The sequence below is a fragment of the Dipteris shenzhenensis genome, chromosome 12 (genome assembly GCF_047967505.1).
Source record: "Dipteris shenzhenensis isolate YYH24624 ecotype China chromosome 12, Dip_SZ_1.0, whole genome shotgun sequence".
NCBI classification, from domain to species: domain Eukaryota; kingdom Viridiplantae; phylum Streptophyta; class Polypodiopsida; order Gleicheniales; family Dipteridaceae; genus Dipteris; species Dipteris shenzhenensis.
This window is the reverse complement of record NC_141607.1, coordinates 7,863,156-7,935,244: the sequence shown is the minus strand read 5'-3', so window position 1 is coordinate 7,935,244 and position 72,089 is coordinate 7,863,156. Positions and strand designations below refer to the sequence as shown.

At 42.4% G+C, this 72,089-nt stretch overlaps 1 protein-coding gene and 1 pseudogene across 3 annotated transcripts; both read right to left on the bottom strand.

The window, feature by feature from the left end:
- Positions 1 to 27,498: 27,498 nt before the first annotated feature.
- LOS4 (P-loop containing nucleoside triphosphate hydrolases superfamily protein) lies at positions 27,499 to 65,090 on the bottom strand. 3 transcript variants are annotated; one of them, XR_015541899.1, is made up of 9 exons: positions 64,499 to 65,090; positions 63,748 to 64,041; positions 63,352 to 63,576; positions 63,152 to 63,217; positions 52,643 to 53,044; positions 52,379 to 52,490; positions 52,153 to 52,248; positions 28,169 to 28,287; positions 27,499 to 28,074 (listed from the first exon to the last, which is right to left on the bottom strand). XR_015541899.1 is itself a non-coding variant. In XM_087382851.1 (9 exons), the coding sequence occupies exons 1-8, from the start codon at positions 64,901 to 64,903 to the stop codon at positions 28,015 to 28,017; spliced, it is 1,650 nt and encodes a 549-aa protein (XP_087238977.1). In that variant the 5' UTR covers positions 64,904 to 65,090; the 3' UTR covers positions 27,501 to 27,921; positions 28,009 to 28,014. The 3 variants fall into 3 exon arrangements, 2 of the variants coding, with proteins under 2 accessions (XP_087238977.1, XP_087238976.1); XM_087382851.1 differs by lacking the exon at positions 28,169 to 28,287 and having other exon boundaries at positions 27,501 to 27,921; positions 28,009 to 28,074; positions 52,163 to 52,248; XM_087382850.1 differs by lacking the exon at positions 28,169 to 28,287 and having other exon boundaries at positions 27,502 to 28,074; positions 52,163 to 52,248.
- Positions 38,335 to 40,176, bottom strand: LOC147895759 (uncharacterized; annotated as a pseudogene).
- Positions 65,091 to 72,089: the final 6,999 nt, after the last annotated feature.

The following is a 72,089-nucleotide window of genomic DNA, read 5'->3' as shown; positions in this document are numbered from 1 at the left end:
CTCTGCCAATGCTTAACAAGTTAAGGCTTGTGGACTTAGATGGCCTTATCATTGAGCGATCCTTAAAAGGATGGTCCACACCACACCTAGTGCATAATGGCGGTGGTGTATTAGATGTTGGTGCACATGTGATTGGCTGCTTAGATTGCCCCTTATATGGACACTCATTGGCAGGGTGTGGCCCTTGACACATATGGCATTAAATGGGTTGTGCCTTGGTCAAGTTGTTCCTATCTCCCATTTTATGAGGAATCGGTGCCATCTGGTAGATTGGAATGTGTTGGTCGCCTTGTATAATGTAGTGACTTATAATGCTAGACCGATTTGCATTGTCACCATTTTGAGGATAGTTGTGTCCATTGAAGGTAGTTCTAGGGTCTCCCCAATCACTAGGTAGTTCTTCCACCAATACTTGATTCAAGGGAGTAATTCATGGAGGTGTTGGTTGAGGTCCCAGTACTGGGGTAATGGGATATTGTGAGCCCTAAATTGCCCTTGATTGGCTGATGTGGCTCCTTGTATTGCTAATTGTGCCTGATTGGATGGATTGGGTGGTGCAGGCAATGGTAGATGCGGCCTTTGTTGATACATGGATTGAGGAATCACCCTAGGGTAATGACATTGGGATGTGTCGTGATTTCCCAAACCACCACAATGGGCATAGTAGAGTGTTGGCCTAGCTCTAAGACGAGGGCAATCCTTAGTGGAATGATTTTCAGTGCATACCCCACACCATATGTTATCTCTTTGTGGGAAGAGATGGGGGTTGCTAGGAGCATCTTTTGGTGCTTCTATATTCCATTGTTGGCTCAACTTGTTTAATAGATCTGTGGTCAACTCTTTCATGTTGAGCACCTCCTGATTCCTCCTAATTTTTTTTCAATTTCTTTCTTAAAGCTCTAAATTTTCTTTCTCACCCCCCTCCCCTGCCTCCCCTCGGCATCTTTAACCAATTTTCTTCCCTGTTTTTTCCTCTTCCTTCTTATAATTGACCCCAATTTCACTTGGTTTCTCGCCAATTATTTGTATTAATTTTTTAAAACTAACTTTTTAAAACCTTTTTCCTTTTTTTTCAAATTCCCTCTAGGCCCCGTTTTTTACACCTTTAAAGTCCACACCGAGCTGTTTTAAGTTTGTGTTTAAGCCACTATTTTATTATGACCTCAATAACAAGGGAGGGGTGTTTATGACACCTGTCTTCCCAATTACAACTAAGCTGGTTCTTACCATGTTTTCTTGTTGGATGGCGGAAGGTATGCAGACTCTCCTCTTCAATAAAGGAGATGCTTATCAGGACTTCACCAAGCTCCAATGTTTTTTGCAAAAACGTTATTGTCATTTCTTATCAAAGCTCTTATGTACTTTTTATGCAATTTTGTAGGTGCTTTACCTACATACTCAAACTTTTCCTTAATTCTATAATGTCTTCTTTCTATCCTTGACCCTGACTCTTTTGTCTTTTCACTTTGCAAAAGAGATTGTTGTCTTGTCTTCCACACACACACACACATGCATGCATGCATGCTCTTTGTGCCTCCATGTACATTTGGCATAATGGGGTCACATCCATGGGATCCTAGATGGCTAGATTCATGAGCTTCACCATGGTCTAAGCTGGAGGCATAGTTCAATAAACTAATGTTATGATGGCAAGAAGATTATTATTTGTGCTCAAATGACGAATCTCCATGCACCAATTTACATGATGGGATGACCCCACTATCTTTTAAGCAATGAGGGCTTCTGGCTCTGGGTGACGACAAAGCATATGGTCCCTATATAGAATGTGAATCTTAACATTTCAATGTTTACCTTACCCCTAAAATTTGTGCCATCCTAGTTAGATTTCACAAACAACTTATAGAATTTTTTTAAAAGGCCTTAGATTTGTGACTTGTAGGTTTTACATTTCTTAAGACATTAATGTCTTGGTACAAGGCATAAAGAAGGAGGTAGGGAAAAAAGCCAAGCATAAAGGATCTTGGCTCCATGAATGTCATTATAGGCTTGGAGGTGGCATCATTGTGGTTGGCATCGTTGTGATTTTTAATTTCTTGAGGTCCTAGATTTGAGTGAGCATTTGGAGCACTTCGTCTAATTTTTTTTGGCGTTCAACCTTTGCCTTTGGATTTCCTCAAAGATAGCACATGCTTGGCTCATTAGCTTCTGTTGCACCACTATAGAGTAAATTCATCTTTGAACTGTATAGGGTCTCAAGATTAGGGAAATTCAACTTTCCTCCTATGTAGTGATTATAGTCTCTGCTATGTAGAGATCATATGGATTTGTGTTAATCTTTGTGGAGAATGCCACCAGTGGAGAATGGTAGTGATGCCAGTCTTATACCAAGACCTAAAAAATGGCACAAGGAATCCTAAACTCACATGTGCATTGGCACTTGTGCCATTATCCTACTACCAATAAAATCAGTGGAATGCCAATCTACATGTTGAGTTTGTGTAGGTTGCCACCAATGGAAGATGGGAAGAACTCTGGAAGGATGCCAATCTCATGCAAAGACCTACATAATGGCACTGAGTTCCCCAAACTCACATGTGGATTGGAGCCTAGCACTATTGTCCTATGATCATTGGAATACCCCTTCTAGAATATTAGGGTAAATTTTTCTACTGGTAGAGAATGGCAGTGGTGCCAATCTCTTAGTGGGCCCTAGAAAATGGCACTGAGAAGCCTAAACTCACATGTGAATTCTTCTATGCTCCATCGTTGGAGAATGGCAGTGGTGCCATTCTCGAAAACACCATTATTCTAGTCTCATCTTATCAATGTATAGGGTAGATCATGTGAAGAAGTGCAAGTTTGAGTATGCCATTCTCCAACAGTGTGTCAACCCAGTGAGAGAAAGAGGTTCTATGTCAATAGAGATGTAAAATTCAACAAATTTGAGTCATGGTATCGACCACACCATGTGGAAATCAAAGATGCATATAAAGAAAATCAGCCTGACATGCATATGTATAGACATGGAGAGCATGCACATATGTTAAATAGCATGTTGAGGATGTTACAAGACCACATGAGCATTCAAAAAGTACAAGGAGTATAAATCCATGGAGTGGAAGATTGCATGGAACCAAAAAGTGAGATGAAATAAAGCAAGGAAGGAAGCCAGTTGGAGAGAGTTCATGCGAAGAGAGGATGAATGAGGAATATGGCATTCCTATTGTCGAGCACCAGGAGTAAAGAATGTGCCTCCATATGCAAGGAAGGAGAATGTGACAAGTGGTGAAATACAATTGAGAAGATAATCAAGGAGAAACACCCAGTGGAGAGGTTGACATACAATGGATATATGGACCACATATCACATACACTAAGCGCACAAAAGTACATTACAAATATTTGTGTATCAATAACACATTTATAGCTCACAATTTGTTGTTTTTCCTTGTGTAGTTTTGATCTCAACTCTCAAACCCCATTTTACAATGGAAATATCCTCATATTACTCAAATATGGGTAACTCGAAGAATAGAAAAATGTATTCTTGTTCTACTACATAAATAAATGATAGCACTTGTACTAAAGACTGCAATCCCTAAATAGTGTTTAGGGATCGGAGTCATACAGTGAATCATTAATTTTGAGTTCAGGAAAGGTATCCTTGGTAGATCTAGCCAGGGTGGTTAGTGGTTAGAAAATTTGACCTCTTAGTGGATGGATGTATTTAAGAGGTTGCCTCTTTCTGATTTGAGTACATGTGTCCAAGTGTTTCTTTAGGCCACATGAGCATAGGCCTTGAGATTATGTTTCCCCTTGTTGGCCAAGTTTTGTATTGGATTTTTGTTGGGGATCTAACCCTCCCCCTTTCTTAATAAAATTTGGCACTTTATTTACTCTTTAAAAAAAGGAACATGAATGAAGGTGTTATGAAGGTATAGAATATAGGTAAGTAGAACCTATCTGATATAGGTAAGAAGAATATAGATAAAGAACGACCAAGAACAACTCATCAAAATGATATATTCCATCAACACAAGCCAAGTTCAAGTTTCAATAGTATTGTTCTTCCTTATTGTTGTCACTATATTAGCTTAACTGTTTAGAAACTTCAAGCCCAAAAGTCCACATTGAATTTAGGAGAAGCATGTTAGTTGAATCTAAGGATGAAAAGTAGAGGATAAGTAATTGGCTAGGGTGCATTATGAGATGAATCTATCAAATACTTAAGCTATTATGAGATGCCTTACATCTAAAAAGTGTAATAGGATAAAATCTTTCAAAAAATTGTTCTTACTACTTGCAAGGATCATGGGAAAGAATGTTATTTGGAAATTGTATGTTTTTTGTTGGTCAAGCCTATCTACTTTATAGAAATTTCTATTAGTTGTTTTACAACCTTACATTTATATGCTCTTTTTACCCAATTGTATCTTTTAACTTTAGTTTTTGCATAATACACTAAGTAAAATCCCATATAGCATGTGCATTCAAGCTAGGTAAATAAGAATCTCCCTACTTACATTTTTGAATAGCCTATGTATACCCCTTCTGTGAATTTTGGGCCGATAAGTCTATCCCTTATGAATGGTTTTTTTAATTTTTGAATTTAAAAACCCCTTATGTATGTATATTTTATGAAAGTTTATATTAAATTAAATATGTTTTTTATGCCTTTTAGCATGTAGGGAATAGCACATGTAAGCACAACAAACCCATATTTAGTTTTTTAAATTTGAGTGTGGTGGTCCTTGGGACATTCCATCCTGATTATCTTGCATGCAACTTGTAACTTACCACTTCTTTTATCAATCATTAGGAAGACGATCTAGCATGATTACTTTACATGCAACTTACCACTCCTTCCATCGTGTTGTCTTCTAGACCATCTTTACATTCAAGCTCTTGACAGACATCTCTTTGTGATTTTCTCTAGAACCTCATAGCTTTCCCTTTCTCAACTCTCCTCTTTCATGACTCACTTCTAATCTCTCCCCTTCTGCTAGTAATTGAATCTTGAAGGTTGAAATTCATCCCCTTCTCTCACTTTCTAGCCTTCCTCCATGCTCTATTGTTGTGGCGCGTGATAATTTTTACCCCACAATAGCTCAATTCATCTTCTAAAACCAAGAATCGCCATCAATAGATGCACGCATCTAGTGAAGATTTTGAGCTATCAATGCTCTCATATGAAGCACTGCATGAATCAGAGCTGTCCCCTAATCACTCAATGTTTTTTGCCCATCACCCACATCTTCCTTGGCTGCTCCCTTCTACTTTTGCGACAATCATGTCACCAAGGTGAAGAAATGTCTCTTGATATTGGAAGTGAGAGAGGGAGCAAGAGGAGAAGTGCACACAAGAATAGACTAATTGTACACTAACTTGTGTTCCACGAAAAATATAAGTATATATAATTAACCTTGTCACACGGGAAAATATGAATTTGTTGTTAGAGAGTCCATGTTTCAACTTTTAGTTTCTTTCTTGACTTATTATTCTCATTTCTCTGTGGCAAAGGAACCTCATGCCCCTTGGATTACATCTATTTGAAATTTTCTTTCATATCAATAAATAAATTTGCCAAAACAAAGTAGAAATCTATCCTAGCCTATAGGGAGATTTAATGGAGGAGGACTAAAGTAAATGAAAGGGGAGAAGGATGAGAGATTTAACAGAGGAGACTAAATTAATTGAAAAGGGAGATGGATGAGAGAGTAGTTAATGAATGTTGACCTCTTTTTGCCCACCATCTACATTGGAAGTCAACTTGAACCTACACATAAATAGGGACCAAAAGACTAACACTAAAACCATACTCAGACCCAGTTACTGAACTAACCCACTGTAAGCCTACCACAATATATAGTACACACAAAGAGAGGAAATGAGCAGCATGAGAAACATATTCAATTCAAACAAGGGCCTCACATGAACACTTTAACAGCATAACAACTCTGAAATGAAATGATGAAGTCATATACAACAAGATAACTGCAAACCAAACACATGCACAAGCAAGAAAAATAATTACCTCCTATAGATTCTGCCATGTCCATCTCCTAAACACTAGCCATGACTAATGAACAATTTGCATTATAGCTAAAGATACTTTGACCTTGCACTCACAATGTCAGAACAATCTAACTCAGACCCACATTTATGATTCCACTGTGCACATCTGTCCTTTTATAGGCAAATGGAGATGAAGGAAAAACACGCTAATAGTACATATTTTAACTGGCCACCCCTCCATATAATTCTCGAAACAACTCCACCGCCTCCCCTCCATGCAAAAAAGCAAACACCACATCATGTCGGCACATGATACAGAAACACACGACACACTACTCTGGAAGGCCCTTTGCCTACTCCCCTTGACACCGACATGCTATTAACAATAGCAAGTTGCTTGTCAAAAAATCTTGGGGATAGAAATGAGCTACAATAGTAAGGCCAAAAAAGCAAATGACTGACACAACCATAGAAAAGCAATTATCACATCAATAGAACTGGACAATAGAATTTGATGGTGTACAACATCAAAATCCGCAGGCAACATAGACCATCTTCCTTCCATCCTTCTTTAGAATTGAACTATTCTAAAGCTTTCATCACCCCCTCTCCTCTCCATTAGGCGAAGAGGGATAACAAGCAATAGAGGACATATAGAGCCAATGGAGAGGAGGTAGGGAGATGGAGAGGAGGGGAAGGAGGCAGAGAGGGGTTAGGAAGATGGAGAGAAAGGAGGGCAAGGAGGGTTCAAAAACCCTAATATTATAAGCCCTAACCTTCCACCTAACAATCCAAGACCACCTAGGAATAGAACACTACATTGAACTAACCACACGCATGTTTTTCTCTAAGCTCTTCTAACTAAAAGGTGACAACAAGTTGGATAAAATGCTTTGTCTTTAAAGGACTAGGAGAGAGGAAATTGTTGCAAACAACATTATATCAACTACTTTGTGGTCACAATCAACCTTATCACACAAGAAAATATGAATTTGCTATCAGAAAGCCCACGTTTGAACTTTCAGTTTCTTTCTTAACATATTATTCTCATTTTTCTGTGAGAAAGGAACCTCATGCCCCTTGTATTATATCTATTTGAAATTTTCTTTCATATCAATCAATCAATTTGCCAAAACGAAGTAGAAACCTATCCTAGGCTTTAAACACATTCCTTTGGTTGAAAGTACAAACATAATAGAGCTCGAAGATCTCTTAAGACAACAAACCATATTCTAGCCTTCATGACTAAGGTCAGGCCTAATTTCATCATATGGAAACAAGGAAGGGATGAAAATTAAAGAATCACATAATAGAGTTGTGCAGATAGTACTCAGCATTGAACAGTCAAGTATATCTATCTCAATTATCGAATTACTTAGAATATCAAAGACGATCCTTGTGTCAGGGAGTGGTTCAAAGGGTTCAGTCAGCTCGATAGCTTACTCCGTTGGAATTGCACAAGTTTAATGGAGGAAGCTAGAATGGATTAGCCATGGCTTGAAATACTTTAAGGTATTCCAAAGAGAACGAGAAGGGAGATTTAATGGAGGGGGCTATGTAACTCAAAGGGGAGAAGGATGAGAAATTTAATGGAGGGGGCTAAAGTAACCAAAAAGGGAGATGGATGAGAGAGAAGTTAACGAATGCCAACCTCTTTTTTCCCACCATCTACATTGGAAGTCAAGTGACACTATGAACCTATGCATAAAGAGGGACGAGAAGACTAACACTGAAACCAAATATAGGAATAGTTACTAAACTAACCCACTATAAGATTGCCATATATATAGTACACACAAAGAGAGGAATGGGCAACACAAGAAACATATTCAATTCAAACGAGGGCCTCACATGTACACTTTGATAGCATAACAATGAAACGATGAAGTCCATATAAAACAAAATGACCACGAACCAAACATATGCACAAGCAAGAAAAAGAATCACCTCTTATATATTCCGCCACATCCATCTGGCAAGCACTGTCCGTGACAAACAAATGATTTGCATTATAGCTATAGATACTTTGACCTCACACTCACAATGTCAAAACACGCTAACTCAAACCCACATTTATAATTCCACTGTGTGCATATGACCTTTTATAGGCAAATAGAGATGAAGGAGAAAACACTAATAGTACATACTTTAATCAGCCACCCTTCCATATAATTTTGGAAACAACTCCACTGCCTTCCCTCCATGTAGAAAAGCAAAGACCACATCATGTCAGCAGACATATAGAGACACAACATAGGTGCTCTAGAAGACCTTTTACCCCTCGATACACATGCAACAATATCAAGTTGTATGTCAAAAAATCTTGGGGATAGAAATGGACTACAATAGCTAGGCCAAAAAAGAAATGACTAACACAATCGTTAAAAAGTGACTACCATGCCGGTAGAACCGAAAAGCTGAAGCAATAGTAAGGCCAAAAAAGCAGACAACGCCACAATTGTAGAAAAGCAACTACCACACCAACAGAATCGAATAGCACAAGGCGATGGCGTGCAACATCGAAATTAGTAGGCAACAACGGCTATCTTTCTTGTGTCCTTGTTTAGAATCAAACTATTTTGAATCTTGGACTTGCCCAAGTGCGTCGCACATTATCACACAATAGCTGTCTCCCAATAGATAGCCATTTGAGGTGCTAGAGACATAGACAGGGTAAGGAATTGGAGAGGAGCTAGCAAGGCAAAGGGGGACTAGAAAGGCAAAGAGGGGGTAACAAGGAGCAGAGGACATAGAGAGCCAGAGGGGAGCTGGAGAGGGGGTAGGGAGATGGAGAGGAGGGTAAGGAGGCACAAAGGGGGTAGGGAGATAGAGAGAAAGGAGGGTTCAAAAACCTGAGTATTCAAAACCCTAACCTTCATCTAACCATCCAGGGCCAACTAGGGGTAGAAAAACACCTTAGAATAACCACACACAAGTTTTTCTCTAAGCTCTTTTGACTGAAAGGTGGTGATGAAGGATGGATACAATGCTTTGTCTTTAAAATGAAGAACTAGGAGAGAGGAAATTGTTGCAACAACATTATCCCAACTCCTTCGTGGTTACAATAAACCTTGTCACATGAAAATATGCATTTGTTGTCAGAGAGCCCATGTTTTAGTTTATTTCTACTAAGTGTATATATAAACGTTTGTTCGAAGGGTCTATTGTCACTTGTGATCTGAATAAGCACTTGCGGTTACACAAATCTTTGGGCTAGTGGAGGAGGAGGTTTACAAATATCTGGAAAGCTTGCAGGGTTGGGAAGATTGATTTTATTCTATGGAAAATAATGCTGGATGGCTGCTTGTGAGATCTAAGCTGGCTAAGAGAGTACAAGTTTCACCATTATGCCCCCTCTGTTGAAGTTCTATGGAAACCTTTTTGCATCTATTTTTGAGATGCCCTATGGCAAGGGGTATATGGAGTTGTGCACTGATGGCAATTCATGTGTTTGGTCTGATCTCAAGATTCTCAATGGGTTCTAATTGGAGACTAGCACTGTTGGGAGACTCTATAGATTGGCCTTCCACTTTGAAAGCTTGTTGGCCTTACTTTTGAGGTGCCATTTGTTATGGTATATGGACGATCAAAAATCAAAGAGTCTACAGAGATGACTTGGCTGTTCGACTAATTAACAAATGGATAGCTAATTGTGTGAAAATGTGTTTATCTAACCTTGTTCAATTGGTCAGCAAGTCAGACAATGTGGTTGGAAGTGCTCTCCATGACCTCTGTGGTCACATGCTTTAAACCTCCTCTCAGGTGTTTATGATTTTGCTATTTAGCGTAGGCCTAAAGCCACTGGCTCATTGTTGGCCACCTTTTGTATTGGGTCTTTTTAGGTTTGACCCGCCCTATCTAATAAAATCCAGCTTGTTATTGAAGATTTTTTTTTTTTTTTAAGCACTAACATATCAATACTAAATTATTACTAAACCAACATATCAACATTATTGCTAATCAGCATCTCACCATTGGTACTAATCAGCATATTAGTGTTGATTTAGCACTTCATTAGTTTTACAATTACTACTAAATTAGAACTAAAATAACACTAATATATCAGTCCTAAATTAGTACTAAATCAACATATCAACATTAGTATTAATCAGCATCTCAACATTAGTACTAATCAGTGTATTGATGTTGATTTAGCACTTCGTTAGTTCTACAATAGTACTAAATTAGCATATTAACATTAGTACGAATCAACATATCAACAATCATTACTATGTCAATATCAATACTATATCAACATACTGTGTTTGTCAATCTAGCCCTTGAGGGGTCCCCTTTAGGGGTGAGGGCAATATTGACAAACACATTATAAATGTTTGTCAACATGGCCCTTGAGTGGTCCCCTTTAGGGGGAAGGGCCATATTGACAAACACATTGACAAACATTGATACTGCAACACTATTAGATAAACAAGAAGAGTTGTACTTGATACTACAACATTATAAAAGGATTGCAAGGGGGAAAGAGAGAGAGAGGGGGCCCGGCGAGTCTCACAAGAAACAACATGACTAAATGAAATTGATTCTTTATATATATAATTGGTGCTCCAAGGTCATTACAAGATGTAGTGATAGATCCATGTACAAGATGTATCAACTCCCATAGAATGGGGGATAGTGTTTGAAAAATGGGTTTAATGCAAGGATTTTTGTCAAAAATTCCATTGGCAGCCCCGCAATTCTTTGCATCACATCCCGTTAGTTTGTAGGCACTGGATCAACCATCATAAATCTAATAACTTTTTCAGCATCATCCATATCACCATAGCTTCTAGGGAATTCTACAATGAACAACCAAAATGGGTGTCATCCATAATCATATGCTAGGGTATCGAATACATGGGTCTCATATGGTAACCTTGACATAACTTCGCGGATGTTGGCTTCCTCAAGTATGGCAACAAGAACTTACATAACTCCTCCTCATGAGGATCTCCATAATATTTGGATCGAGTGATGCAAGTTCCAGGTCGGCTTAGCAATGCCTTTAGATGAGTGTCACCTACAAGCACTATGTGCTCTGGATCAAAATCAATGCCATGATTACATATTGAGGTAAAGGGCTTCAGGTAGCGCAAGTCATCTGGCCATGTTGAATGGCAGTAGTCTTCAAGAGTGCTACATTATTCTTGTAAAAAACTGAGCTTAAACTTGAAAGAACTCAATCCACCATCCCACACTATGTTTCCCTCTATCAAAGCCACCAAGGGCTCTATATTCCTCCTGGTCATGCTACCCCACGGCGGCTCCACAAACATGCCAAAAACTTCATCAAGTCAGGCTGCCAAGACACAATGTGTGATCCAACTTGGTGAATTTCACCCCCTTCATCCATTGGAGGAGCATTCTTCCACCACTTCTGTAGCAAGATCCCATTCATATAAAAAATAATCAGCTTCTTTGGAGGGGTGACCTTTACAGTAGCACCTATAAGGAAGGACAGTGATACAAAGCTAATTACATGGCAAACTAACAAAAATGGCAACATTGTGAGATTGTAGATAAATTCATGATAATTAAAAGTTCAAATACATGAAAGATAAAAAGTTTAAATACATGAGAAGTTTAAATACAAGTTTAAACAATAAGAAGGGATGTCCTCTACCAAAACATCCTTGCCCAAAAGCTTCACAACTTGGTCTGCAATGGCATCCAACATCTGTACTTCCTCTTCAAAACTGCCTGAGTCAAATTGGTTTCCCATGTCTACACTATCAATAAAAATCCAGTTAGCATACATCAAATACAATTGAAATTCAGCACACACAAAATATATCCACATACCCTCACCCACTGCACGTGCAACCAATCTCATTGATGCCCTAAAATACCTGCTCGAGCGTACTTGGCCAAACACCAACACGTACATAGTAGGTGACTTCAACATTTGCTTCGCTAAGGCTTGCCACGCACTCCAAATAGTAAAGCAATTCATGGCAACCAAGGACATGGAACAACTAATGACACAACCGACAACAGTGCATGGTTCCAACTTGGACCACATTTGGGTGAGAAAAAACCTGGTCAATGCTACGCACGGCTGCAATTACATCTACTAGTCTGACCACTCACTCGTCTACAGCATCATCACATGAAATGCTTGAGTACACAAGCAACAACAAACCCATCCCCTGAAGGGCAGGCCTCTTGAATGTAATTCACCTTATTCCCTCCATTGAGAAACCAATGTTAGGAGTGCTAGTTAGAACAACACTTGTATCATATAGGAGCATACTGTGGGAACCCCGTTGGAAGGACTTACAAAGGAACATCCTGCGAAGACAAACTTGAGTGCTACGTTGTGCAAGACATGGACTAATGATCAATAATTGGTCTTATCTGATTGGAAGAGAATAGTGGGGAGCAAAAGCAAAAATGGGAGTCAGACTTAGAAATGGCTATTGCACGTGAGTCAAAAGCCACAAAACTAAAGCACATAACCGATTGGGTTTGTACCAAACTAAAACAAAAGGATAATAAACTTATGTATACTAAAATCTCTCCATAGTGCACACATACATATATGCCATAATTTTGTGAGTGGCTTCGAGCCGACATTTGCAAGCTCCACAACAATTGGCTAGACTTCGAGCGAGATGCAAATAGGTGGCATCAGTAAGCCCGCAACTGGCCTAAAGTCAAATATTTACTCATCATTCTTGAACCCTAGTTTATAGAGTTTTACTAGTATATAGTATATATTTTTAACCACATGCGAGATGTTCCAGATTGGCCTAAGCAAACCCCCAACAAGCACGTGGTATAATATTATTCACATGGTTATCCAAAATAGGTACTAAAGGCTAATGTATGATGTCTCAATCAAAGTGTGAAAGTAAGAGCTATGGTTATCCCTTCATATTCTCTCACAAGTAATCATCAAACTCCCTAGACAATTATTCCCCACCATTCTCTGACCTTAAGAATTTTACATATGCAATAAACTCCTCAGCTATACTCCTAAACTTAATAAATTTCTCCAATGCTTCACCTTAATGCTTTGTAAAATAAACCCATGTCATGCGAGTATGGTCATCAATATAAGTGACATAAAAAACAAGCAACAATGGACCCTCGATATCCTATGCATGATTTCCAAAGAATAGCTACTCACTCTCTCCCACTTTGGAAATGGGAGATGGTGTTGCTCGCCATTATCCAGGGATCCAAGCAAAATGTATGTGTGAGAATGAGATCATGAACTAAATCAGGAGTGGTGTTTGGTTGCAAGGGAATAAGGTAAGTTGTTTTTGTTTGCCTATTCTTAATTTTTAGATGATATGCTTGTTCATATTTTTGTACAATATTCGTATAGATGCCCTTTCTCTTTCTATATACAAGATCTTCCCACTTAGAGATACAAACTTTGTCGTAATAACAAGCTATCTGGTGCCTTTTCTAGGAGCTACAATTGCCTACCTAGGGTATGACATAGGCCAATGAGCCTTGAGAAAAGGCATTTTGAGACTTCATGTCGATGAAAGGTAGAGCAACAACTGTCACAATATTTGATGTGGAATGTGAGGCTGGTGGTGCTATTGCTACTAGTAGAAAAAGGAGGGAAAAAAGAAGCAAGACCCAACTGGCTTCTCACATCTCCGCAACATGGGAAGGGAGGAGGAAGGTTAGTTAGCGAGGTGGGGAGGTTGCAGGGACAAGGATACTGCAAGAAAGAGGTTGTAGGGACAAGGATACTACAAGAAGGAGAAGTTTTGTGAGAAGGACTTAAACAATTTCGGGAACTGAAGTAAGGCAGAACTGTGAGAAATGGAGGTTGCATACACAAGAATACATTTAGAATAAATCCATGGAGGTCTGAAGGTGCGCTCATATGCAGCTGTGCAAGAGCTTGGATGATTCCATTGCTAGTTATTCCAAGCCTCGTTTGAGTTTCATGGTGAGAGCTACCATTGTTTTGCTCATGACTGCTACCGCCACATTTTGCTTCTCCTTTTGTTATCATTGGAGGAGGATGGCATTACAATGTAGTAGCTCCAATACTACTCAACCTTTCCATTGTCGTGAGCGGCTCAGCTCTTAGCACCCTTGAACTTGAGATCACACCCACTTCACCCACTTTCCCAATCAGTAAGCTTCCTGGTAGCTTTTGTAGCAAGGTAATACCCCGATCCTTGTCTCAATTCAAATTTTGGTTTGTTTGGTCACTCTTTGCATTATGCCTTGCAATCCTTTGCCAAATCTTATAGTGACAACAATTCTTAATGTCTATTTGAATAGTTCATTGCATGGTGCCTAGACATTATCTGCCCAAGCTTTGCTTCTACCCCCCCTATTTATTTCACTTCAACAATCTTTTGGCCACCATTTCCTACAGATGACAACATGTTTCTGGCACTAATGCCTGGAGACAACATGATGATGTTTGTGAGTTGTATTGTGCCCGCATATGGCCGAGGTTCCTAAAGCTGCATGTGACAACAAATCTATGATGCAATCTTCAATGGCACTCAATGAATGTGAATGTTGATGAGATTGTAGGTCGTTGGGGGAACTAAAATGTTTGGCAACCATGCTATATATACTCTTTTTTAATACAATCTACATTTATCAAATCCAATCACAAATTGCATAAGAGCACACAAAACTATTTTGGCAATGAAAAAACACAAAACAAATAAGCGTACTAGTTTCTTTCTCCTTTCCATGAGGCTAGTTTTGCTTTTTTCATCCCACATCTCTGTAATATGCTTATACCTCTTGGTATTTGTGGAGCTAGGTACCAAACATTGTATTTTTGTTTTTGGCCCTACTAGATGAGTTTTTTTGCTAATCAAGTTTATTGTCTAGAAGTTAGTTCATTTGGTCAAGTTCACCATGTTAATCGGGTGCTAATGTTAGGATTAGTGGCAGTTTAGCTATTGTAATGAGTTTTAGGTTTAGGCTTTTGTCTTTTTGTGAGGGTCCTACATGATCTTGTCAGTTTGTGTGGATTAAGATTTTTCAAAGCCTTACATGAGAGGTAGTGAACTATTTTGTCATTTAGCTTCTATGAGATCACCTTTATTAAAAGCATGTGAAATGAGGGTCTCTTGCTAAATGGCCATGTCTCCACTCATATTTAATGGCCTATCCCCTCTTTTATCTCTTTTGTTTCCTCTCTTTTCAGTCTCATCTACCTTTCACCTTTACTTGCATTTTTCTCTTTCCCTTTTGTACAACCTTTTATTTCCCTTTTATAAGTTATTGGAAAATTTGATTGTAATATTTATTTGAGCTACTTTACATTTTCTCTAAATGAGGACTTAATGACCCCTTAGTGATTGTGCCACCTTGTTGAAAGCAAGGCCGTAGTGGTGACCTCGGCATAGAATCTACAAATCATGATGGACTACTTTTGCGTCAACTTAGAATTAAAAGAACCAACAACTTACTCATTCACATACTGGATAGATCATTGCATTGCATACATTTGCACATGATGCACACTAACACTTACACCTACAATAAAAGGCAGGACCTTAGTGGGATTCCCACCTTGTTTGTTTTACCATACACATAGAGCAAAAATATAAGGAACAATTTTCCATAACTAAAGGGAATACATTATATATATAACTATGAAAACAAGAAAAGTAGCTCTTCTATAGTGTATTAAGACCCAAAATGATAGAGCTAGGTGGTACAACCATGAGGACCATTGGCACACAAGCATGAGGATTCCTCATGCCTCAATTTGAGGAAACAAGGAATGGGGAAGGTCGGGAAGTTATACATACCCCTATCGAGGATTTTGAGTGAGAGGGGGCATGTTTGGATCAAAGGATAGATCCTACAATTAGGTAGAAAGAGGTTGGTCATGAAACAATCCACGAACCATGTTTCACAACTATGTTTACCATGTTCACCTTCTCAAAGATAAAGGTCAAGAAACCATTTCTCAAAAAGTGAATTTTGTCACCACTGAACCTTTCGTTGTACCATGTTTCACAACTATGTTTACCATGTTCACCTTCTCAAAGATAAAGGTCAAGAAACCATTTCTCAGAAAGTGAATTTTGTCACCAACAAACCTTTCTTTGTCCACACGTTCCTAACCCATCCTTCCAAAAAAAATAGCTTGGATGAGGACCATGAATGAAGTCAATGGTGTGTTTGAGCTTAGCCATCTGGTCATTTCATTGAGTAAGCCCAAATGCAACTTTTATGCAATGGATCTTACCTGAAAGATGTCCCCCATCCATTCAAAGAGTTTCTTGGATTGTTCTAGCAAATCGACGTCATCATCGTGTTTTTGGGTAGCTACTTTATCAATGTTTTTTCTAGCACTAGGGATGAGTAGCTTCAATGATGAAAGATTTGGGCTAGATGGTGCCTTGAAAAAACTCCATGACCCTACTTGGATAGCTCTTGCATAGGAGGACTTGCCTTCCAACTCATGCATGGGCTTGGGCCTAGTCCACATCTTTTTTTTTTGGGCTTTAGAGCTCATTTAAATGAGATGTTAGCCGACTTTAGCATCAAGATGGGCAAAGCAAATGTACAAACCATAGCAATAGAATACTCTCCCTCTTCCATTGGCCTCTGAACTACTACCTACTACCCATCTTCATAACATAGACCATGTCAAGGTGAGCAGCCCAGAACCTAGATCGTCTTGATTTATGGGTCTAAGAAAGTCTCGTAAACCCATCCACATCAACCAAATCAGTGACATTTACGCACCCACACATTTTATCCATTTGATGACTTTAAATGGCTATTAGAAAAGTGATATTTTGTGAAGAAAAAGCCATATTATTATTCCGATGCAAAAAGACTAGGATTCTCTGATTTCATTGCTTGCAATATGCACTTATATGGTTGAGACTTATAGCCATTTGTAAGAGAGAAGACACTATCTAATCATAAAGGTAAGACCTTCTCATCGCTACCTTTAAAATAAACAATTTCAATGGCCAAGGCTTCCATACTTGACAAATGAAAATTATATTTGTGCTTATGAAGGAGAATTTGTGAAATTAAGTCAAGCGAGGGAATCATTCATTGCATCACAACCAAAGGAAAGAGGAAGGCAAGCTATACTTCAACAACACTAGCAAATGCTAAAAGGCTAGAGAAAGCCTATGCAATTATCGCATGAGGTTTGGGAGATGATTATGCATTATTTCAGCTTTGTAATCTCCTTATGAGGCTTGGCATAAGTTAGATGTGCTATTTGGTGCTAGCTCTCATAACTCTAAATTGACTTTGAATATTAAGTTCTTTGAACTTAAGATGGATGGAGACTCTGTTGCACAGCTGATGTTAACACTATGAGGAGTTTTATGACACAATTGGCCTTAGTCAACTCTCGAGTCACTGAAGATGATGCAATTGTTGTGTTCTTGAAGAGTATGCCTCGGGAATTTGACTATGTTGTAACTACTTTGAAGAATCTTCCCCAACCAACACTAGACAGCATCATCCGTGCTCTACAAGAAGCAGAGAGAAAGAATAATTCAAGGAAGGTAGAAGATCAAACTCAAGTACTTACATTGAAGCTCCTATCAAAGGGCAAGTACGAAGTGTGCAAGCATTGTGAAAAGACCAACCATCTATGTTGGGATATTTGTGATCAAGGGCTTTCTCTAAGGTGCATGTGTGCATCTAGTAGCAGCCATGCATGTGTGTGTGTGTGTATGTGTGTGTGTGTATGTGTAGTGAAGCACACTTAGTGCTATGAGGTGTCTAGACCATGACACAAGTGATGATGTAATGCAAGGCCCCCTCTTAAGGAGGTGCCTATGATATAGGAGTGACCTCCATTGATGTAGGAGAGGTGCCTTTGATTTAGTCCATCCTCCCACACACTCTTAAAAAGAGATTTACCTCTCTTACAACAAATAGAACACCATTTTGGCTTCATCGTAAGTTCTCATTTCTTGAGTCATCATGCATCTATTCTCTTCCACCAATTCCCAATAGATCGGGACCCATCTATGCATGCTGCACTATAGACTCACGTCTGGAGAGTTATAGTGGTCAAACTCCATTTCTGCACCCATTGGAGGAGCTAGAACATTGAAAGCCAAGGGCAGTGAGCAACATTCTGAGGAAGAGGGCTCCGAGGAGCACATTGACCATAGTGGTCAAAAGAATTCAAAGGGGAATAGCCGCGAGGGGACCTCCCAGGAACATTCAAAGTCAGGGACAGACGCAGATAAGACAACCATAGATGAAGTAGGCATCGAGAAACATGGGCAAGAGGTACCTACCTACAGATGACAAGGCCAACACCGAGCAACCATAGGAGACACCGGCTGAGCAATAGAAGAAGCCCGCAGCAGGAGAAAAAATTTAGCGAAGTAATGACAGAAGCTCTGACTAGCACAATCACATTCCCTGCACCTCCTAGAACTCTTCAAACTTTATCTCCTCTCGAGCCATTTCCGCTTACCCCTCTATTGATGCAAGATGATCACCATGATAGGAGTGCCACCATTTTGCAGTAGCAGATTCTCAGAGAGAACATTGTTCATGCCACCCAGGCTCTAGATTACATATCCAACCACTTGCTTCCTCCCCAAGTATTGGATCATAACTTGTTTATTTAAATAGAGGTAGTCAATAGAGCAAGCGAGAAAAAGCGAGCGAACCCAAAAAAGTGAGCGACAATTAATTGAAGTGGTTGGAAAATCAAGCAAGCAAAGAAAGAATCTAAGTTTTTTATAAAATAATTGCTTGAAGTACAAAGTATTCAAAAAGGTGGTTATGTGTCACAAAATGTATATTCTGATGCACACAAGTTTTTTAGATGGTGCAAAAAGGCATGATATTCATCTAAATCATGTCTTGTCATTTGATTTGATATGTAACATTATGCCATTTATATTTGATAATCAAAAGATGCAGGGATGTTAAAAACTCATCTTTTGGGCCAAAACAATCAAATGTTGACATCTTGCCAAAATATAGGGATGTGAAAATGTCCTCTTTTGGGCCAAAACAGAGAGCACGTTAATGCGCTCCCTGTTTTGGCCCAAAAGAGGACATTTTCACATCCATTAACGCGCTCCCTGTTTTGGCCCAAAAGAGGACATTTTCACATCCCTGTATCTTTTGATTTACAAGTCCAAACGTGGTCATGTTACATATCAAATCAAATGGCAAGGCGTATTTTAGACGATTATCACATCTTTGTGCACCATCTAGTAAAATTTAATGCACCAAAAAATGAATTTGTGGCCAATTCGCTGCATCGGTAAGATAAGTGGGAGGTAAGAATAAATCATTAGGGAAGGATATTTTTGCAGTAACAAAGAAGATGGGTTTTGTTCCAAGAGTGAACAGAGTTAAAAAACCTAAGCATTTACATATGCATGGAATCTAGACAAATCCATGCAAGGAGTCCTTGGAAAGATGATCTCAATTACTCTAGTGGAAAGAGAGAACTTGATTGCAGTAGGGTTTGTCTTTGATACAAACAATGACTTGGAAGTTTAACATACAAACTCTCATGGATAATGTGAAATATGTGTTAATGGCTTTAAAGTTATATGCATGTTTAACCTTCTGGCATTGAGGGAACATATGCACTTTTGAATAAGTTATTATTTTTTGCTACTAAAATGGGAGATTTATAAATCTTTTATTGTTTTTTATCGCTCGCTTTTTTTGGCAAACTGAAGCCGCGATGGCTACAAAGGCCCTTCTATTGCTAGATCCACTGGGCCGAGCAATGTCTAAGTCATGCAAAGAAGTGGGAACCTAGACCCACACTAGTTTTGCAGAGGTGGGAGTGCAAGTATCTTTTTTGGCAAAGCATAGTTTCATGGGGACCCAAACGTCGCCTGTGTAGGTTCTCAAAGCTGAGCCCATTTTGTCAGGATAGGATCTCCTAGACAATGTGCTAATACCCCAAATACTACACCAAGTACCCAATTGTGATCTCTTACTTGTCCACTATAGGGCTTGGTGATAGATTGAAGAAATTGAGATCAATCCCCCTGCTCTACAATAGCCTCTCCACTAGGGCATATAAGGGTCAATACAACCCAAAATCTCAATATACGATTGTGCCATACGTACCTTTCATCTTTTTGTTTAGGACCGAGCAATGCACTAGTTTAATGATTTTAAGGCTGAGCGACACCTTATTGCTACCCGGATCCGCGAGCTCCCTAAGATCTCTATGCCTAAGTTACCCCCTATTATGCAATAGATACTCCAAAAATTAGAAAAACTCATTTAGTAGTCACACTAACAAGGCGATAGCTATGTAGAACAACATATGCAACCTATGTAAAGATCCTCTTACAAAGTGGCAGGAGAGAGTCACAACCGTTCAAAAGTATGTGACTCATCTAGATAAGACATTGGGTATCACTAACCCTATCGAGGACCCCATCACTGCGAGTTGTGGTTAGTAGATTGGCTGACTCATCTAGATAGGCCATTGGCTCACTCTATCGGTGGCCTCCCCTTGAGCAACTGTGAAGTTTCAATCCCTTTGACCCTCCATCTCGAGGCTCATCCTCCTCCCAAGCTCTTGCCCTTGATGAGGCTAGACCCTCATCTGTACAAGTCTATCTACTGCCCTTTGTCGATGATGCCACAATCTCACATGATGACCCGCTACTTCAACCCCCATGCCTTATCTTTTTAGTAGCGGACTGGTACCTGATAGTCCTGAACCATGAGGACCTAGTTGAAGGAAGTCGAGGCAGCCAACGAAGGAATTTACCAATACATGAGCGAGCACGGTACCTGTAGGTGTGGTGTTGAAGCGTCTCATTAACTCACCCAAATAGCAAGCGGTCATGCATGGTGTGACCATAGTTAACTTCTAAATGGCAAGTATGGGTAGCAGAAGGCAGTGAAGCAGATGACTAAGGGTGATCGACCAATGACAAGTAATGGTGCAATGGGCCGAGCATGCCAACTTTAGAAGGAGGTTTTACAGTAGTTTAGAAAAGCGTTATAATAGGGAGAAGGGAAGAGAGAGTTACATTTTGTGTTTCATGCTCTCCCTCTCACTAGCTTGCTAAGTTAGGAAGCTTGTTACTAAGTGTGCATTGCAAGCCAAGGTGGCTTTGGTTGTATACTTCCTATTTGTCGATGATGTGTATACTTCGTGAGATGTTAAGTTCCTAATTGTTAGTAACTCGGTTCTCCCATTATATTATTTCTCGTTCAACAACCACCCCGACCTCTAAGCTTTCTTGTTGACACTGTTTCGTCACCCCTGTTTTTAACTGATTGCGAGAGTGAGCATCCTCACCTAAGCACTACATAAGGTTGGGCATTTATGATCTCCGAGTGTCTGTGAGTAAACCTAGTGGGAGTGAGAAAACTAGAGCATCAATAATTGTTGGGGGGCAAATTTTAACTCTTGCATTTGTACATGGTCTTCTGCCTCTCCATCGTCTCGTCCATTAGCTCCCTAAAACTTCATATGTAGCAAGCTAGGCTAGCATCTGTGAATACAATAATGTGTAGTGCTCCATCAACAAGACTCGATGACGCTCTCGGCAATACTAAGTTGTACAAATATCCTCTTTGCAACTTTTGCTCGACAACGCTCATAACCACTCAGTAATGGCTAAGTGGTTATCCTCACCAGATGTGATCTTTTAGGCTCCAAGGCTCTCAGCAATTACTCAGTTTGTTATAAATATAATCTCTTTTATTCAATTTTTTCTCCATGAGACTCTCAGCAATTGCTAAGTTGTTATAAATTGTCTTTGAATGTAATCTCTTTGTTCAAGTTTTTCTCTAAGTAACGGCTGAGTTGTTATACTCATCGGGCGTAATATCTTTTGAGTCTCAACTTTAATATAAATAATACTATTATCCTACGTAGTCATTGCTGATAGCATCCATTGTTGGTAGTGATTGTTGCTGGTTGCAATTGTTGCACAAACGATAAGTGATTGGTACACAAGGGAATAACTTTTTCCTGGTTTCAGGATTAACTGCAAGCAGCACTAAATAGTTTCAAGAGTCTACATGGTGGTTGTACAGAAATACATGTTCCTTAGTTTAGGATTAACTGCAACCCACACTAAATAAAACCAGTGTGGTGGTTGCACAAGAAAGTATATTTACCTTAGTTTTAGAATCAATTGCAAGCAACATTGAAATAGTTCCAAGAACAAGCATGGTGGTTGTAAGGAAATACATTTTCCTTGGTTTAGATACTACAATCCACACTAAAAATGAACCAGTGCAGTGGTTGCACAAGGAAATACATTTTCCTTCATTAAGAATTAACTTTTAAATGAAGGAAAACATATTTCCTTCGTTTAGGATTAACTTTTAAATGAAGGAAAATTGTTAACTTTGTGCAACCACCACACTAAAATAGAACCAACGTGGTGGTTGCAAGGAAATACATTTTCCTTAGTTTAGGATTAATAGCAACCCGCACTAAAATATAACCAGCGCGGTGGTTGCACAAGGAAATACATTTTCGTTTGTTTAGGGTTAACTTTTAGCCAATTGTTTTAAACTATGAATTGCGCTCTCGTTACACTATAACATGTTGCTCCAACCCCTGGGCTGCTTTTTAACATGCCCGATGGCATGCTAAAAGAACATAAACTAAGAAAGGGGACCCCTCGATGCGAAATATATAAATAATTGTGGGACTAATTAACATCAATACATTTTATTTAGTTTAATTAGAAGTAGCTACAGCCACCACTAAAATACCATCATGAATCTAGATTAGTGCAGAAAAGCTACGCATAAATGACTAGTGGCAAGCTACAGGTAGATGACAAGTGGCGAGCTACAGGAAGATGACAAACGGCAAGCTACAGGTAGATGATTTGTGGATGGTTTAATGCACAAAGATGTAGCATAGAGACAATGCAAAAGGAGGGTGGAACTACTCATGTAGTGACATGTGTTGAGCTCTGCGGAGTTCATAACATCAAGTTTTAATAGATTGTATCTCATTGTTACAATAGTAAGGCAATCATTATGCCAAGAAGCATTCCCGCAAGAGCACTAGTCCGCCTGAAATTCAAAATATCGCGATACATCGTAGCCCCAAAACTGCCCTCAAAATCGTTCTGTGATTGGCTACACCTAATCGTGCATTGACCTATAGTAATCATGATTCTCGTGAAGCTATTGAGTGTCACTAAGCATATCACTATCATATTCTACCTTCCTTAATTAAAAAGAGACCCAAGAAAGCCATTCTTACATTCATCACGCCCACATGCTAGTTTTGAGCTTTTGTTGAGTGCATCATGACACAAGGCAAAGCCTAGAAGTAGAATCACCATATATATCGATGGTGATTTATTGTTCTGGTTAAACAAAGGCTTTCTTTCTTTTGAGCTCTCTATGCACTAGCTTAACTATATCCATGCAGCATCACCTCTATGACAAACATAGGAGGATTTTACAAGCCACGATACGCAGAGTAACACGCCAATATCATCAAGAGCGAAGTGCGATGAAAGTTACATATACCAATGCTAGCTGTACCCACCTTGCTAAAGCTAAGCAAATCCTCACCACCTTGATCTCTAATGAGAGCATTCATATGTACATTCCAACCCTATACAATGGCAGAAGTGAGTGTGTATACAAAATATATCAAATAAGCAAGAGATAGTTGTAGTGATAGTGTTGATGGTGGTGGTCATTGTCCTTTGAGATGATGAGAATTTTTACAAAGTAAAGACCTTAAAAGATCCAGAGGGGGGAGAGAGAGCATCTTTTCAATATGATGAAACTATTGGTCTTGGCTTGAGGTCAATTGCATAAGAGGCATGCAAAAGATTCATAGATGTCAATCATGCATGAATTCAATTATACCATGGTCTTCATTAAAACAAAGAAGGCTTACAAAAAATAATCCAAAAAACTTTAGCTTTGATAATATTACATGCATATGGCCATCTCGTAAAAGAATTCATTGGTTTTTAATATTTAATGAAAGCACACGCCTTCTTAATATAAATTTTTTTAATTACCACACAATGAAAAGAGATCCCAAAGTATCTGAAATTATCTTTGAATGAGTAGCATTTTTACTGAGTTACAATTTACATAAGTTACAACATAAAATTATTAAAAATATGTCCCAATCCATTTCATATCATGTTTCATGTCCCGTTTCTGGCCCACGGATTAATAATCTTGTACATATGTGAATTTTTATATGAAAGTGGTCGTGTCTACTCTCCATTGTAAACTAAGATACTTGTATTCCAGGACAATGTAGTAAATCAATAGACTATGGACATGATCAACTGTGTCTTGAAATAGTAGTCACGTAGCATATAGTTCTAGTGTGCATCTGAATGTTTTTCAATTTATAAGATTTGGGAATAATATACTTCTATATTTCTTTTAAGCAGTTTTTTGTGCATGTGTGCGTGCACGTGTATGCGCGCGCGCGCGCGTGTGTGTGTGTGTGCACGCGCGCGTGTGTCTCCTATCAAAAAATCTAAACTACTACACTAATGGACCAGTTTCAAATGTTCAAGTACACCAAATGCAATCATATGTCATTGCCCTTTTCAAAACCACAAAAGGGAGTAGTCCATTCTTATTCAACCCCTTCAAATAGAGCATCAAAGTGATAATTAACATGTATAGCCACAATCATATTATTAAAGTGTCCAAATTACACGAAGATAGTTAAGATTATTCTCCAACAATTACGAAAAAGTATTTGTCGTAATTGCCAACGCCATATATTAAGTCCTTTAAAACATGCCAAAGATTTTCAAATGCAAATCCGATGGAGAGGTATGCCAACTCACCTGGCGCCATCACAACACAATGAAAGTTAGAATGTTTCATTTATGCTGTGGAAGCCAAGCTTCAATGCTGGCACACAATTGTTATCCATGTCACTCTATCTAGATTAGCATTAAACAAATTTTGGCATTCTCGAATTTCAACAACGATTAAAGGTTGGCATCCAGAAATAATCAATGTTAACCTCAACTTCAAAAAAAGACGAAATGAGTCTCAAGTCTAAGGAAAGTAATGAAGTAGTACTTGCATACAAGTACCTATTACCATACCGCCAAAATAATAAGAAGGGTACTTGGGAAGAATTCAAATTGAAACACATTTTTTCCTTTTAATAAATACATTTACCTCCATAAATTCCCACATTATCAAGGACCATGGTCAAAGACAATCATCGGAAGTAATGTACGAAACTCACCAAATACCAATTATAGTGAAATCCAAACCGTACACAATATCTCAACTTTGCTACATCACTACTTTAATGCAAGTAAAATGTTAACAAAGGGGAGAGAGTTTCCTTTCAAAATGGATTAAAATGCGAGTTCCATGCTCGTTGAGACAAGACTTGGTAAGGGGAGAGATTATATCCCCCTCCTTTAACCTTTTTCTCCAATAATAAAGCCGAGGAAAGGAAATTATAATTATTAAAAGGAAACGCCTTTATGAAATAAAAGGAACCTCCGAGCAAATGTAAATTACCACCTAAAGAGTCCAAAACATCTCAAAGTGCCAAGCTTAATGTATGACCTATGGAATCTCCAATCTATCGCATAATGTTGAGGTCCATAGTTCTCAACTAATAAAATTCCATCATAAAAAGTACTAGTTAAAGGATGAACCATTAGTTATCTGTCCTTTCTCTCTTTAACACCATTTGGTGAAAATATATACTAAAGTGAAAGAATCGACAACTATTAGGGAGTTCTCTATTTATCTGTATAACCCTAATTATTATCTTACTTTAGGACAACTAGTCGAACTATTAGTCATGGGCTATACGTTTTCATTCGTTGCTCATAGTCTCTTGTAGTTTCCAAGGGTCTAGAGGAAAAGAAAATGAAAATAGGTGGCTAAGCATGTAATCCCACGATTATAAATTGACTTGGATGCATGCCTAAATAAAAAATCCTCTATCAAGTCCATGTAATCAATAAAAAGTGGGACGATGTGTCTTCACTTATCAGTGCAATCATAATGAATCAAGTACCATAAAGTCCAGAGAATTAAAGGAAAATCTTTCTCTAAATTACCTCCTCTTAAAACTCTCGTCCTATGTTGAGTTGTTGTTCCAATTCCAAGTATCATAGCAATGCGCGCTTATCTCAAACAAGACTGTCTAAGCGTGCTATCCCAAAGGGAAGATAGTCGCAACAAAGCATAATAATCCTGCTAATCGAAACATAAGCTTCTAACAAAATGTACAGCTATTCCCCATCTAATAATCGTGCTAACGAGACAACTTGCCAATGAGCATAAATTTTGCCATGAACCCAGACCAATAAACGTCAACCTTAGTGCATGGCAATTTAAAGTAAATCATCCCTCGGCTAAAAGACACAGATCATCCCTTGGCTAGAGAACACAGGTTATCCCTCGGCTAAGTAGTTATCCAACCAGAAAGTGCTACAGTGACTCCCAACCTGGGGGAAAAGGTCAATGGAGACTTTAGAGCTCAAAACATCCTCCATACCAAACAATAAAACGCATACAATGCTAATCAAGGAGCTTTCTAATATAACCTTCCACCGCCCTTCAACCGTACCTGTAGTTCTTTATAGTGTGTTTCTCTATTATGGAGCAGACGGGTCCCCAAGTATGATTCCTACTCAGAGCATTGTGCTCATAGTTCCCAGGAGGAAATAAAGCATGGCTCCAAAAAAAGAATGCGAAGGAAATAATCAGTAAAACTGGATGCCAGTTAACACGTGAGCCGTCCCCCACCTAGAATACTCAGGAAAAGAGGTCGAGAAGGTGGAGATTGTTCTAGGGCAACTTCATAGTAGATGGACATGGCTGAGGGACCAACACGAAGCAATTATTGGCTGAGGAATCGCATTGAGAAGCAATGCATCCTAACCACCCATTGCCAAGCAAGTCCTCACGGACTACAAAACAAAGAAGGTCGTGGTGGCTCTTATCGGATGTGGCTACTCAGGAAGAAGCTGTAAGAATAAAAAAGGAACTCAAGAAGTAGGAACCGATCATATTGGAGGAACTAATCGTATTCGAGGAACTAATCACATTGGAGGAAGCCAAGATTTACTTTAGACAATGGTGGATAGGGAAACTTGACAAACCTTACAAGGAGATGTTTAAACTCATCAAGAAAAAATGACAAAGTAAGAAGTACCCTTCCTTTTAAAAGGAGACAACACTTATGTAGGCTCCACTGAAGAAAATATACAAATAGTACACTCCCATTTTCAGAGACTATTGTCTACCTTCTCTTGAACCCGATGGGGAGTTATTAAATGCTAGAAGAAAATGCTAACAAATCCAAAAGAGGACTGTGCAAAAATTTGTCCAGGCCTTATTAGACAAACCCCTCACAATGGAGGAGCTAAAAGTAGCAGTAAATGCATTGGCTTATAACTGGACACAAGCTCAAAAATGACACACCCAAAGATTGCAAGGGTCCGTGCGTGCATGCGTGTATGTGTGTGTGTGTGTGTGTGTGTGTGTGTGAGAGAGAGAGAGAGAGAGAGATAGAGATTTTCCAATCTTTCAGATAGGTGTTACAACCATGCTATACTTTGTAACACCAAATCTGATAAGATAGCAGTCTGAACATTTTATATATTTCATGTTGTATCTCATAGGAAAGCAATCTGAACATTTTCTGTATTTCATATTGTACTTGACAATTAACAATCCCCAATCTCACAAACCAGCAGTTCACCTTGAGAAAAGTGCAGAACTACTTCATAGCAGAATGTGACATGCCCATTAAAAATTTATGAAACTCCAGCCAGGCTCCGGAAAATCCTCCAAGTTGATTTGTTCTTTGAATGAGCCACTATGTTGACAACTCAATTACTCTCATCAAACGCACAGCTTGCTTTGAAGTAACAATACTCCGAGTGGTCACTTGAGAAGCACGCTAGTGTCGCAACAACATATCTAATGCACAGCTTGTAAATGAAGCTTCAACCCTGATGCTGTTTTCAGTCGGTTTGGAATGATTCCAAGTGCGAATTGCCACTATATAGAAAGATCTTTCAGCAATTCCAGATATTTTAGCACCCAATAACTCCATAAAAAAGGAAATGACAGTACTGAACAAAGCACCTCTGCCTAGGCGAGTCCAGCCTCTCTGAGCACCGCCTCAAAAGCATCATCATTATCCCAAGGAACCTGTGATACAAAAGACAACAACAAATCAATCACCCTGTAGAATCAAAAACCTCACAAATAAGACCAAGAGCCGCTGACAGCAAGAGGTACAGACTGCAAAACAAAGACTTGACCGAAACTGTGAGATGTATCTTTGTTTGATATGCTGCTTTCGGTCTCTCTACTTTTTTCACGTGTGGGGTGGGGGCACTCTCTCTCTCTCTCTCTCTCTCTCTCTCTCTCTCCCCCCCCTGCACTAGGACTTGTAAAGGAAAACAGCTAGAAGTCAATCCAAGATTCAAGAAATGGGAAAGGCAGAACGAGATAAAGAGACAGACAAAACCAAGAAAGACGACAAAAAAAACAGCAAACACATTCAGCCCCCGCTACATCCTCATCTTCAGCTTCAGCTTCGGCCTCAGTTTCAGCTGCAGCCTCTACATCCCCAGCTACAGTTAACTGCCAACAACATACCCATGACATCGGCCTCTTCCCTCTCCCCTGGGATAGGGGGGTTGTCACAGATTTCATCCCTCCCTTCCTCGCCCGTTACAGCTCTCTCAGCGCTTATGACACCTACTTCGAAGGTGTCGTACACTGCTCTGCATTACGCCTCGACCTTGCTCTCCCCTCTCCCTCTCAGTCAGCCTGCGCTCCCACACCCAGTTGGGATCGCCTCATCCATGCCACTGTCCTCTCCATATCTTACCCAGTCACCACCCACTCTTCAGTCTCATCCTCACACTTTTGTGCCACAGCCCTTCCAATTTCGGCTAGGATTGACCCACCAGAGACTTGGGAGACCTTGCTTATGGAGGTACACAGTATCCATTTGCGTGAGGTGGACCTGACACGCTTCACCCATCAGCAGGAGCGCCACATACAAGAGCAGGCTTATCTCATTCAGGGACTCACACAGGATATCTCGCAGCTCCGGCAGGAGGTCACAGCCATTCACACAATCCCAAGAAGCACTCCAGTTGTTGAGGCAAACATTGCAAGCATGCAATCTGTAAGAGGAGACCTCCAGATGGGTCGACGTGGCCAAACGGGAACCTGCAAAGGCAACCGTTTCGGCTACCCTCATGGTGCAGCAACAAGGAGCCAATAAGGCTCTCAACATCAGAGTCTGTGGGATCCCGCACACTAAGGCTACACCGATGATAGATGCGACAGCTTTCATGGCCACTACTCTGGGTGTAGCTGAGCACAGGATCAAGAGCGCGTGGTAGGTGGGGAGAGACCCCAACTGAGAGCATCCCCTGATCATACGGTTCCATGACACTCAGGCACGACTTTCGGCTTTACCGTACAGGTCAATCCTATGAGATTAGCCAACGATCTCCATAAATGAAAACCTCACCCCCTTATAGGTTAAAGAGAGGCGCTCCCTTTTGCAGCAGCCGGATCAAGCCCACAAGGATGGAAAGTGGGCGGTGGTGCAAGATGGACGACTTCTTACAGGCTCCCGTCGGGCATCAGCCCTACCCCCCCCCCCGCATAGGGAGGCGGGGTCTATGAGACTCAGATCTCCAAGACCCTATCCAGGACCATTTGGACATCTAATAGTACATTATGGTTAGAACCAGGGAACTTCTAGGAATCTTATACAATTCGCAACATAGTCTTTTACACAGAGACACATCAGAGTCCAGAGCGTCCACTACCAGTAGTCAATAGGTACACATGCAAGTCCAGGTTTTTTTGGATCCGGATCCAACACATGGACAACCGGGATCTGTTTGTTGTAGTATGCTACTTCCCTCCCGAGACCTCCCACTTCACTAGAGATATTCGAGATGAGGGTGAGACATCCCCATTTTAGCATTGTCCTCATCTATGGCACTATCAGTAGGGGTGACCAGAGATGCCGGTATGCATGCACAAAGAGATGGTTTGAGCGACTAGGGCTCCACATGGATAGACTCCCTCCCTTCCAGTACAGTATGAACGCTCCGTTTTCTCCCCTCATGTCACACAAGGTCAACAAGGTCATCCGTGAGGATCTCTTACAGCTACACACATTCCGGACCTTGCTGGGACTAAGTGAGCTTCCAATGAGGCTCAACTTCTACAGGGATCACTGCTTGCATATCACAGAGGGTGGTTTCATTGACCCACCAGGATACATGCAGATCCACCTACCCCACTCACTAAGGATCTCTATTGGGCAATTTCAAGTCTCTTCACATAGACTTCATATCGAGAGCGGCAGAGTAGAGCGCCTACCCAGGGAGAGGCGCATATGCACATTATGTGACATACAAGAGGTTGAGACAGAGAAGCACTTCATCTTCAGGTGTCCTGTTTACTATGAGATCCGAGGGCGTTTCTTCTGCCTCTTAAGAGATAGCTCCGAGGTTTTGTCTCGATTCCTCTCCTATCCATACCAAAGATGCTTGGCGGCTTTCATTCATGAGGTAGTCAAGCACCACGAGAGGCTACTTCGATTGCAGAGACAGAAGTAGACTTCTTCCGTGGCAGATCCCTCTCAGAGCTCTATCACGGAGTTCTTCCAGCCACATCACACAGACTCCCACGATACGAGGCCTCGACATGATTGTGACCCAGAGCCAATGACTCGACAGCTCAGACAGAGAGTTGACACGCAGATTACATTGAGGGTATCCCCTCTCTGTTCAGAGTTGGAGCTCGACCGATAGCGGTTACTGTAGCCCTTGTTAGGCGTAGAGCTATGACCAGGAGATGTCATAGGGCCACACCGTGAGCAACCGACAACACGCTATCGCCGATTTCATGCCTCCATTGCCTCATCCACCATGACGTCCTCATAATGATGATGATGATGATGATGATGAGGTTGATATACAGTCGACCACTGACATGACTATGTTATACTTAGTACTATCATTTTGCATTTTTTGCATTCTGCATTGGTGTGGATGCTCGTTTAGTAGCTCCACCCTCACAGCTCGTTTGTACCAGGATTTTCACAATCTCATAGACCCATCTCTCTCTCTCTCTCTCTCTCTCTCTCTCTCACAGAGATGACTATCAGCAGATACTAGCAGACACCACTCAAATCTCGTCAGTTCTCTCCACTACCTCTCCGGCAGTGTTGGGATCTTTTGTCACTCATCTTTTTTTGTACCGTCAAGAACTTGAAAATTCTTGACCCCTCCACAGCGGAGGAGATTTTTGTACTGAGGATTAGGTCCCATGGGTCATTTTTGGCCCTCCGAGGACGATAATAAACTTCTACTTCTACTTCTACCTCTACCTCTACCTCTACCTCTACCTCTACCTCTACCTCTACCTCTACCTCTACCTCTACCTCTACCTCTACCTCTACCTCTACCTCTACCTCTACCTCTACCTCTACCTCTACCTCTACCTCTACCTCTACCTCTACCTCTACCTCTACCTCTACCTCTACCTCTACCTCTACCTCTACCTCTACCTCTACCTCTACCTCTACCTCTACTTCTACTTCTACTCTCTCTCTCTCTCTCTCTCTCTCTCTCTCTCTCACACACACACACACGCACTCCAAGTAGAGACCAATAGGTGGACAAACGTGCCATAAGAGAATCGAGTTTGCAGCTTCTACCCATCACAGGAACATACAAGGTGAATGCCACACACTCCTCACTTATTGAACCTATCAGCACATCAGAGAGAAATATTAAATAAAGATGTCTACACACATGAACTTGCACATCCTGTTCGACCAACAGCCGAAGAGCTTGCATCAAGGAGGCATTAGCAATTTGCAGTGAAGTCTTGGACCAAGCACACACGCTTGCAAGCATGCTCAGGGATGCAAACACACTAGCTATTGTTGTTGATAGCTAATTTTAGAGCTACAATGTGTCATTTTTTCAAGGATTCACCTTCGTCCTATAGATCTTGTTGGGTCTCCAACGAACATTAATCATCTCTCTCTGTCTCTCTCTCTCTCTCTCTCTCTCTCTCTCTCTCTCTCTCCCCCCCCCCCAAAATAAGTGCACATCCTCTTCGACCAGCCACCGAAGAGGATAGGAGCCTTGCATCAAGGAGGCATTAGCAAATTGTAGTGAAGACTTGGACCAAGCACACACGCTTGCAAGCATGCTCAGGGATGCTGTCACGAGGACGTGAAATTATGGGAGTTTTGATTTGTGACTTCCGTAATTTGCGCGTGACTGCCTTGAGCCTCTAGGGTGCGAGGGTCCGACCATGGGGCGAGACTTGGGAAATTAAAATTCCTAGTGGGCCCTTGGAAATAGTGAACGTGCGCTCAGTTACTAGGCAATTAATTCCTAGGGTCAAAGTGTGCAACGGGGGGGCCAAAAGAGTGGTGCAACTACAAAAGGGGCCCAGTGCTCTTATTTTGAGTTCAGTTGGCCAAATCAATTTCAGAAGGAGCCAGATCATCAGTTGTGACCTGCCAGACCTTGCCAAGAGCTGCTAGAGCAAAAATCACAGATTCCCAGGAGCTTCAGAGCCTGCCAAAGGAAAACGTCACCAATCAGGGTCTATACCAGCACATCTAGGACCTGCCAAAGGAAAACGCACCAGATCCAGGGCCTGTAGCAGATTGCGATTTCTGCCAGGGGTGTCTGCTGCAAATTGCGATCCAGTTTCCAGGTCTTCCGGGCTGTGCTAGGTGATTGGATCCTGTTTTGGTATTGTTTCCAACTGTTTCCGGGCTTCTACAGGGATTGTGATTTCTTTTCACAAGTTTCCAGGCTGTGCAAGGAAATTGTGATTTCTTTTCTTGGTTGTCCCGGCTGTGCAGGAAAATTGTGATTCATTTTCCAGGCTGTCCAGGCTGTCCAAGAGGATTGCGATTTGATTCTAGTGGCTTTCGAGCTGTGCTAGCTAACTTTGGCAATTTTCCAGGTGTGGGTGTTCGCTTCTAGGCTGTTGTTGGGACTGTGCCAAGGCAAAATCAGCTTATCTCCGCAGGATCTTGGTTTTCTAGCCAGGGTGACCTTTCTTCTATGGATTCCAGGTAGAAGAAGGCTTGTCTTTGCCTGCTTTTGCCGTTCCCAGGTTGGTCGCTCGCTAGTTATTGCGTTTGGGTTTCTTTCCTCGTGAAGAAGGGTTTTGGGCAATGGCCAGGGAGGTTATAGACTGTGGCAACCCGTTGGGAAGTGTTTGGTTGTCTGATTGCACCAGAGTTCAGCTGTTGAGGACTCTGTCTTGCAGTTGTTCAGCCGTGTTTGGCTGGTTGGGCACTTGCATGTGCGATTGCAGGAGTGGTTCAGATAGTGGATGCTATTGGGGTCTCTGTTGCATGCTTTGGTTGGAGGAGGATACAGGATTGCCTAGGGATTGGATGCCGTTCACTGTTTGAAGTTGAGCAAGGAATTACAGGGTGGGCTGGACGAGAAATCTGAGGACGTTGGTTTGCCTGTGGAGCAGCTTTCCAGAGACCTTTGTAATCAGCCTCTTGGCTTCAAATGAATGTTAAATAAATACCGCAAGGGGTGCCAGCGTTTGGGGCCAATCAGTGTCTTTGTTTCTAAGTAGGAGCGCTCTAGATCCCTTGTGATTTGTGGTGTGTTGCAAATTTGCTTGTCTATTTACTGTATATGCTGTATTTGTGTGGATCCTACCACCCTTTACGTTGTTGAGGCTGGTTTCAGATGCAAACACACTAGCTATTGTTGTTGATAGCTAATTTAAGAGCTACAATGTGCTATTTTTTATTGGATTCACCTTCGTCCTATAGATCTTGTTGGGTCTCCAACGGACATTAATCATCTCTCTCTCTCTCTCTCTCCAAAATAAGAGCAGAAAGTCACACCTATGGAATTGGGAAATGAGAAAGTTTCTTTACACTATGCCTGTACAAACAATGATCCTGTGCATCCTAATGGGCTCCCGGGCTCTCTAGGACCTACTGGAAAACAATAGAAACTTTACATAAAAGATTTCGCATAGGGGAATTGGGGGTAACTCAGACACTCTCCCTCTCTAGGACATACTGGAAAAGAATAGAAACTTTACATAAAAGATTTCGCATAGGGGAATTGGGAGTTAAAACTCAGACACTCTCCCCCATCCTACAAGCTGAGGCGGGTATGATACCTCTCTAAGGGGAAGCATAATGCCAATTTATGACTTACCTCAACAAAGTTGAGACGATGGATGCCAGCAAGATACCTGGAGAGGCCTTGGAAGATACACACAAACCACTAGATGGCATCGAGCTAGGATGAAATGGATGGAACTATGGGGTATAATAGTTGCTGATATACCAAAGGATGCATGTGAAATCCGGAAGATAGTGGCACAAAAGATGCTACAAAAATTATGGCAAGACCCAAGGCCAAAAATGCAGTTCTACAAATAGGGAATTAATCCAATGGATAGCCATCGGATGCAAAAATACCTTGTGGAAGACATATCAATGTTTAAAAAGGCATCTAATATGCAAATGAGAACCGATCTAGAGGGTCCCAAGATAACAAAGATATGTAAAATCTGCCCCACAGGGGAGCTGGAAAACAATGTTGGGCCTATGCACACGTCAAAGAAAGATACAATGGCACGAGAGAACCTAAAAAACCTATTACAAAGCTAGGAAGTTACAGAAAAGAAGTTTTGGAACACCACAACAAGGTACTTGGATTAGCACACTAGCTACTAGCTACATATCAAGTCTATAGTATTTTCTGTCACCGGATGTAAAAGATCATTATGTGTTCATAGTGGTCTCTCTCTCTCTCTCTCTCTCTCTCTCTCTCTCTCTCTCATCAGAGATTTCAAATCTAAATCTAAAGACTCTCGGTCTTAAACTAACGTTATGAAGGCCACTTCTATTAGTTTTATAGTCCTAGTATGTATCGGTGTGATATAATAATCGAGCTGAGATGCCATGTGCACTCCTCAACCCTCTGGCTTATCCAGATGTCGCAAGTCTTTTTGACATTTTGTACTTTGTCCCATAGACCCGTGAGGTCTCCTGCAGACGTTAATATGACTCTCTCTTTTGTACTTTGTCCCATAGACCCGTGAGGTCTCCTGCAGACGTTAATATGATCTCTCTCTCTCTCTCTCTCTCTCTCTCTCTCTCTCTCTCTCTCTCTCTCTCTCTAGCTGAAACAGGTATGTTACCTCTAGAGGGGGAATCATTATGCCAATTCATGGCTTACCTCAACAAAGTTGAGAAGATGGACGCCAATAGAGTACCACACAATGGAAGCTACACAAATCTGCTTGTTGGCTTGATGTAGATACTTGGTTTGTGTTTTCTCCAAAGTATTGTGAACCAATTGATAAATATCTGACAAATGCTTGGAAGAGAGTGGACGGAATCATGGCTTATAACAACCGCTGAAATGCCAAAAGATGCGTATAAAATAAGGGAGAGTGTGACGTAGAAAATGATAGAAAATGAAACCGGCCTCTAATCACTCACAAGGAAGTGAAACTAAACCTTTAATTACTTCAACACTTATCTACAGCTCACAAAGCATATATCACAACCATTAACCATTGCATGATCACCATTTGGCATTTACCCATTTGTTCACAAACAAAACCACTGAAAGAGGAATGGAGGCTAGAATGCCCCTACTCAACAAACATAGACAAGTGCACCCGATTGGCCCCAAACACCGTGGCGCCCCTTTCGGTATTTCTTTATATTTCACAATGAAATGATTACAAGTTGCATCTGGGAGACCTTCCCTGCAACTGAGCACGCAGCCCCAATTCACTGAGCCTTCGAAAGGCTTTCAAGCATAGAACACCATCACATAAGTGCACTTAACCCATAGGCTCAATCCAAAGGCATTCTCTTTTCCAAGTGCAATTCCATTGGCTGTCCAGATGCAGTCACACTGCACCCCAGCTGCACTCTCTTTGAGTGGTTTCCAGATGGCATTCACAAAGCTTTTCAAAGCTCCAAAATAAAATCAGCAAAGTACCCAACCAAAGAATGACTCATGTAGCACTGCCTGGGCACCTGTGAACCAAGAAAGAGGCGGCACACGAGGCCAACCAATAGCTTATGGCAAAAAGAAATTGCAGCAACAAAATCACAACTCACCAAGCCCTGAAAACTCGAACCAAGTCCTCAATCGCCAAGAGGACATAGCAGCCAATGCCCAATTGCATTCTCAGCCAAAGAGGAGTGCAAAGGCATGAAGAAAGAGCATTTACAAGAGCCAATCAGCAAGAATTCCACTGAAAAATGCGAAAAGAAGCACTTTTGTCGCAAAGAAGTGAGGAGTTCTTGGGCTCAAAAGAAGCGTGCTTCAAAGAGAAATGCATTGAGAAGGTTTTGGAGAAGTTTCGTCGCCAGAAAGTCCTCCAAAACTGAGAAAAACCAATCAACCAGCGCGTGGGACCACTCAAAATTCAACAGAAAGCTGTAGCTTTGCAAGAGGAGAGGTCCAGAAGGCTGTAGAAGCAAAAAGGTCCAGAAAAAGCCACTTTTGCAAATTCGACCAGCAAAATAAGTGCTCAGCTCTGCCCGTTCTACCAAACGCACGGAGGGAAAAGCATATCACTGTGAAGGGGAGGCAGAGGGGAAGCCATCGGGCCAAACAGAAGTCGAGGAATCCAAACAGGTGAGGAGTTATGAAGAAAAGCCACTTTTGCAAATTCGACCAGCAAAAGAAGTGCTCAACTCTGCCCGTTCTACCAAACGCACGGAGGGAAAAGCATATCACTGTGAAGGGGAGGCAGAGGGGAAGCCATCGGGCCAAACGGAAGTCGAGGAATCCAAACGGGTGAGAAGTTATGAAGAAAAACGGAATTCAGCTGAAGGAGGCTGAAAAACCACTCCAAAATCTCAACAAAGAGAGAAGATGAGAGAGAAAACCACACATGTGAAGTTTAGAAAGCCCAAGAAGGTCCAAGAATGGCAAAGGAGCATGTAGAAGGCACTAGAGCCACCTGGAACTCTAGGGGAGCCACTGAAGGTACATGGCCCTCTAGGGAGCCCATTAAAAATGCCACGCCATCATTTTCCAACAACCACTCTTTTAATTCCTTGGAATGGCTTTGGACCTAGGGATTAATTACGCAATTGTACGGACATCCGTACGACCGTACAAACAGGTGCGCGATGCTGCAAGAATCCATCCGACTTGTCAGCAATTGATCTGCATTTTTGAACAGTTTTTTGCGCGGATCTAGACTCTTTTCAATCATTCAGGCCTTCCTCCACGTGCTCCAACCTACTCTAGCACCATTTGGCTGGGATTCTCTCCCTCCCGATTCAGATCTGCTGGTATAATTGGATTTGAAGCTTTTCACCCTCTTTTATGTCACCTTTGCACACATTGGAATGACATTATTTGCTCTAAAGATTGGGGCTTTTGTGTCACATTTGCAGATTTTGCAGTGATATTTGCTCCCTTAAGTCACATTTTGGGCCTTTTGCAATATTTGCCCTATTTTGACTTCATTTCCACTCCTGTACTGGGGATTTTCGATCTATTGTTGACAGATTGCGGGATATTTTTAGATTTGTAGGTTATTTTGCCACATTTGCTTTGTTTCAGCAAAATGTGGGACTTTTGATTATTTGCCCCAAATTTGACAGTTTTGCTCTTCCAAAAATTGGGGGTTTTGTCAATTTTGATGAAATTTGCAGCGACATTGTATATATATATATCTTTGTAAGACTAGAATAAGTCCAAACATACAAATTTAGATTGGCAGTGACATTGGCTTGGTACAGCCAATTATGGGCATTTGGTAGACATTTACATGCAGGAACATTGGCATTGGCTTGGAATTGCAGAACATTGAATCACATTTGCAACATGCAGTACAATTTGGGGCTTTTTCCCATTTGCCCTCTTTTTGGCATATTTGCCCTCTCAGATTTTGGGTCTTTTGCCAGATTTGTTGTCCATTGCAGTGACATTTGCTTTATTTACCTCAATTTGGGTATATTATGCATTTGCCCCTTGATTTGGGCTTGTTGTCTTATGAGATTTGAGGCACGCAGCCTCCATCTGGGACATTTACAGCTCAATCGATCATTGAATACATTTGCAGACATTTGCCCCTTGTTTTGGGCTGATATTTTTACAGGACAGCTGGGAAAGGGTCCTTTGACCGGACAGATATTGTTTTGCAGGTCATATTTTTTGGGACAGCACGTGCATTTAGCTCATTGTTTCAGCAGTCAATTTTTGGTTGGTCAATGCCTGACATTTGCTGTCATTTTTGGACAGTCAGCTCATTTTGCAGTGAAAGCCTTGAGGCTACTCTTGAGCGCACATTTTTCCTTTAGAGATTTATTTTTGCCATGGGAAGCAACGATTGGATGGGTATGTTCTCAGCTGACGACAAGCTCAATGGACCCAATTATCCCATGTGGTCATACATGGTGAAACATTTGCTGGCTGCCAAAAAAAATTCGATCTTAGGATCGGATCTTCGACCTTCCTCTGTGGCATCCACTTCTGCTACTGCTACAGCTGGTGCAGCTGCTACAGCCACTTCTGGATCTACTGCCACCGTTGGTGCAGCTCTCACAGCCACCTCTGGATCTACTACTACTACTCCAGCCACACCTCCTACACCTGAACAGGCCAGATGGGATGGTGGAGATGCCCAAGCACATTCTATCATTGCTTTTTCAAATTTCAGTCACGAGACATATCATTCCTCACATTCGGTCTTGCAAAACATGAAAGCCTGCGTGGGACACCTTGGCTCATCTTTACCATGTTCGCAATGAGGCACGTGTTGCTTTCTTACGCATGCAATTGGAAAATGTCAAAATGGAAGAGGGGGACAGCATGTATGCATACATCACAAAAATCAAGGATTTTCAAGAGTAGCTCATTATTGTGGATGAAATTATTTCAGATGCTCAAGTAATGTCCACAACACTCAATGGACTTCCTGATTCCTATCAGGGGTTTGCTACTACATTGAGGTTGGTTACCATGGGCAATCCCAACACTTATACTTTCGACCAACTTGTTTCCCTTCTCCTGCAGGAAGAGCAAAGTCGCACAAATCGTGCTGTGGCTTTTGTCGCTAATCACAAAAATAAGGGAAAGAACGGGTAAAATTACAGCAAACCCAAGCCTTCTGGAGGCTTATCTACTGCTGGACACTCATCTATTTCTTCCTCGTCTGATGCAAAGAATAAAAACAGCAAACGTTGTAATTATTGCCGGAAGCCAGGACATGACATTTCTGAATGTCGTTAGCGCATCGCTTCAGAAAATAAAAAACAGCAAAAGGGACTTGCTGTCACTACTACTGCTGCTGCCCCAAATCATGGTCATGAGCATAGTTTCCAGGGGTTTCGAAAACGGGGAAAAACGGTGGAAACGGAGTTTCTGTTTTAAGGTTAATTTATATATACATATGTCATACATTACAAAGTTGAAAGATAGTACATACATCTTAAAATTTCACAATAACTTATAACTTCAAAGTTCGGCAAAGCCGCAGTGATAGTACTTGTTGCATCTATCTTTGTATCCGTCGGGAGTAAACAGCTCCTTGGATGGTGATATCACCAACATCCATGCTATCATCTATCGCCTCTGACTCCTGAGTGTCAGCCTCAGATGAAGATAAGAGAGGATCCTGCTCCTCTGGCTCTGCTGAAGTGGAAGCGATGGATACGGCCCTTATTCTCTGCCTCTGAGAGCGGGTGGAAGAGCGAGTGGTACGGGTCGATGATGTCAACTCCTCATAAAGTAAGGAGTACATATCGCGCTCAACCTCTGGGATCTCTGAAATGAACTTCACCTTCTCAATGTCGATCTTGTCCACATTCACCTAAGAAGCTCTAGATCAACCTATTTCTCTTCTTTGTATGGAAGAGTGCCCAAGTGCTCCAATTCTTCTCACATGGACCGGAACTACAATCCTAAGAGAGCACTCCAATGACAATGTGTTTCTGCACACATAATAAGTAGAATGTAAGTTGTAACTCACACTAGACTATGTTGCATGATGCATCATGCATGTAGCTGAAACTTGATTGTATGGGTAGTAAATTACCAGTGTGGGAGCACAATTCCCATACTTCTCCCACCATGAGACAAGCTTTAGCCGAGTCTCTCAAAGCTTTGTCGTCTCTCGACCAAAGCTCCCCGTATGGTTGCAGAAGGCCAAAAGATCATCCTCCATACGGCCCTACATGTATACATCACCATGGGTCACCGCCCTCATGAATGTCATGAACCCATCATCAAGCTTAGTGTTCTCACATTGCTCCTCATTTTGCCATAGAGGATGCAATACATGTGCTACTGCATGAATTGGTCTGTGAAACCAATCCCATCGCTTATTCCATATAGCCTTGATCTGCTCTCCTTTAGAGAACAAACCATGGGCAAAAAACAAGAGCCAAGAGTCAAGAGTCAAGAGTCAAGACCAATGTAAAGCATGAAGACTCAAGAGTCAAGACTCGAGTGAAATAAAAATTTACAATAAGGAAAAAGTTAAAACATACGGAGACTTACTGCTCTCCTCTCAACTATTGTTGCTTGTTGAGAGACTCTCCAATCTTGTCCATATACTCATATAAAAGACCAAGAATGCTCCCCTCCATGTTTGTAATGCACAAGACTGTGTAGATCGGATTGAGAGTTTTGATCTACTTAGTACTTAGTACTACCATTTTGAATTTTTTGCATTCGGCATTGTTGTGGATGCTCGTTTTAGTAGCTCCACCCTCACAGTTTGTTTGTAGCAGAGACCCATCAATCACTTTAATAAACTCTCTCTCTCTCTCTCTCTCTCTCTCTCTCTCTCTCTTCTTCTTCTTCTTCTTCTTCGCTTCCAACAATATTAGAGCGCTTTGATTTTTTCTTCCCATCAAACGGGATAGAGGTAGATGAAGTGCCAAAAGATTTGGGCTTGCTGAAATTCTTGCCCGCTTTACCTTTGCCTTTGTGATCTGTAGCAAAAGCTTGATTTGCATGAATGGAGGCATCCTGATTGGAGCCGCTCTGCTACTCCTGCAATAGTAGGGCAACAAGCTGATTGAAGCTATAATAATTGGGGTTACCCATGGCCACTAGCCTCGATGTCGTAGCGAATCCCTGATACGAGTCGGGGAACCCATCAAGTGTCGTAGACTACCTATGAATCTAGCACAATCTCATCAACATTGATGAGCTGCTCTCTAAAATCCTTAATCTAGATAGGCATCCATGCTGTCCCCTTCATTCATCTTAACAATATCCAGCTGCCTGCATAAATAGGCAACCCGGGCCTCCTTGCAAATATGATAAAGACTAGCCAAAGTATCCCATTCATCCTTGGCGGTCTTGCAAGACCGAATGTGAGGTATAACCTCCCTCTTGCTATTCATAGAATCATTGCATGTGCCTATGCATCTCTCTGATTCCCAACGAACCTATTCGGATGTTGAAGGGATATCTATGGAAGATTGATCTTTCAAAGTGCAAGCATGGATATTATAATAGATACCATTAAGAAATCCAATACAAACAAGGGAATAACTGCTCTTAGAAAGAAAAGGGCATTGAATCATCCAAAATGAGGAGGAAGGGGAGAATAATGAACAGAACAAAAACTTCGATAAGGCTTGTCTAAGGTACATGAGGAGGAAGGGATGCCACGTCTACGCTAGTATTTATCTGATGGAGATGTGATGACATAGAGAGATCCTATTCAGCCAGATCATAGAGTAGGAGGAGGCAGTGACACAAGACTGTGCTAGATCGAGCTCAACGACATGTCACATATTTTTACACTTTTGAGTATGCCCTCGGACATGACGGAGTGCAAGAGGAGGAAATAGAAGATATGAGGGCCACATAGGTCAATGGGATGAGACGACGGCGAGCAAAGACACAGCCAGAGATGCAGAGACAGACCAAGACATACACGATAGAGGTTCAGCCCATCACAGCTCTACTTAGAGGGGACTGCTCAACCAACGGCGTCAGCCTCGACATGGACCACCGGATGCAGAGATCACGGAGACCCGAGTTGGGCTAAACCCCCAACCCAACTCGGGGGTTAGGTTTAGCTAGGGGGTTCTCTAGACAGCCAATTATGGACTCGCCTATCCTCCCCTCCAAGTCCCTCTCAACTCCTTCAACCTCCATCAGGACTCGGTACTCTACAGTTGCAGCAATGACACCCTCTCCATATGCACGCAATTATCAACAAGAAGGCTCCAAGCGACCCATCCTTGGGCAACAGGATCAGATTTTTTATCTACAGCTCGACTTCACATACTGGAAGGGCCTGGTAAGCAGGCAATAATTGATGAGGCTATAAAATCTTGTAAGGACTCCTCCCCTACCCCACAACTAGTCTCTACAGTCAAAAATCTTGTTCACATTGAAGTACAAACGGCTAAGAAGGAAGTGATTGTGGAAGTGGATACCAAAGCAAGTAAGTCTGATATTCAAGCACAGATTAAAGAACACGAAGCTAGATGTGATAATGCGCTGAAGATTAGAATAGGCGGACTTCCAAAAGATTGGTACAAAGAAGAGGACACTTACAGTGAAATATTAACAAAGATCAAAGCAGGCTTACCCAACATTGAATGGACGGACAATGATGAGCAGGATGATGACGACTCCAGGCCCACTTCTATTATGCACTACAAAGGTCAGGCAATCCTTACACTGAAGTCAAAAGATATGCGAATCAAGCTTCTTCGACAATCTTACAAGCTGAAGGGTACCAAAGTATAGATAGCTGAGGAGCTTACACAAGCTCAACTCAAAAATAAGGCAACTGAATTAGCTAAAGTCAGGGCTGTCAAAAAGGATGGAAAAAGGGCAGTTTATCGTAAAGGCGTAGCCCTAATCAAAACCAAAAGACTCTCAGTCTTAAACTGATGTATGGCTGATTCCTCTTTCAGACTATTATGTAGGTACTCTAAATAAATGGGGGTTGCTTTTGCACTCCTTGGGAGCTGCCATGCGCCCTCCCTAAAGCAATTGTACTAGAGGATTTCTTCCTGTCCCATAGACCTTTTGGTCTCCAGTGGACGTTAATAGACTCTCTCTCTCTCTCTCTCTCTCTCTCTCTCTCTCGTGGACCCCAGTACCTAGAGGACAGAGGAGTCTCACATGCCCTAAGGATTGCCATCGGACAAATGCAGGTCTCATCCCATCAGTTGAGGATTGCATCCCAAAGAGCAGAAGATCTATCGACTATGCACATTGGAGGGGATGGAGACAGCGGAGCACTTCCTGTGTACTTGCCTTGTATATTATGAGATCGGAGGACGATATTCCAAGAGGGACACGCGTTCGGGCCTCTCTACTAAATGATTCACTTCCAAGACTAGGTTTGTGTTGGTCTCTAACCGATGGAGACGCAACGTGGCATAGAGAGACCTTGTCGAGCTGTATCAAAGAGCAAGAGGAGACAGTGACAATGACATGTCACACATTTTTACACATTTGAGTCTGCCCTTGGACATAGCAGAGTGGGTCAACGCGATGGGACGACGACGAGAAGGAGCGATACAGCCAAAGATGCAGGAGCTACACACGATGCAGATAAGGTCCAGGGCACGCACAATGGAGGTTCAGCTAATCACAGCTATATTCGGGGGGTGTTGGGAGGGGGGGGTATCACTATCGACATGGCCCACCGGATACAAAGATCACAGAGACCACGCCCCCCACCATATAGAGAGACGACCCGACAGACACAAATACAAGACATTCTCGCAGCTCCCAAGAGAGCCACCCTCGGACCACGTTATGTATTGAGTACTAGTTTTGACTCTTGTAGTTTGAGTTTGGTTTAGCATATTACTCAGCAAAGGGCTTCAGCTCTAGTACATGTAAAATGTAGTATGGGTGTAAACTACTCGGTGCCTTCTATCAATTCAGACAACGGATTTTGCAGAGGCGTTTGAATGAAATGATTGCGAGTTGCCAAACACATATACTTGAACTTAAGAGATTGCAATTAAGCTGGAATTAAGACTTATACAGCTTAAACACAAAGTGACATCATTGGAAATTGCAATATGATTGAGGGGCCAAGACACCCCCCCCCCTTATCCAGGCTTACTTTATTCTTGAAAATGGAGATACAAGACCAAGGTGCAATGCACCTTCCAAACTGATGAGCTCAGTGAAAGCCTAGGACCTAGATACAAGACTCAAGAGCATATGTACAAGGTAGAAAACAAAAAGGAGGACTCCAAGCTCAGGTTTCAACTCTTGGCTTGCCCAATCCACAAAGAAGAAGCCTGCAACAATCGCCACTTACATCCAACATTAGAGGCAAGCACTAGTTTCTAGAAAGATAGTAGAAACAACATGAAATAGTGCTGTAAATGAGATAAACTTGACAATACAGACTCCCTTCGTGACTTGACCCTTTTGTAGATGAAGTCCTTGATGCCTCTGAAGCTACCTTGGGTGAGGAGAGTGTGGAAAATGGGGCTGGAATGAAACCAGCTTAGAAAAAACAGCCTGTAGGCTAGAGAGAGAAAGCCTTTATGGAGTGATAGCTGTAGAGAGAGAGTGCCAATGCTGATCCCAAGGGAGGGGATGTAAGAGACGAGCTGCAACTGTTCCAGAGGTGCAGAGAAAGGCAGATTTCTGCAAGGGTAAGGGGCTGGAACAGTAGAGAGAGAAATTCTGCAGTAGAGAGGGAGACTGCAGCAGGAGAGAGAAAGGGGATATGGCTGCTCCAGGCTAGGAGAAGGAGAGAGGATGATGCTGCTGTTCCAGAAGAGCTGAGAGGGGGCAGTTTTCTGGAGAGGTGGGGCTACAACTGTAGAGAGAGAGAAAGTGCTGCTGAGGTGAGAGAATGGCTTGGGGAGAAGCTGGCTGCACCCAAGGAGCTAGAGAGGTTCTGCTACATCAACCAAAAGGAGGGAGAAGAAAAGTGACGAATTTTTCATGTAGGGAATGAAGGGGAGAGGCCTTCTTTTATAGGCTCAGCCCCCCCCCCAGGCTTAGAGTGGAAGGTGGACACTTGTCCCAGATTTTTGGTGGGCTGCAGTCCCAAAGAGGACAGCCCACAACCTACCCCAAATCTACCAGATTTGGGGCCAGACACTTAGCCTGCATGCCCTGCCACATGTGTGGGACAGGTGGACTGACCTGCCAGCTCAGATTCCATGTGGCAGTCTACCACGTGTCACTCCCAAAAACCCTAAAATTTCAAAGTTGTCAAAATTCAATTCTGATCGCACCCACGGGTTCCTAACAGCTTGGACTATCTATTGACGTACTCTAAGGTCATAATTGAGCCATACTGAGCTCATTTGTTTGTTGTCTTATCTTATATCTCCATTACTCTTGGCATGCTGCCAGACCCACACCCAAAGCTCAAGGAACATTCTCTTGAATGGTTCCTAGGTCAGTATGCAATCTGTGCATTTGATTGGTCCCATGTTTGGGTACTCAGGTGGGGTGTGGTTTCCAGATGTCCCTCTCAAAGAGAAGCCATCACTCTTGTGGGTCACTAATGCCCATAACCCCAAGCAAGGGGGTCCATAGTCCCCATTGTCCGTAACTGAACAGTAGGAAAACATTTCATTTCTTGATAAGCATACTATTGAAAAACAAAAAGAAATAGTACCAAGCAATTGGATACATGTTGTGAGAGGGGGAAGAGAGGTGGAAAGGGAGCAAGAGAGTGAGAGTGAGAGAGAGACACAATAGTGCGGGTGTGAAGTGTTGAGTGAGCCACACCACAAACTCACTTAAGTTTTATTAGGATTAGGTTTACCCTATGACTGTCTTAAGACAGTCATAGGTGTCCTAACTTTAATTCTTTAATATAAGGGTAGGCAATGTGCCTTTACCCCAACAACCTCCCACCTAAAGGCCAATGTGCCTAAAGGGGAGAAAAGAATAAAAATACAGCAATATACAGTTACTGTATACAAGACCATAAAGTAAGAATGGTCTCATCCTAATCCCATGATGTGGCGGCAATGTGCAAACCGCTCTGTAGGCAAGCTCTTAGTGAGCAAATCTGCAGGATTATCATCAGTATGTACTTTCACAAGCTCAAGACGCTTGTCTTCCAGTACCTCCCTGATGAAATGATATTTCACTTCTATGTGCTTGGTCTTCTGATGAAAGACCGGATTCTTTGCCAACATGATAGCACTCTGACTATCACAATGCAAAACTGGCATATCTCCTGTAATGCCCAAATCTTCCACCAGCCGAGTAAGCCATATTGCTTCCTTGCAAGCCTCAGTGGCTGCAACATATTCAGCTTCTGTGGTTGATAGTGCAACGCATTTCTGCAACCGTGACACCCATGATATAGCACCTCCTGCAAATGTAAAAATATAACCGGTAGTAGACTTCCGGTTATCTGCATGGCCTGCATAGTCTGAATCTGTAAAACCATGCACCAAAGCATCCTGCCTACCATAGCATATGCACAAGTCTTTGGTACCTTTGAGATACCTCAAGACACCTTTCACTGCTTCCCAATGCCGCTTGCCTGGATTTGCCATATACCTGCTGATAACTCCCACCGCAAAAGCAATATCCGGACGAGTGGCAACCATGGCATACATCAAAGATCCAACTGCAGATGCATACGGAACCTTGGCCATTTCAGCCTTATCATCATCTGATCTGGGGCTGTCCTTACTGCTGAGTTTTAAATGTGGAGGCAACGGGGTACTAATGGACTTCCCCCCCTCCATTTTAAACCTCTGCAGTACTTTGTCAATGTACTCTTTCTGTGACAGAAACAAAAGTCCCTTGGACCTGTCACGAGTAATACGCATGCCAAGAATATGATTTGCATCACCCAAGTCTTTCATGTCAAAAGACTGATGCAGTTGTTTCTTCAAAGCACTAATCTCATGCTGAGATTTACTGGCAATAAGCATGTCATCCACATATAGAATGAGTAGCATCAAACTGCCATCCTTTGCCCGTTTGGTGTACAAGCAATGATCGGTCTCACACCTATGATACCCTTGGGACTGCATGAATGCATCAAACTTCTTGTACCATTCTCTTGGCGCCTGCTTGAGTCCATACAAGCTCCTTTTGAGCTTACACACAAGCTGCTCTTTCCCTTTAACAGCATATCCCTCTGGCTGACTCATATAGATCTCATCATGGAGATCTCCGTGAAGAAAAGCTGTCTTCACATCCATCTGACATAAATCCATGTCAGCATGAGCAACAAGAGCCAACACTGCTCTCAAAGTAGTCATCTTAACTACAGGGGAAAAGATCTCATCAAAGTCAATGCCCTTCTCCTGCTTAAATCCCTTGGCAACCAATCTGGCCTTATACCTCGGTAAAGCATTTGAATCCACTTTGACTTTGTAAACCCACTTGCATAGCAAAACTTTTCTGCCTGCAGGTAACTGCACCAAGTCCCATGTATCATTCTGAAGTAGAGAGTCCATTTCTGACTGCATGGCTTTCTCCCACTTCTTTTTTTCTGTTCTTCCCATAGCTTCCTTGAAGCTGGAAGGCTCACCACAATCTGTTAGCATGATAAAATCAGCCACATTATTGGCTCCTGGAACAAACCTGGCAGAAGGCCGTTGTGCACGGGTGCTCCTCCTAACAAACTGTTCCGGATTAGGCTGCTGTCCAGCCTGTTCTTCATGCATAACAGGTGGCTGTACCACCGTATCTGGCTGTTCTACAGCCCCATCTGTTGGCACATCCAGTGGTGCATTATTGGCAAAATTTTCTGGCTGATTTTCAGCCTGTATACCCTCTTGAACAGGGTGATCTGCAGCAGCCTGCTGCTGCATATAAATGGGCAATCTGTGTTGTCCAACATCATCATAGATAACCCTCCTGTATTCCACAGGTTGCACGGGTTCCTTGTGTACACAATCTTCTTTAAAGATGACATCATTGCTGCGTATAATCTTCCGTTTAACGGGATCCCATAATCTGTACCCCATTTCACCTTCATCACCATATCCCATAAAGATGCATCTGATAGACTTTGGATCCAGTTTGGTGCGGAGATCGTTGCGTACATGAGCAAAGCACTCGCAGCCAAATACCCGTAAGTGCTTATATGAGGGTGGCTTGCCAGACCACACCTCCTCTGGCACTTTCAATTCCAAAGCCTTATTTGGTGACCTGTTAATAATGTGAACTGCTGTTTGCACGGCTTCTGCCCAAAAGCCATGGGGTAATGCAGCATAAGACAACATACATCGAACCTTCTCCTGAATAGTTCGATTCATCCGCTCACTTGCACCATTTTGAGATGCATTATGAGGGGCTGTGAGTTCCTGTTTGATGCCCTTAGCTTGGCAAAACTGCACAAAAGCATGTGACACATACTCACCCCCATTATCGGATCTGAGGCATTTCAGCCTACGACCTGTCCGATTTTCAACCTGAGCAACAAACCTCTTGAAAGCATCTAGGGCATCTCCCTTATGCTTCAAGAAATAGACCCACACCTTACGTGTGGCATCATCAATGAAAGTAATAAAATATTTGGCACCCCCTAGTGATAACTGTGGCATCTCACACAAATCAGTGTGCACTAGATCAAGTGGTGCTCTATTCTGGGGAGTTCTCCTCTTATGAGGAGTCACAGAATGCTTGCCAAAAATACAATGATCACAAGTAGGCAAATCTGAAAATGAAAGAGACGGCAGATAACCCAAACGGGACAGTTCTTGCATTCCTTTAACAGACATGTGTCCCAACCGGCTATGCCACAATGAAACCTTTGGCAGCTCGGTTATGGCAACAACATGATTACCCACACTGGAAACATAAAGAGGGTACAAGGTATCACTCTTAAAACCCTCAGCCACTACTGTCTGGCCATCAGTAATCACCCATTTGGAATCCCCAAATGTGGTGTGGTAACCACTGTCATCTAATAAGCCAGTGCTAATCAGATTTTTCTTGATTTCCGGCACATGGCGAACACCATCAAGCATAAATGACTGTCCATCAGGAAATACTATCTTTATACTGCCAATCCCTGCAATCTGACATGCATAGTTGTTCCCAAGATGAACAACTCCATGAGTACCTGTGTAGGAGGTAAACCACTCCCTATGAGGTGTAACATGAAAAGAGGCACCTGAATCCAAGAGCCAGGTGTGCATGTCATGGCCATCAATAACCAAAGCATGTGCTATTACAGCAGAAGAGCATAAAACATCATGTATGTCACTGTCACTGTCCTCTGCTGCAACATTCACTGCATCCAATTCAACTATCTTGGCCTTGCCTTTGCCTTTGCTTGCATTTCCTGCATCTTGTGTTTCAGCCTTCTTGGCTTTCTGATCCCGTATGAACTTGAAGCACTTCGACTTCACATGTCCCTTCTTGCCACAATAAAAGCATTCAATGTCCTTTTTGCCACGGGACTGACTGCGGGATTTGGACTTATTAGCAGATCTCCCCTTCTGCTGAGTCCTGCCTCTATCCTGTACCTGCAAAGCATTTGAAGACTTGCTGCCCGCATTATTCTTCCTGCTCATCTCCTCCATAAGGAGAGAGCTCTCTACATCAGCATAAATAAGAGTGGCATTTGAGTTTGACAGGGTGGTCTTGAAAGTGTCCCAACTCTCAGGAAGAGTACACAACAAGAAAGTGGCCTTGAACTCCTCATCAAGATTCAACCCCTGTGCAATCAGCTGTGTAAAGATAGCATTGAACTCACTCAAGTGTGAGGTCATAGCTGTACCTTCCTTCATGCGAAGATCGACCAGCTTCTTCAGCCAATAAACCTTACTGGCTGAGCTCTTTTGGGCATACAATTCCTCTAGTCTCTGCCATAGACCATAAGAGGTCTTTTCAGCCTGTACATTGAACACAAGAGTGTCTGAAATAGTAAGCATAATAGCTGCCCTCGCAGACAAATCAAGCTCTTCCCAATCATCAGCTGCCATATCAGATGGCTTGACACCCTTTACCCTTATGGGCTTAGCAATCTTCTTTAACAGAAGAACATTCAAGCACTGTTCTGCCCATAATGCATAGTTATGTGCTCCTTCCAGTTTCTTTATGTTCAGAATTGAAGAATCACCTCCTCCTGATGCCATATCAGATGAGGAAAATACCTGACTCCCTGGAAGTAAAAAAGACTGAATAATAAAGTTCTGATTTCTCAGAAAAGCCTGCTCTATTCAAGAGCCAGTAGCACTCTCAAAAGTGCTGTTTTTACTGTCAGTAAAATCTGCAGCAAAACAGTAAATGTCCCTGCAAGTACTGTACCTTCTGACAAACTGTTCTGTGCTCAAAGAGGCATAAAAAACAGTAATTACAGACTGCTGCTGCTGCTCAACAAGAGCTTAACAATGCATAATTATCTGACAAAACCACTCAGACTGCTGTAAACACTGCTGTACTGACTGTACTGATCACTTCTCCCACCTCAGATGAGGTATGTCACTGTCTCAAATTGCAGAAAATACTTGACTGACACCCCAAAAACAGTAAATGACTCTTCAGCCTGTCACACAAAACCTGCAACAGGAAATGGGATAAATCCCAAGCAATCACCCTTATACCAAGGGGAGAAAATGCATCTGAAGATCTCTGTTGGTAACCCAAGTGCAATCAAACAAAGTCTGGGCAAAAGCCCCTTGATCTGACACCTGAATCAAGTGGAGGACACCTCAACAATGAGGTAGCATGCAATATGAAAATCTCTCTGACTCTTGTACCTGACAATGTGCAAAGCATAGACTGCCTCTGTGTACTCAGTAACAACACAAACCACAAAGTACAAACACCCAGAAGAAAATCTTTTGAGCACTGTCAACGATGGGCAGTTAGGGACCGAGTAAACTCGATGCGCCCTGACCAAGCGTGGCTCAACTGAGATTTTCAGAGTGTGTACAAAGAATGTGACCTGCAACAAATGTCACCAAATGCACTGCGGAAATAAAGCAAATGTGTGCTCCCTGGCTACACACTGCCTCAAGGCATAGACTGCAAACACATCTAGGCAAAAGCCCTTTGATAATTTCACTCAAAACTGAGATTTTTCTTCAGTAAATGCATAGAAGCTCCGGCTGTCCTGCTGTACTTCTGTCCTTGCAGCAGGTACACCTTCCCCCAAAAAAAAGAATTTCGACTTGCTGTAGGCACACTTCCCAAGAAAAAAAAAACGAGTCTCTGCCTGGCTCCCTACGCGCACACACGCACGTCGAAGGAGATCCAGCTTCCTGGGTGAAGAACTGTCGTCCGTACAGTTGTACGGCAGTCCGTACGACTGTACGGACAGCCCGTACGGTTGTAGTAGGACTAGCTGCACACAGTAGCTAGACAGCTGCAGATGCAGCGTCGCGGTGTACAGCAGCTGCTGTACAGCTGTAGCAGTTCGCCCTAGCTGCGAAATGCGCCGCCGCCACCCGTGAAGCCCTAGCTGCGAAGTGCGCCGCCGCCACCTGTGAAGCCCTCGAAAACGCGCCGCTCTGATGCCCTGGCTGCTCGCCGCCGCCTTGGACTGCTCCCGCGCCATCGACTGTTGCGCCGCCCTGATGCTCTGACAATGCCCGCGCAGATCTGGCCGCCCTGGAGTTCGCGACCGCCGTACGGCTCTGCGCCCTGGTCCGCCTGGTCCGTACGGTCGTACGGACGAAGTACGGCAGTACGGAACTGTCCGTACGTCCGTACGGTACGGGTTAGGTCGAGGTAGAGGGGGCTGGGTAGGGAAGAGGGGAGCTAAGTAGGCTCTGATACCAGTTGAGAGGGGGAAGAGAGGTGGAAAGGGAGCAAGAGAGTGAGAGTGAGAGAGAGACACAATAGTGCGGGTGTGAAGTGTTGAGTGAGCCACACCACAAACTCACTTAAGTTTTATTAGGATTAGGTTTACCCTATGACTGTCTTAAGACAGTCATAGGTGTCCTAACTTTAATTCTTTAATATAAGGGTAGGCAATGTGCCTTTACCCCAACATGTTGAAGCAGGATGACAATTTTATGTCTTTATTTATATTTATACATACATTTATTTTTATGTTTTTTTAATTCTTACACACACACATCCTTCCTTCCTTGCTTGTGTGCCTTGTTTGCCTGCATGCATGAGCACATGCATACATATGTACAAATCTAGGAACACACCCAATTTCATCCTCTATATACAAAATACATTGTGCAGTCGAAATCTGAATGTGCACTATCTTACTCCTAACCAAAATTAATGAAAAAGAGATCTTGTTCCGTCTGCTAGTAGTTACATACACACAAGAATGCAAAGTTAAAACAGGATGCCACCTCAGGAATGTGGCGATTGAAGTGTCTCCCAATCTTATCCAAATTCTCCTCATCTTGTCTAGTAACCACAAGATTAAAAGCCGCACCTATTCAAGAAGAAGGCAAGGTTGAAAGGCCTCATTATATTTCATGGATACAATACCAAAGCAGTCACTCTGATAGCTTGCAAGGACTCAAAACACATCAGTTTACCATCTGGGAAAGAACCAGTTTTACCTTTCCTTCCAAAACGACCGCTCCTTCCTATCCTATGCAGGTAAAGTTCATAATCTGGCTCAAACGGATAAATATTCTTTACTGGCAGATCATAATTGACAACCAAAGTAACCTGAAACAGAGGAAGAACTGAGATAAGCTTTTCCTTATGTACACTTTGCTTATACATGAAACCAATATATATATGTTCAAAGAAACATTGTGAACATGCATGGTGTCAACTATTTCATTTCTGCCTATAAATTTAGGGCCTTAAGTCAAAACCTGTGCTTGATCAAACCCACGGGCCAGAACATCTGTTGATATTAAAATCTTTGTTTGTCCTGACCTAAATTCACGGACTACACGATCTCTATCCTCGTTTGACAAACCACCCTGGATTGATGTGCATTTGTGGCCGTCAGCTTCCAATCTCCTGTGCAGCTCACTTGCACTGGCTCTAGAGCGGACAAAGATAATTGACTGCCCCAGCTTCTCAGCTGCAGGGAATATCCTGTCTTTAAGCACAATTGCTTTGGATGCAATTTCAGGACACCTCACACGATACTGCTTGATAACATCTAGAGAGAGCTCTTCTTTCTTCACAAAGACATGGTTTGCCTTTGGAACAATTCTCATTGCAAATTCCTTTACTTTCTCATCAAAAGTTGCCGAGAAAAGCAATATCTGAAAATGACACAATGGTTAGAACTTAGAATCATAAAAGCATCCCAATGTATACAGATTCAAGTGACGCAATGATGCATAAGGTGACCTTGCACAATAAAACACCATGCAACAAAATAGCAGGCCTATTTTGTGCAAAAACAAATAAGAACAGTTATTTTGAGGAGGAAGAAGAAAACAGACAATGCAGATCTACCACCTAATACTTTATAACCAAGTCTCCAATGTTCAATCAGTGTTTGAAAACATTCTTTTCTCCTCTAGCATGTGTGAAACGTGGTTTACTTTTCAAAGAAAGATTAATTACGTTGTGGTGATCAAGGATTCATGCTTCCTTTGGTTGCTTTTAAATACAATGTAATAAACTTTAGGATGAGAAGTACTCCACGTCATAGGGTGAGGGTTAGGGCTCAGTTTAGGTGCATTCTGGTTATGGCTCCCAATACAATGGCATGGCCCCATGTCTGACATTGACCATTGATGTTCAAGTCCCTATCATTACAAAAGCACTCCTTTGTGTGAGATTTCGTCCTTTCTTATTTTCTCTCCTGGGCAATTTTTTTGCTGTACTCTCTTGGGCAATGTTTTTAGGCTAGTAGCAGAAAATTTTCATCGTCAGCACCTCACCATGGTACAGCTGCCTCTTTTTCATGTGCCATAATTTGCAATGCAAAATCGATATCCTACAATACAATATGAAGAGAGTACTAGGACCAGCCAACAGTCACAGATGTTCGACGTTTACTAAAAGAAAGAGCTTATTTCTAGACTAATATCTGTATGGCTCCTAACTCAGCATGCCTCGTGTTTTTTCCTGCCTTGAATTTGAAGCTACAATGCTGGCAATTCAAGAAAACCAGGGACACCCAGCTGCCACCCTTCTTTAGCCTTTACTTCTGGTGTCTGAGCAAAACTCGGGGCATCTCGAGGTACTACTCAGGCAGAGCATCATATTCCTGACAATAATGCACGCGAGACATGTGAACCTCCCCAACCACCGCCACTCTAAGGAAGCTTAATTTTGAAAGGTGTAACCCAAATGATAAAAAGGCTTACTGCTCATTTATTCAAGGGCTACATTGCATTGTCCAAATATACGACCATCGACAACGAGAAGTCTTCTGTAGGCCTCTTCTGCCCTTCCCTCTGAAGAGCAGCCAACTGCTGGCGGATACCTATCTCTCGCCTGAGAATCTAATCTCTGAGAGAGCTGCAGCTATATTTGACGGGGAAAGCAGCCCATCATGCATGTGAGAAACCCAAGTCTGTAGAACTGCCTCTGTGAGGCCCTCCTCTGCATAGAAAGCATCTGGCATCCTAATACTGGTAGAGCGACTCCTCACCTAAGGATCTGAAACATACAGAACAAGTGGAAAATTATCTAAAGTGGACACCCCAGGCATAATGCATACTATCCCACCTCTATCCAGAGCCCAATCATCCACATAAAATCTGTCAATCCGTGCATGGATAGGCATCTGTACCCTCCTATTCGACCAAGAAAACAGGGGTGAATGCGGCTAAGTGTGAAAAGCATCGTCATGCCAAGCATCTTTGCCACTGTACTGAAAAAGGAAGGCATCCCAAGCTCCTCTCTCTAGGGAATGTGGCTACCTTCCCTACCACCTCTTTTGTCTGTGGGCATTTCCACCATGTTGAAATCACCCCCAATGACCCAAGACTCTGCAATGCATGACCAAGAAAGCAGCTCCTTCCAAAAAAGGACACGGTCCCCTCTTGAATTGGGGACATAAGGGTTTAAGAAACCAACCTTACGCCCAGGCTTAAGAAACCGACCTTACGCCCACCAAACAAAAGAATGACGCACTGAGTTCTAGAGGGAACTATGATTCCATGTCCAATCACCAAGGGTAGCATAGAAGAAGAAACAGAAACACAAGTATCTCCCCTGGTGCCCAAGGCGGGTGACCAAAAAGTATGCCTTGAAAGAAGCTTACCCGACTTGGCACAATCCCTGACATCCAATTTGTGTTCCTGAATCATGAGGACATCAATGGAAACCCCGGTAACACCTGGATGAAGTTGGTTACGAATCGACTGCCTACGGCGGCAGTGAGATACACCTCCAAGGCCCTAAATGAAAAACTCTTGGTAAACAGAATGTCTCTAAGATTCATCAGAATCTCCCAAGATTTCGATCTCTATGCTCGTGATAGGGCATGAGCCATGCAGCGTCGTGAAGCTTACAACATAAAAGCATAGCCTACTGAGAGGTTAGCAAAGATAAGAAGGAGCCAGCCAGTGTATCAGTAAAGCTAAGGTACATAATGTAGTTGTAAAAGGGGAAGGAACCTACGAGCACTGGTGGCAGAGATATCCCTCTCCTGGAAAAAGTTCCTCCTATCAAAAGGAGGGAAGTCAACTTGGGAAAGTACTCCCACACCTGCAGAGGGAAAAGCTCTATCCATGGTGCTTTGAGTGAAGTGCTCCCCAAGGGTAGAGGGTACAAACTCCTCTAAAACAAAATTTGCCATGTCTGTCAGACCTACAAAAGAATTCCTAAAGGATGCTCCTAGCATAGGTGTGCGGAGAAGCTCTACGGATGAAGGAGTATAATCAATAATCCTCTTTCCTTTGTCAAGAGGTGAAAAGGTAGGAACAAGAGGGAAGCGAGGATGCTGCTGCAGATGGATCTCGACCAAAATAGCAACATTAGCCTTGATTAGAGCATGAGCTTCAGCAAAGGCTAGCTCCCTAGGAGAAAGCTTCTTCACATGAACTTCTAAAGAGATAGGAGCAAGCTCATCAATACAAGGAACTAAAACATGAATATCTCCTCCCTGTAAGGGATGGTCCGTAGCGCCATCAGTAGCCTCTAGATGTGGAGCTGGCTCAACAACTCTGACTAGCACTCAACGGGGGATGATTGAAACAAGACATGCTGAAGGTCCCGTGCGCGCTGTCAAAGGTCAAGGACAAGGGGCTGTAGCCGATGGTCTTAGACGAGAGGTGGAAGGTCCAACAACGCAAGAAGTGGTAGGATGTGAGGTAGAATGTGAAGTAGGTCCAACCGAGGTGGTGCTAGGAGACGCAACACCCGTGGATCTTTTAGGCCTTTTTCTTTGTTTCTTCCTTAGGCAATCTCTGGCAAGGTGTCCAAGGGTCCTACAAATCCTACACTAATCATGTCTCCCAGTGATCTCGACTCTCTCCTGAAGAAGGAGCCATCAGGACGCTAGAGCATGATGTGATCATCCGTAAGATTAGAGTCAGTGACAACGATCCTAACACGTGGTACCCCGTCTGATCTGACTGCCTCTGCTACCAAAGAAGGCATCCCACGAAGGAGGGGATCTCGGTGACCATCCCGAAAGCGGCTCCAATGGAAGATAAGAGTCGATGGTACACCTGAGGGAGACCGAGGAATCTGAGAAAGAGTGAAAATATCCGACCATCCTCATCCATAGGGTCAAAGCCCAACAAGAACGGTGTCAAGAAGATCCTGTTTGATGACCAATAGATGCCTTTGTCATAGGATGGAGATCAAATTTAAACTTTCACAAATAGATGAGGATGCAATACATGTGGGCATCATCTAGGAATTACAAAATATGTGCTTGATGAGGAAAGAAAAATATGCAGAAAGTATGATGGGTAGTGTGACATGAAGTTGGGGGTAATAAACTTCATGCACCTCTTCTTCCTACTACTTTTAAACTGACTGACAAAGATATTTATCATTGAGAATGGAACATTAGAAAGAAGCTTTTATGCCAAGATACCACACCATACTTTCCTCCCTCAGATGAAAATGAAGATGGTAACATCCCAAGTGATGTTGTAATCAAGCATAGGGAGAAGGAAAGGATCAACAGAGGCCATAATCTCAGTGAGCCAGTCTGTGCCAAAGAGAAGAGCGATACGTTGTTGAAAGAAGATCTTGTGGCTCAACATGACATGAAGCCCTATACCTGTTGCATCCAAGGAATCAAAACCAACTTGAAAGAAACCTCAACCAAGCAGACAAACATCTGTGAGGTGCCCTGTGAGGTCTCCAGGTAAAGCGGCAAGCATTCCAGTCTGTGGCCTGTAATCTTGAAGGGTGGGACCCATGGATGTAAGCAAAGAGCGATGTTGAGCTCTCTTGCTCTTTATCTTTTTTGAGCTGCTGCAACTCACCTTTTGAGAATGTGATGGTTCTTGCGGCCGGTGGAAGCAAGCGAGGATTGGCTGAAGGCAGAGCCATCATCAATCATGGTGGAAAGGCCGATTCGAACACTATTGAGCACCATCCGACTAACAAGCTGCTTAGGAAGAGGGTGAAGGCAGAGGAGGGTCTGAAATGAGGGTGAAGGTAGAGGGAGGGGATGAAGGGGGAGGATGAGGATGAAGGGAGGAAGAAGGGTGAGGATGAGGACGCAGGGAGAGGGGATGAAGGAGGAGGGGAGGGGAGAGGCGAGCTGAAGGGGGGGGGGGAGAAGTGAGGGAGGCGCGGGGGGGGGGGGAGAGCTGCAAGGGCAAGGGGAGGAGGCGGGGGTAGGGGCTTCAGGGGGTGGGGGACAGGGTAGAGAGCGAGGGAGGGGGCTTTGAGGAGAGGGGGTAGAGGACGGGGTAGAGGGCGGGGGTAGAGGGGGTAGAGGGCGAGGGAGAGGGGCTGAGAAGCGGGGGAGGGGGGCGGGGAAGAGGGGCTAGAAGGCGGGGGTAGGGGGCGGGGGTAGAGGGCAGGGCAGAGGGGGCTGAGCAGCGAGGTAGGGGGCGGGGGAGAGGGGCTGAGGGAGGAGGGGGAGGAGAGGTGGGGAGAGGGCTGAGAGGAGGGAGGAGAGAGGGGCGGGGAGGGAGGCAGGAGGAGGCTGAGAGAGGGGCAGCAAGGTAGTCGGGGAGGAGCAGCTCCAAGTGGTACTCACCTCTTTTGCTTTTTCCTCTGCAGGGCTGCCAATTGCTGGAGCAGCTGCAGCCTGCATTTGGTTTGCCATGTGGGAAAACCTTCCCACTTGAACTTCTCCACGAGCAGGGAAGTAGAAGATAATGAAGTCATGATGGCAAAGACGTTCGTGAAGGCGGGTAGTAAGCAGAAATGAAGAACCAGCATAGAAATGGGCTGGTCATGTCTTCAAAACAGAACAACAATCTCCTTGTGTGCGAAAGAGCAGATATGAATGCCTAGTGATGCTCCAAATGTGAACTCGAATCAGAGAGCAGCAAAGATATGCCTCAAAATGTGACATTGAGTGCTGCCACCGGTCCAAACCCCTCAAAACGGCTCACAAGAGCACTTCGAAATGCTGTAGCGGCTATCTGATGCAGAAGACAGCTGATGTAGACGTGATGAAGGCCTCAAAGCAGCTCAGAAATGCCTCTACTGAAGGCGGTTATGCAGCAGCAAACTCAAAACACATCAAAAATGTATCCAAAGGCCTCGAACTGCTGCACAAAGTGCTCAGAGGTGGTCAAATACACAGCAGCAGCAAATTGAGGCTGTCTTGGGCGTCGAAAAGCTATGAAGCAGCCTCAAAACAACCCTGGAAAGCCTCACGTGCAGGTGCACTTTGCAGGAGCTGCCAAGCAAAGAGAGAGAAATGAGCACCTAAACAATCGAATTGAGGCAGCAAAGGAGGCAGCAAGAGATGAAGAGGTGGCTGGCTGTGGAGGAGACAAGACGGGCAGAAATGGTCACAAGAAGATACGAAACAGAGGCGGAATGAGGGCAGCAAGGATGGCCACTGTGCAGAAATCCTAAAAGGAGACAGAAATCAGGCTGAATCTGAGGCGGAAATGAGCAGGGCTGAGGCGGCTGCAGGAAGAAGGGCTTGAGCAGAATTAGGGCTTCGGTTAGGGTTAGGTCTAGGATGACGTTGCAGCTATGGCAGGGTGAACGTGCTCACAATACCATGTTAGAAAATGGTGTGAGTGAGAGAGAGAGATAGGCTAGGAAGTGAAGAGGTGATAAGGCTTTCATTCATTCATCAAGTATGACAAGATAAGTGAAGTACAAGCCTTATATACGCTACTCACTCACACACTAGCACCTAGTGCATATGGGATAAGCCCATAATGACACATGGCACTCACACATGACACACATGAACTAGTACCAGATCACCTAGTACTACACGCTAACACATCACATCACCGCACTCTTTGGCTATGATATCTCCAACAAAAATATGCTCTCACACATACAAATCCACACGCCCACACATACTTGAGCATCCATTTATACAAAGTCTTCATACTAAGTTTCTGTCGGCACTCCGGAGGTGAAGGGCAAACTCTCGATAGTGACATCAATCCAAGATTCTCGATACCACAATAACATGGACGATCACATCATTTCACGTAAGTGGCAATTCAATTGCAAAAGAACAGGGAGACAAAGTCAGTAAGTTCCTTCACAGTCTCAAATCAAACCTCTAATGGTAAGTCTGAAGCATCAAACCAAAGCCGTACAACTCAATATAAGAGCTCACTAAAATTTTCAGCTCGTAGGCAAGAGGTCAAGGACACAAATCTGCCTCAAAAAAAGCCCGACAAAAACAACTAATGCTAAAACAAAGGAACAAAGATAAACCAGCATACATATAAGAAAACAAATGCAACACCAACTCAAACACAAGGTAATAATTATATGTATATATGCATACACATACATACACACATACGTGTGTGTGTGTGTGTGTGTGTGTGTGTGTGTGTGTGTGTGTGTACACACACACACACATATATATAGCAAACAAATCAAAACTAAATCGGCACCTAAGAGTAAATGGCCTCCCAAAATAGAATAGACCTAAGAACTAAAAAGAAAATGGGCTTAGAAGCTCCCCAATTTGGATTTTGATTCTGCATTCAAATATCCTAAATATACCCAAAGCAAAAATTCCAAAGATATAGCAAGAGGTTCTTCATTATTTTTCTTGTATTAAACCCTTCCTAAGAAGTAATAGGATTAACTTACTAAATTAAGAAATATATTGTAGCAAAATGGGTATGGGCAGATTAGAGAAAAAAGAGAATATGCGAATGGGAGAGAGAGGAAGGGGAAGAAGGAAGGAAATCGGGTAGGAGAGAAAGAGAGAGAGAGAGAGAGATTGGGAGAGTGTAGAAAGAAAGAAAAGAAATAAATTCTATTAACGTCCACGGGAGACCAAAAGGTCTATGGGACGATAGAAAATCCATCTAATACAACAGCTTAGGGAGGGCATGCAGCAGGAGTGCATAAAGCAACTCCAATTATTTAAAGTACCTAAATTATATCTTGAAAAAAACATATATGATTGGCCACACATCATTTTAAGATTGAGATTTTGGTTTTGATTTAAACTCCTTAATGAGTGCTATTCCTCCACTGTACACTCCCCACTTTCCGTCCTTCCTGGCAGCCTTAACCTTGGCTAATTCTGTTGCTTTATCCTTCAATTGAGCTCTTGTAAGTTCCTCAGCTATCCATCGCTTAGTATCTTTCATCTTGTAGGACTGTCGTAGGATCTTGAGTCTTAAATCTCGTGAGTTAAATGTAAAAACAACATGACCTTTACGATGACTAAGCCTATTGTAGCGTCACGATCATCCTTAGAGTTATCAGGCTTGTCATCCTCATTTGCTGTCCAGTCAATGTTAGGCATGGCCGCTTTAACATGAGCTAAGGTATCATTGAATGAATCCTCCTCATTGTACTATACATCTGGGAGTCCCCCAATTCTGACTTTTAATGCATTATCCCGTCTGCCTTCATGTTCCTAATCTCTTCTTGAATATCAGCTTTGTTTACCGTTGCTCCAAACTCCACAATGACCTCTTGCTTGGCTATCTACATTTCAGCTTGAACCAAATCCTTAACTGTGGAGACTAGCTGTAGGGTAGGTGGGAAGGCCTTGCAAGATTTTACAACCTCATCAATTACCTCCTGCTTACCAGGTTCTTCAAGAACCTGGATTCTAGCTATAGCATCTGCCAATTGTGTCCGCAGTTCTCTCACCTGACCTCGTGGGAACAATATATGTTCATGATATCCAATAATGGGGCGGCCAAAGCGACCTTCTCCCTCATATGTATGTGTAAGGAGAGGGTGTTCGAGCTGTTAACTGTATCATATCTCACCCTGCTGGACGGGGCTACTAGAGTTGAAGAAGTTTTCAAAGAAGAGAAGGAGGAAGAGAAGCTGGCCACTTTTGGAGGCCATTCCTCTTATTATCCCAGAGTTAAACTAACCCCCCTTGCTGGGCTAGGGGTTCAGCCCAGCTAGGGGTTAGGAGTGGGAAAAGAAAGCTTCTACTAGTTTTGCCTGCAAGAAGTTAGGGTTTGCTTGTCGGCAAAAGCGGTGGCATTTTTGGGTTGATAGCGACAAGCTGCTCGATGCCCGCTAGGGTTTGAGTTACGTGCAACGTATGTTCAATGACGATGGTATGACCAGTGGGCTGACGAGCTGAGTGACAGAGGGCGCAGGATGAAGGGAGTTACAATGGCGACGAGCTGACGAGTATAAGGCACGTAGGAGGAGGAAGAAGGGAGTAGGATAGGCTTAGATGTCACATCAAAAAGGTGCCTACATGAGTGATGGATGTGGACTTATATAACCCCAACACATTTCCCTCCGACTCCCAACAGAGTACTCCCAATTTAGCCCCTCTTTTTTCCCTTCATTACAGCCATTCCTTACCACAGAATTTTACCTCTAAATTACATGGCTCGGCTGTGACACAAGGGTGCTAGGACAGAAAAGTGATACTAATTAGCCTTGTAAAAGATATGGGTACTCCTAGACAATACTCTCTGGCTGCCATGATTGTTCATCCTCCGGTAGTCCCTTGTTGCGAAGTACTCTATCTCTGAAACCCACAATGCGCTTGGGGACATAAAGGATATGACCCTCGTCTGCCATAGGTGGCAGCTCTGGAAGTATGTGCACAAGTTGGCCTACATGTGGTTTCAGCAAGGACACGTGAAACACATTGTGAATCTTGGAGGTGCTCAGTGGTTCTAATTGATATGCTACTTCCCCAATTTTGCAGATGACCCATAATATCAATGAGCCAGTTTTGTGTTGGCATTACCCTTCAATCAAGCATAAAGATTTTTGTGGAGATGTAAATGCACATAATCTCCTTCCTTGAAAACCAAGTTCTGCTTGGCTTGGGCATCTTGCATATTCTTTTTAGCCAAACATATAAGAGCCTCCATCCTCTCCAAGTCATCTTGTGCTTACTGATTCACAACCATGTTTGGAAGGCATGCCCACTTTGCACCCGTGCATTGCCTCAAACGGGCTCATTCCAATGGAGAGATGCTTTTAAGTTGTTTTGGAAAATTTCAGCAAGTGCAAACCACTTATGATTTATTTCACAACCTTTGGGTGTCATGACAAAAATGCCCCAAGTATTCATCTACCCATTTGTTCTCCCTTTCACATTGACCATCAGTCTCAGGGTGGTATGCGGTGCTAGGGGTGAGTAAAGTACCCACTGCTGTAAATAATTCCTGCCAGAAATGACCCATAAATTTTGAACGTCTATCACTGATGATTTCTAAAGGGAATCCATGACACTTTAACACATGATCAATGGACTGCCAGGCAACCTCCATACTGAATATCAGATCTTAGTGGGTATGAAATGGGCTTGTTCTGTCAAGCCTATTCACCAGTACATAGATGCTGAGAGACACTTTGTCATGTAAGGAGCCCCCACATGTTGTGAAGCATCCAAACTTTTAAGGCAGACCAAACACAAACCCAGGATGATATTCCACACTAAAATTACAACCATTAACAAGCTTGCCTCCTATAAAATATCACATAGCCTCTCTAAAGATGCCTATCAATGGATTTGATTGAGTCGTGTCTAATACCTTTATAAGACTAGAATATATCCAATCTTACAAATTTGTTTTACTTTTTTGTTAAAAAGGTAACAAATACTATGATGTTATAGTTGAGCTAAACTTGTACCACTGCTCCCAAGACTGTAGCAGGCTGCAGGACACAAGCTTTTGATAGGAAATTCAGAACCAAGCCAACCTATGTGCACCACCTCTCATGGTGCATTTATTTGGACTTCTCTCCTCACGTCATTTTGATCCAAAAATGAAAATAGGCTTTTATGACATGAAATTAAGCAGAGAAATGCACGCATGTCAGCTTAGATTTTGTACTTGAGAACCACCACGACTCTTGCCGATGTCTCGAATTATGCGCAGCGAATCATCTTGAAAACCATCCTGTTACCATTTGTGTCAAAAAGCAGTTGTTAGTTGAAATATATTCTTTACTAAAAGTACCCCCCAAAAAAAAAGTACAGTAAAAAGTTATAACATCCACATAGGCCAAAAGCACTAGAAGGAAACCGGCCCACCTGAGCCAACATATGATCTGCTTCATCGAAAACAAGTATCTTGATGTGCATAGTGTTCAGAGTCTTGTAAGTAATCCATTTCTTGATAGTTCCTGGGGTGCCAATGACCACTTGATCAACAATCGGCCCCCGCCTTGTGCTTGAGTAACTGCTTGAATCTGAAGGTATTGCACAAACAGACGTTATGCCAGTGAATTTCCCCATTTTCAGGAGCACCTCCTCATTCTGCAGACAAGGTCACGGAGATCAAGTTTCTTTATGATGGAACGTCAGAAAAGCCAGACTTGAACCCTGCATCACTAGACATCTATCTCCTATTATGATATTTCAAAAGAATATCCTTAGGCTTGATATTAAAACCATTATCACAAAAAGCGTCGTCAAGTAAAGGATTACCTGGATAGCCAACTCCCTAGTCGGACAAACACATATTGCCTGAGGTGCTTTCAGGTTGGGATCAACCCTGCTAAGCATTCCAAGAACAAAGCACGTGGTCTTTCCAGAGCCATTATGTGCTTGAGCAATAAGATTGTGATAAGGTGCATTTAGAATCATTGGAAGAGTGATGCCTTGGATCCTACTAGGCCTCTCAAACTTCATCTCTGAATACAAGCCTTCAAGTAAACTTTTTGAAAGGTTGAGATCCTCGAAGGACGTGGCTGAAACATATGGTGTATTATCAGCAGTCACCTGAAACAACTCCAACCAAAACAAGCAATCTCTTGTAAGCATGATGTAACAAAAGAAAAGAGATACTAATGGCCAACTGCACATACAGGTAAAGCGGATTAGTGTAGCATATTGACAAACTCGTCGTGACAAAACTCAAAAAAAAGAAAGGTAAGGGAGAACATGATTTTGAGCCCATGACTAAAATTATTTCCATGGTTACACTGTTTACAGAATGAAGAGAGCTACTGACTCCACCGTTTGATGGAGTCCAGCTGGGTTAACAAATGTTGCCAGAAAGCAAGAGGCATTCGACAGTGGGTGTGCGACGATTGTAATGCAAATACCATGAAAGAACCTAAAAGTAGCCAAGTACTTAACATGCGTTTGAAAGTACGATACCCTGTTTATACCGCCGATACTTCAGAAAAAAATGCAATCGACCTTCTATCATGTAAGAAGTAAGGATGTATCGTACAGTTTTAATGCTTGCAGCCTCTTCTGATTCGATGTCTTCATTCAGCTTCGTCGACTTCAAAACGATTTGTTGTGTATCGACATCTTCCGGAAGATCGGAAACCGATAATGACTTCAGCTGATCAGCAGTACCTTTGCCATAGTCATCAGGTTCTTCATCGCCCCAAGCGCCCTTGACTAGACCACTTCCCGCTCTCTTCTCAGTGACGCCTATAGAGTCATCATCCGTCGAAGGGTGGGACTCGGGCCTATCGACCTCCGATCTGCCACCGACTGATGCTGGCTCGGGCTGTGTTTCAACTCCACCAGGACTTTCAACGGTAGCCACCGAAGAATCAACTTCGGCAGGGGTGTCAGTTCCATGAGAGGAAGGCTGGACAGGGTCTTCATCCGCCCCGGAAGCCATGAAATTGCTGGACAGTGTTAGCGTAATCTTTAGCTTTCGGACTCGGACTCGCCCAACTTTGTACTTATAACTCTTTTGTAGCTCAGAATTCTATCTCGTATGGGGCTGCTCTTAGCAATTTCAATTTCAGTACAACTCAAGAAAAAAAAAAATATGTATTCCATTGGTAAGTTCCGACACTACCTCCTTGATCATCAGGCACTAGTGTATTTAGTCAATAAACCATAGCCAACAGGAAGACTCGCACGATGCCATATTGCTATGATTATAAGAATTTGAATACACTATCTAGCACGATAAGAATTTGAATACACTATCGTTCCACATCAGGTAGCCAATACCTACTAGCAGATTATATGAGCTGATTAGAACTTGGACAAGAACTAGAAGAGGGCATACCGGATGAGTTACCCAACACACAACTGTTGAGGTAGAGCCAATCTGTGGGACGTATTGGTACGATCGTATGATACAATTTCTAACCGATAGAGTGTTCCCTCTAGACATGACAAAGGTTGGCACTGAAGAGCAAACCTTTCTTTATAATAGTTGGAGCATTGTACTAGAGAGGTATTGACCAAGTACTACGTAGATGTGTGCCAAATCACGTAGTACTACAAGAGGCACACTAGGGAGTATCTGGGGGCCACTTTTCAAGGCTTGTGATGGCCAATTGTGATCAAGGGTTCGCATGAGTATGGGTAACACTATTGGTACTACGAGAGAGATGGACATCGGTTGATGCAAATCAAATGCCCCTGAATCTGGTTTTATCTAAGGAGCCATTTCAAATGTGGTGTTTGGACTTCGTGGGACCATTAAACCGATAGCTAGATTCACTGGGAATAAATACATACTATTGGCGATGAATTACAGTACCGAATGGATGGAGGGGCAAGCACTTTACACAACAAAGTTTATTTAATGCTACATCATGACTCATTTTGGATGCTCGATAGAATTAGTGTTGGATCAAGGAGGCCATTTTGTAAATATAACAATAACAAATTTGAAGAAAGTGCACATGATGTCACACAAATTCTCAATGACATATCATCTGCAAGGTGATGTGTAGGCGAAAACCAACAACAAGGTCATGAAGCATATCATGAAGGTACTATATTTAAAAACGTAAGGGCGAAGATACAAAAATTGACTATGCACTCCGGACATTCCTAACTACATATAAGGTAAGTACAAGAATGACTCCATTTCAGCTCGTATACAGATTTGAAGTCGTAGTACCTATGGAGTTTATTTCTTCTAGTTTAAACATAGCAACATAGAAACACAATCTATAAGAACTGAATAAATTTCTCTAGTATCTACTCTTGTAGCTAGATGAGGATTGGATCAAAAGCTAATACGCTACGCAGGTGATATCGAAAAGGTGAAAAGATTGGATCAACCATAACATAAAGTTTAAGCTTTCTAAGAAAGGGGATTTAGTCCTAATTTACAATTTTCGATTGGAATATTTTTTGCACAAGTTGAAACTTCACCTATGAATGGCCTTCTTGGACTATACAACACCTAGGATAGGGAACTTTCTAGATTGTGGATTTGCACAGCAATGTTTTTCCTATTGTGGTGAATGGATTTCATATGAAACCATATGTTGGACTTAGGGGAATACTGAATAGTCAGTCAAAAAGGACAAACAACCAGTTGGTAGCTGTACTCAAAGCAATGGAAATGCTACAAATAATAGAGGGTCCCCGTAGTTACATGAATGACACTTGGCACGTGCAGTAATAACTATTCAGACATTTGAATTTGAAAGCTCCTCAAAACCTATGCCTATTGGAAACATTTGCAATACACACCCTGAACTCTCTTGTGCAAGCATCTCTTTGGGTTTGCAAGCTATTAACATGCAAGGCACCATTAGAAGCCCTTAAATAGAGATAAAGTTCATACAAAGACAAGAAGCTCAACATCCACAACAAAATCAGTTTTCAACACTCCATGAGCATCCATGGCGATGAAATGCAAAGTCTCCTTTGCTTCTCCATGTAACCTACGATCAAGGGTGGGTAAAGCATGGGAAAGCACATACTGGACCATCTGGGCAAAGGTGAAAGAAAAAGTGGTTCATACAATTCATGGAAATACCTACAAGCTTAAATGCCATGGAAGCACTATAAATGCAACCGCAACATTAAAGCAAGTTCTCGAAGACCATGCATTACCGCAGCCTCATCTTCAACAAACAATGCTAGATGACGTGTCGAATGCCAACAACATCTTCCTTTGGGAATGACAAAGCTTCAAATTCTATTTGGATGATGAAGAGTCATAGAACCGAGCTTGGGCTATGGAAGATTGGCTTGGCAAAGTATGCAACCACAAATTGGTGGAAGTCGAAAGGAACCCTAACAAGGATGAGTAGTTTAAGTTTCTATGGAAAATGAAAGGATATCTACCCACCTCTCTTAAGACTTGGTGGTATAAATTTTTTGTTTACCATTCATTCCATCTACATCAGTGAAAGCCATGATGAAGTATATAACTGACATGATTGCTAAGGAATTTGGGAGCTTGGTAATGAAAAGGGGGATGCATTTTTTAAGCGAGCATGTACAAAAATGGTGAGCTCTCTCTTTCTCTCTCTCTCTCTCTCTCTCTCTCTCTCTCTCATTCCCATTTAATTTAATTAGTTTTTCTTGTCATTGTTATTGTGCTACGACAGTCCTCTCTCTCTCTCTCTCTCTCTCTCTCTCTCTCTCTCTCTCTCTCTCCTTTCCATTGAAATAAATTATTAGTTTTTCTTGTTATTGTTATTGCGCTCTCTCTCTCTCTACATGACATCCCATAGAAAGAAATTATTTAGTCTTCTTTGTTAGTGTTATTGCAGTATGGTATTCTCTTAGTCTCTCCCCATGTCTTTGCCCTCTCTTCCAAACACATGCTTATATTAAGTCTCACCTTCACGTTTAAGGGTTGGCATGAATATTGTCCATATCTTGAAAATAAACCACTAAAAAATATTTTTCTCATGTGAAGTTAAAACTTGAGATGACTTATAATGAAGCAAACTTCAGACGTGAACGATTATAGAATAGACTAGAAATCTAAACTTAAGAGAACTCTTGTATCCATGTGATGGGTTGAACTTTGTGGGGAGTCACCTCTGTGGTGCCAAGATCTCGTATTTCAAGGCCAAGATGATGTTTCAAGCGTTCCATAAGGGGGGAGGGGGGGGGGAGGGGAGGGGTTGGAATATGGGTTGTGTGGCAAAAACCCCTTCAGAGGGCATAAGGAAATATATGTACAACTAATAAGATAAGGCAGTTATTTTAAGGAATAATGCCTCAAGCATGCACTCTATGACATGTGGATGAAGGAAAGACTAATCCCATTAGCATGGGGTGCTTGGTTATTGTTAAAAGTACTTGTGAAGCCTCTCTCATAATCTCACCAGCCTTTTGGAGAGTGATAGAGGCAGTGTGGCTAGGAGGAAGAGGGATTGGGACCCCCCTTTACTTGATGTTATTTATGGACCACGTGTGTAGCCAACAATAGTTTAAAAAGGACACATTATTTGTTGCCAAATCTCAAATCTGAGGATGCAACAAGAAAGATCTCAAAATTTGAAGTAATTTTCCTTTTTGGACCGTCCGAGTTATGCATTAAAAGTTATGACCCTTCAAAGTTTTGGCTCTGTATAGGTTAAGAGTGTCCCCGCCCCTCCCAAAAAAAAAACAAAAAGGTCACGTGGCATTTTGGCTGCCAAAATGCCATGTGGCCTTTTTGTTTTTTTTGGGGGGCACTCTTAACCTATACAAAAAGGCCACGTGGCATTTTGGGTACCAAAGTTCCACGTGGCATCAAAATAGACACGTGTCTAATTTGATGCCACGTGGCACTTCAGCGACTGAAATGCCACGTGGTCTTTTTTTGGGGGGGGGGACACTCTTCACTTATAGAGAGCCAAAACTTCAAAGGGTCATAGCTTTGATGCATGACTCGGATTGAGGCAGTCCAAAAATGAAAATTACTCAGAATTTCAAGATCTTTCTCATCGCATGCTCAGATTTAAGATTTAACAACAAATTAAAAGTCTATTTCAAGCTACCTTTTAGACGCATGTATGGGGATGATGATGCAAGATTATTTAAATGTGTGTGTGTGTGTGCGCGTGTACATGCACACACATTCTCTCTCTCTCTCTCTCTCTCTCTCTCTCTCTCTCTCTCTCTCTCTCTCTCTCTAGTGTGATAGCTGCCAATAAACCATGCTCCCCTTAGGTCAATCAAGGGGTGAAGGCAAACAAACCCTAGTCCAAAAAAACGTGACTAACTAGTCAAACCTAACAAAGACCAAAGCACACAAGGCTGGGTCAATCAAACGCAGGCCACCACCAAATGCCAGCCAAAGTCCACACAAGGGAACACACAATCAAGAGTCATCAAGAGCTATTGCTATTGCTGACACGCCCAAATTGAGTCGCACTTCAAAGTCGCCACACGGAACATGACAGTCCGTGCCATAGTTGTGCAATTGCCATGTGTTGCTCACGTGATGGACGCACAAAAATCCACCATAGTTATGTGGCAACAGGGAACATATAATCTAATACCATATTGGTAGCATGCACGGCTGCCACATGTCTCAGGGACATTGCCGATTGTGGGAGTTCTCAATCCCCTACCTCCTAAGCACACACACTTCTGTCTCCTCGAGAAAAGGTTTGAGTCCTACAGGGCGATACCAGCCAATAAATCATGCTCCACTTAGCTCCATCAAGGGGGGAAGTCCATCACCTCCAACAATTGCTACTTGCATAATTGATCAACAAAATACTTATAAAGTCTTCCAATCTCTTAAGCAAAATGGTTTGGTTTCTCCATATGCTTATTTTAGTCTTTTATGTATATCCAAGAGATTTTTGCACCCTTCTCTTGCAATTATGTAAAAGGGAGAGAGAGAGAGAGAGAGGTGGAGGGATAGAGTCACGGAGGGAGGGAGAAGGTGTGCAGAGAGAGGGTATGGAAGGGGAGAGGGAGAGGGGGAGGGAGAGGGAGAGGGGGAGGGAGAGGGAGAGGGAGAGGGAGGGAGAGAGAGAGAGAGAGAGAGAGAGAGGGAGGGAGAGGAGAGGGTGTGAAAGGGGATGAGGAAATAGAGGGGAGTTGAGAACAAGAGAGAGTACATGTGAGATGAGAGTGAGGGAAGTAGACATTAAAAGAGAGGGGGGAGAGAGAGAGAGCTGTGTTGAGGGAAAGAGTCATGGAGGGACGGAGGGGAAGAGAGAGAGAGAGAGAGAGAGAGAGAGAGAGAGAGAGGGGAGGGGGGGGGGGTAGGGGAGGGAGGGAGGAAGCGAGCGAGGGTGGGAGAGAGAGGGAGGGAGGGAGGGAGAGGGAGATAAAGAGAGAGAGAGAGAGAGAGAGAGAGAGAGAGAGAGAGAGAGAGAGAGAGAGAGAGAGAGAGAGAGAGAGAGGGAGAGGGAGAGGGAGAGGAGAGAAGGGGTGTGTGTGAAAGGGGGATGACTGGATAGACAGGAGTAGAGAAGAAGAGAGAGTACATGCGCGATTAGAGAGGGAAACATACATTCACAGAGAGAAGAGAGAGAGTATGCTCGCCATTTTTGGGCAAGCTCGCCAAAAAACATCTCCCTGAAAAGAGGATATTACTCCGTAAAAAACTATAAGGACATGATCCCCAAGAAGCAATATCTTTGGTTAATGGAACAAATCTTGCTTTAAATAAATATGTTTACATGTCAACTTTGATCTATGAAGGTGAGCATGGTATTCAAATAAATTGGGATAAAATCCTTGACAAAATTATGGGGGAAATTCTAGATAAGGAGAAAAAAATGAGTATTAGGCATTCTAAACTGAGATACATATTATTTTCTTTTTTTCAACATGCTATGGGAAGTGTAGCAATAGGATGACCTTTGGAGTCGGTCGGAGAGATATCAAGGTCAGCAATCCTTTTCGATAACCAAGGTGTAATGGATTTGCTAAAAGTAGGAGATACGAAACCCCAAAAATGGTAAGGGCATTAGGTTAAACCTCAGAAGAGCTCAAGGGCATACAAAGGGAGATGTCTTGGGTGAATAAAAGACAGTAATGAGATAGATAGGTTGCATTAGATATAGAAATGGGAATTAGGAATTTGATCATGAAGAACTTGAAAAGTTGATATCCCCTAACAAAGAGAAACATGATGTAGAGGTGTTTGAGATTTCCTCTCTGTTAACCACAAACGGTTAACAATTCATATGTTGTAATGACAAAGCGGAGAAGTAGGAGAGGGTGTGAGGAATATACTATGCCATCTACCTTGGAGCCATATGGGGCCAAGTGTTTGTAATACAAGAGTGATAGAGGTACAAGAGAGTATAAGGGGTAGCCCTCCCTTCAAAAGGTGGAATGTTTAAAAGGCCAAAAGTTTGACTTTGGTCTTCATTATGTACTTACAACTTTAGAATAGAAGCTCTTTTTTTCTCTCTCTTGCACTTCGAGGCTTCTTGCTTCCATTGTGTGTTGCCTTGTTGTTGCCACTCCCCTCCATTTGCCCTTCCCTTCCCATTCCCTTCTCTTCTCCTCTTTTCTTTCCTCCTCTCCTCCTCTTCTCTCTCGTGGAATCACTTTAACACAATCCAATGGACGCTTGGGTGACACATGTGCGAGGCTTGTGCATCCAATGGCATTCTTCCAATATCCCCACAACATGTTGTTAGCCCTCTCTACTCTGAAGACTAACTCGAAACGCACTACTGCGACAGATTTACATGCGTAATCGAACTTCAGAACTGCGTATGAAAATTCATAGAGTAGAACAGTGATCGACAGAATCATTCATGATAAAACAATAAGATAGATGCAATAGAATATCTGTATTACACTTCTCCGAGCAGTACAACACCGTACTCTCTGATACATAACAATGTTCCTCTTCTGATCACACTGATCCTTGCTCCGATCCTCATCAATGAGCCCCCTGAATGATCGCTCTCTTCTCTTTTATCTCACATAACTCCTTCACGGTTGCCGTGACGGTTGCCGTGCCTCGTCAGTTCTCCGCCTGGTCCTAGAACTTCCGTCTTTTCATATCTCACTATAAACTAGATACAACGTATTAATGATAATAATCTAAGGACTCCCCCCCTAGTGCCTCTTTGCTGTTGCTGCTTTTGCCCTTAACACTTGGCACTCCCGGTGAATCGGATTCCGGA

Excerpts from the sequence above, each read along its gene's own strand:
- LOS4 (XM_087382851.1), bottom strand. The coding sequence starts at position 64,903 with ATGGCTTCCGGGGCGGATGAAGACCCTGTCCAGCCTTCCTCTCATGGA. Across the intron at positions 63,577-63,747 it reads CTAGGGAGTTGGCTATCCAG|AATGAGGAGGTGCTCCTGAA; the intron begins GTAATCCTTTAC and ends CCTTGTCTGCAG. Across the intron at positions 28,075-52,162 it reads TCAATCGCCACATTCCTGAG|GTTCCTTGGGATAATGATGA; the intron begins GTGGCATCCTGT and ends TTTGTATCACAG.